The sequence below is a fragment of the Lutra lutra genome, chromosome 9 (assembly GCF_902655055.1).
Source record: "Lutra lutra chromosome 9, mLutLut1.2, whole genome shotgun sequence".
Classification (NCBI taxonomy): domain Eukaryota; kingdom Metazoa; phylum Chordata; class Mammalia; order Carnivora; family Mustelidae; genus Lutra; species Lutra lutra.
The window spans coordinates 13,907,863-13,979,951 of record NC_062286.1 but is presented as its reverse complement, the minus strand read 5'-3'; the positions used below and the strand labels follow the sequence as shown (position 1 = coordinate 13,979,951).

The 72,089-nt window shown below is 38.4% G+C and overlaps 2 protein-coding genes and 1 non-coding gene across 3 annotated transcripts; all 3 read left to right on the top strand.

The window, feature by feature from the left end:
* The first annotated feature begins 30,948 nt into the window (after nt 1-30,948).
* Nucleotides 30,949-52,729, top strand: NT5C1B (5'-nucleotidase, cytosolic IB). Its single transcript, XM_047746526.1, is given in 11 exon segments — nt 30,949-31,062; nt 32,893-32,982; nt 33,291-33,473; nt 34,064-34,201; nt 36,050-36,328; nt 36,330-36,518; nt 36,845-37,012; nt 38,169-38,298; nt 41,159-41,281; nt 41,716-41,900; nt 50,999-52,729. Coding segments are annotated over 11 exon segments (1,851 nt in total). The 5' UTR covers nt 30,949-31,029; the 3' UTR covers nt 51,332-52,729.
* Nucleotides 37,673-37,775, top strand: LOC125110131 (U6 spliceosomal RNA). Its single transcript, XR_007130463.1, has one exon. It is a non-coding gene; the product is annotated as a U6 spliceosomal RNA (small nuclear RNA).
* A 1,660-nt stretch (nt 52,730-54,389) lies between the features above and the next one.
* Nucleotides 54,390-59,214, top strand: RDH14 (retinol dehydrogenase 14). Its single transcript, XM_047746528.1, has 2 exons — nt 54,390-54,886; nt 58,144-59,214. Exons 1-2 carry the CDS (start codon nt 54,494-54,496, stop codon nt 58,759-58,761), a joined length of 1,011 nt encoding a protein of 336 aa, XP_047602484.1. The 5' UTR covers nt 54,390-54,493; the 3' UTR covers nt 58,762-59,214.
* Nucleotides 59,215-72,089: the final 12,875 nt, after the last annotated feature.

Here is a 72,089-nt window from a genome sequence, read left to right as displayed (position 1 = left end):
AGGAGGCAGGCTCCCTGCTGAGCAGAGAGCCCGATGTGAGGCTTTATCCCAGGACCCCGGGACCATGACCTGAGCCGAAGGCAGAGGCTTTAACCACTGAGCCACCCAGGCGCCCCCATACACAATTCTTTATTGGCAATCATATTTAGTATATAAACAATTATTAACACAAATTGCACATTATATGTCTCTTTTTAATAATGTAGTTAAAATGGTCTTCCCTCTAACAGCAACTTTCCTCTTGAATTTATTAGAACTCCAAAGCATAAACACAAGGCCTTGCATCAGGAGAAATAAATTGTGGCCTTGAATTTACCACCAATTTTCTGTGTGATTTTGGAAAATTCATTTCCCTCCTTGGGCTTTAGTGTTGAGATCTGCAAAATAATGGATTTGAGTTATATTATCTCTAGAATCACTCACCATTTTGAGATTCTGTGAACTGTCCGTTGGTTGAGAAAGCCTTGTCTTCATGTGATAAAATATCACAACTGCAATGATCATGATTTTTCAAATAAAAGGAATTTTAAGAAATGAGCTTCATCTTTAAAAACTAAGTTATATCTGAGAAAAGTAACCATCTGAACAGTCTACCTATAAAGATGTGAAATGCCAGACATTATGCTAGTGTTTTCACTAATGCCATGTCAATTCTGAGATAGGTCCCTTTACTCTCATTTTACAAGAAGATTGAAGCTCTAAGAAGTAAAGTTACTTGTCTAAGGTTATTTAGTTAGTAAGTAATAGAGTAGTGACTCAGACCCAGACCCCTTTCTGGAATCACAGGCTGTCAGGGATGGAAGAGGTTTTGAAAGTCATGTAGCCTAATGTTCTGTCTAAAATTAGGTTAATACTGGGCTGCCCGATCTTGTAAATAACTTTTGATCCTTTGTACTGGGTATAGGTATGAAATATAAACTACATTTCCTGTGGTTTAGAGGAAGAGAGAGGAGATGGGAATAAAACTCATTAAAAGGGGAAAAAGAAGTGAGAGCCAATGAAGTAAAGGAAAACCTAAGTTTAACACAGTGATTAGGAACTCAAGGCTTCAAACAGACTGACCTGGGTTCAATCTTGCTCTGACACTGCATGGATATGTGAAAAGGCAAAGCATTTACTTTAAACTCAGTAACCCTCAGTGGTACCCTCATCCATGAAATAGGAGTACAGTATCTACTTCACAGGCTCACTATGGAGATTAAATGGGACACTCTATGTTAAACTGCTTAGCAGAGTACCGGGCACATAGAGAAAAGTGGCCTACTGTTCTTAGCTCTTTCTCAATGAGCTAAAGGGATGACACGAAACTACACCCCTTACTTAGCTCTGACCTCTAGGGCTCCAGCCTTTCTCCCTCATCCCCCACCGCCACCATAAATAAATTGCATTTCACTAAAGACAAATTGTGTTCATGGTTCAATATCTGGCCTCAATGATTTAACCAGTCCTTCCAGGTTGGTGTAGCAGTTGCATTAACAATGAACTCTTTAAGATGAACAGATAGACAAGTACCAACAACCCCATGGTAGAGCTTCAGTACTCAGTACAGATCTCCGCCTGCTTGACAACATCATCACAGACCAGGTAGAAACCTATGCTACCTTTCACCAAAAAATACTTGGCAAGAACTAGGAATGTCAAAAAATGAGGAGGGAAGGCAAAGCATGAGGTAAGCACAGTACTTCAGACTCGGATATGAAAGAGATGGATGGTTAGTGATAGGGCTATGCCAGACACTGGTAGCATGGGTGATTTTTCTTGCACGAGCTTGTCTGAAACAATTAATTCTTATTTACATGCAATTTTTATAGTACTTTCCTTGGAAAACTTGAAGGCTCTCAGCCCAGTACCTCAAGTTCTTCCAAGGAACAATTGAAATAAATAGTTCTCAGCTACAACAAGGTGGGCAAGGATTGAAATAACCAGAGAACAATAAGGACAGTGGGCAGCAAATGGGAAAATGGCACAGAGACAATAATCTCTAACGAGTGGAAGCATAACAAGGGAGGGTAATCACACTAGTGGTGCTGACTTTGCCTCTCACTCTAGAAAGGGCCTGGTTATTTTCAGGATGTCTGCTCTAACTTTCTCTCTGTCACCTTTCCTTTTATGTCAAATTATGAGGGTCTGGAGGACAGGATCATATCTTTCCTCTTGTGTGTTTGACCATAAGAGCTCAGTAAATGCTTTTTGAATGAATGGCTGAAATCAGAGTAAACTCTAAGGTGTACAAGCACCTAGACTTACAACACTACATTTTCTGGCTCCTTAAACTCCATAATTATGTTCTACAGTTTGGCATGGCTATGTCTCACCTTTTTTTTTTTTTTTTTTCCCTACTAGGAGTATAAACAACCAAACAATGTGGTCATGAATCTTGTCTACTTGTGAAGGGTGGGAAGCTGTAGAAATAAGTTTTATGCTGCTAATGGTCTCAGTATCCTCTGGCTCAATATTTAGTCCTTCTAAACATCACTACAAATTAATTCAATTAAAGTTTGAGAGGAAATACATGATCTTATGCCCCTTTCTATTGAAAGATTCTGCTAAGACTTTGGGAATATTTGGCTGACTATTTTTAAATCATGAAATATACATAAAACTATATAGATGTTTGTTGGTTTTTAAAGATTTTATTTTTCATTTTTCAGAGGGAGAGAGAGAGCACAAGCAGGGACAGCAGGAGAGTAGGAGAGAGAGAGCCCTAATGTGGGGCTCAATCTCAGGACCCTGAGAACATGACCTGTCCCAAAGGCAGACACCTAACTGACCGAGCCACCCAGGTGCCTCAGATATGTTTTTGGATATAGGAAAGCATTCTAGCCTAGAACTTAAGATGAAAACAAATGCTATGGGCAAGGTAGCATGGTTCTCAAAAATCGCTGAATGGAAATTAAAGCACCAGAGTTCTGGTTATGTCTCAGCTTTAACCTGTCATGTGATAATGGACACATTGTTCACCTTTTCTGGACACCAGCTCCCCATTTTGTAAGTTGAGATGGGTTAGTTCTTCACAGCTGTAAAACTGAGAGAGGCTGGTAATAAATTAATATGGAGCTGAATTTATACCAAACATGAATACAGTGCTCCTAAATACGAAAGCATACAATGTGTGCTATTTAAAATCTGCCACAACACTGGGCGCCTGGGTGGTTCACTTGGTTAAGCGTCTGACCGTTGGTTTTGGCGCAAATCATGATCTCACTGTGTGTGAGACTGAGCCCTGTATCAGGCTCCACGCTCAGGTGAAATCTGCTTCAGATACTCTCCCTTGCTCTCCCTCTGCCCCTTTCCCTGCTCACTTGCTCTCTCTCTCTCTCTCTGTTAAGTAAATAAAATGTTAAAAAATAAAGAGGGGTACCTGGGTGCCTCAGTGGGTTAAACTTCTGCCTTCAGCTCCCATCATGATCCCAAGGTCCTGTGATTCCCTGATCAGTGGGGAGTGGAGTATTCTTCTCCTTCTGCCCTTCCTCCCACTCATGATCTTTCTCTCTCTCTCTCTCAAATAAATAAAAAAGTTCTTTTTTTGAAAAAAGAAAGAAAATCTTAAAAGTAAATAATAAATAAATCAAATAAGCCACCATCACAAAAAAAAAAAAAAAAAAAAGATTTAACTTATATAGCTGGGCAAAGAAATGTCTAATGAAGTTACATTATCAAGGGTAAAACTGAAAATAAATTTGGATCTGAAGGAAATAAATGAGGAAAGGAAAGATTTTGATGACCTTCCAAAACTAACTTAAGTCAAATTTTTCAATAATATTTAGCAATATTTATTCAAGATAAAAACTGCAGGATTGCAACAAGTTGTTCTAATTCTAATGTCAAATGAAGGATTAAAATGGAAATTAATGCACTTACTCCCATAAGAGGAAGAAATTAAAAAAAAAATAATAATTTCAAGCAAAACAGTGGTAACTTACAGAAGCATTTTAGTTATTTCTAAGAAACTAGTAGCCATAATACATATATCGGAACTACTTCCTACAAAGTAATCTGAAAAGATAAAATATGCTTGATTCTGAAAAACACAAGCCATATAAACATTTAGTTCTATAACATTTTTATAAAATACACATTAAACAGTTCTCTTGAATTGTCTTAAAATATAATCAACTTTCACATAACATTGAATCCATGGGAAAATGTTATAGTTTCAAAATAAAGCAGACTTGAAAGTGAATTATCTGATTATGGCCCATTATCTGATTATCCGTACTGGAAATATCAGAGGACAGTATCCTATAAATCCACTTAGGGCATACAAACCCCACTATCTTTATAATTCCTTAGGTCCCCAATCCCACACTTCTGCCTTTGCCTACAGGCACAACAGGTACAGTGTAAAACAGGAAAGGCTGTACCTTCTTTTTGTTCACTGTTTTAATTCGAAAACCATTCCCTCAGATCCATTTCTTGCCGCTGACTCCACACTGCCTTCCAAATTCTATTAGACTTGTTGCCCATTTTCATCTTCATGTTACATATTGAATTTGTCACTTACTTCCACTTTGCTAAGTTCAACCTTGGCTTCTCTCAACAACACTGCTCCTTTTATAATACAATTTTCTTTGACAACTTAAATAAGCATCCTTAGAGAGTCCACATGGCCTCAAGACCACCTGCTCTAGTGTACTGCAGAGACTGGGTCACCAATAGTTCTGTCCAGCCCATCGGAGAAAACAAGACCAAAATTTTTACGATTCAATAGGCAAAGTTTATTAACTGCTTAAAATCACGTAATATTGACAATGCCTCATCGCTGTCTGATTATTTTAAATATTCAGTGGCATATAGAAATAAGAGTATGCTCATTTCGTAGGATCATAGATGATTGTTCACTTGGTCAACAAGTAATTACTAAGCACCTACTATATATCAAACACTGTCAGGCATTGGGATACAGTAGTAAACAAGATCTATTCCATGACCACAGATACTTTATAATCTGGCAGAGATGAACTTTTGACCAGTAATTGTGAGATGAAGGTTATTAAGTAGAGGTGTAAATGCTATAGAAATGCATTAAAAAATGAGGCCTACTTATTTGGGGATGTTAAAGAAATCTAGGTGAGGAACTGAGTAAGGGAAAGAACTTTATAAATTATTCTACCTAAACCCCAAATTACAAATAAAGCTGGAAATTACAATTTCAAGTTGGAAAGAGGAAAGGACCAGTTTGCCCCATGAATTAAAGGCTGAATGGGTAGTGGCTAACTCTATACTTCTGTCTCTATCTTGCTACCTATTCTCTAAATAGAACCTTTCAAAACAAGTACTGAATTAAAAAGACTACAGTAGAGAGACAGAGGTACTGTAGGCAAGCAATCAAAATTGTTATGGTAAATAAATATTTAGGAACATTTAATTCAATTTAATGAAAAATTACAAGTAAAAGCAGACAGCACGAAGTAAAATAAATGTTAGTATACACTGACATCACAAATATTCCCTTTGACACTTTAAATTCAGCTCATCTTTAAAGGTCCATCCACTTTTTATGTTCTCCAAGAAGCCTTAGTCTGGCCACAGGCAGCTCCTCAGAACTCCTGGCACACTTCCCTCTCTGCACCACTCCTAAGGCATTAATGTTTATTGCATTGCCATATTTTCATTTTCACACTGGCTTAAGCTTGAATCCAGCGAAAACTGCATATTAAAGCTTTATGCATAGCCTTTAGTGCTGAGTAGTAATCAAGGGCCTGATGTTGACTTGGATGTTGAAGATACAGGAGCAACCCAAGCTGAAGCCATGTTTTCTCTCTTGGAGAGATCCACAAAAGGGATGTAACTGACATAAAGGAAATCATTATTCCTTTGAGGATTGTTGTCCTTTTGTTTTGGTTTTGAAGGGAATAATCAGGAAAAGAGGGGCAGAAACAGGGCAAGGACTTTTGTTGAAATCAAGGAATCAGCAAGTTATACAAAGAGTTGTATCTACTAGACAAGAAATACAATCTAAAAAGTAAATATGAAGTTCACATTTTAGCCAAAAAAATAACTGATGTACAAATAATTATAGAAAATCTTAACTGAAATTAATGAAGAACTTATGGATTTTTTTTTCTATTTTTTAAAAATGTAGTTCTATTTGTTTCATTTCCAGTAAAGAATCAACCTATTTTAGGGACACCTGGGTGGCTCTGTTTGTTAAGCATCTGTCTTCAACTCAGGTCATGATCCTGGGGTCCTGGGATTGAGCCCCATGTTGGGCTCCCTGCTTGATGTGGAGTCTGCTTCTCCCTCTCCCTCTGTACCTTCCCCTGCTTGTGCTCTCATTCTTTCTCTCTCAAATAAATAAATGAAATATTAAAAAAAAAAGAATCAATCTATTTTATATTGTTCAATCCAGTTATATGTGAGAGTGATCAAATACAAGGTTTCAAAACTGGAAATACTTCATATAGCAGTTGTAAAGGATGTTTTATAAAACATAAATATCATAAGGCAATCTATTAGAGTTTCATGTTAATAAAAAATGTACATCCAGGGGTGCCTGGGTGGTGCAGTCGGTTAAGCATCTGACTCTTGGTTTTAGCTCAAGTCATAATTTCAGGGCCCTGATCTCAGGATTTTGAAATCAAACTCTGCATCAGACTTGCAATGAGAGCACAGTCTGCTGAAGTTTCTCTCCCCCTTTCCCTCTGATCTTCCCTCGTGCTTTCTCTCTAAAATAAGACAAATAAATATTTTTGAAGATCTACATCTAAGTCACTACATGAGCTGTAATGTTCATTATCTTATGAAAGATTCTGAAATCAATGAGGATAGTCTAGACCAATGGTTTCCAAATTTGGTTGTATATTAGTGTCACTGAAGGAGATTTACAAAAACACAGGTAAACAGGGTTCATCCTAGGTTAACTAAATCCAATCGTGATGTTGGGCCTCGATGTTTCTAAATTTAAATTGTGTTCAGATAAATCTGACGCATGGCTACAGTGTTGGTCTGGAACAGGTCAGGAAGACATTTACGCTAATCTTGTCCTTTGTCCTTCGGTCACTGTGAACAATTAAGTAATTCCTAATAGATGTTGCTATTAGCCTCCTAAGACAAGGGAGGAAAATAAGATTTTTAAAAGTTAAGAGAGCCTTTCTTATTTACTGGTACAAATAGTAAAACCCAGTCCAGGACCATCCAGCTCCAAAGCATGTTCTTCCCACTACTCCAAGCTTCCTTCCAGTGTTTGAGAAACCAATTTCATTCAGAAATCTCTACTCCATTCAATCAATATTTTATTAGTGCCTACATATTTACAACATAAACAGATGTGAAAGCACAGTCTCTGCCTCTAAGAAGCTTAGAAGTTGATTCAGGGAAAGAGACAGTAGTGAGCAAGGACAGAAAGAGAGGCAGGGAAAGAGGACAAACACCAACACGGCTATGGTAAAAGCAGCAGGCATTCTAATAAAATGCCTGAGGAGAAGGGTGGGAATAAGGCTAAGGAGGAGGACAGGGACAGGGTCTTAGTATATCTGAATGAGGCAAAAGATAAGAAATGCTTCATGGAGAAAGGGAAGGGATATTTGACCTGGTTCTTATAGGCAAATCCTCTCCTACCACTTACAGAATGGGGAGCAGTATAGTTAGAGTACCTTTTATTCGTCTTCCAGGGATGTGCCCCCTCCCCAGCCCCCTGGCTGCATGGTCTAACCTCTAAAGAACAACTCACCTGGGAAGGCTCCCCAAAGAGGTTATGCAAAAATGTTTGGAACATTTTAGTGGAGAATTCTGGAGTCCTAGTTACTTGGAGCATGAGATAGAATACAGAAAAAGTTAATGTGTAGGTTCAGGAAGGACATAGACCTTTAGGCCTTAATGATTTTGTATGTTACAGTGAGAAACAGGGCTAAGAAAGGCCAAAGTGGGCTCCCTAAAGCCCAGGCTGTCCAGAAAGTAGTACCTCTTCAAGTCACACATCAGACAGGATTCAGGAGACAGTGCTGGAGGAGGGAGGAGGAGGCAGGAAGAAAGCAGAGTTACTGGCAGAGGGAATTAACCAAAATGCTAAAAGATGGGTAGCAAAGCGAATGGTCATGGGGTGAGTATTCAAACTATATTAGAAGAAGATATCCCGTTTTCTTGCTTCCAAGAGGGTCTTCCCTCTTATTCTCCACCTATAACCTCTATCCCCTGAAAATCTTAACTAGTATGGGTTTTATTGTATCCTCACAAAATTTGTATGTTGAAGTTCTAACCCCTAACAACTGAGATTGTGATATATTTGGAAACAGGGTCATTTCAGATGTAATTAGTTACAATGAGGTCATATTGGAATAAAGTTCATCCAAACCCCATAAAGCTGGCATCCCTTGGACACAGAGACATGTCCATAGAGAAAACACAACACAAGGATGAAGGCAGAGATCGAAGAGATCTCTCTCTCTGATCTCTTTGTCAAGGAAGGCCAAAGAGTGTCGCCAAACCCCCAGAAGCTAGGCAAGAGAAGTAGAAGATACTCTCCCTCACAGCACTGAGAAGGCACCAACCCTGCCAAAACCTTGATCTCAGGCTTTTAGTCTCCAGAACTGTGAGACAATGAGTCATTTCTGTTGTTTAAGTGGCTCAGTTTGTGGTATTTTCTATAGCAGCCCTAGCAAACTAATATACTCTCGAGCACCCATGTGGATATCACCTTCTCCTGGAAGCTTTTCTCTTGCAGCTCCTCTGAAATCCTAATCCCACCTCCTTCCCTTTGGCCCCTGAGAGCACAGTCCTCTTAGAACAGGCACTGCACTCACTTGTGTGACAGTCATGTGTAGCACTGTCTTCTCTCTGATGGACTGGAGGCTCTGGTCCAACTCATCACTGTAGTCCTGAAACTTAGCACAGTGCTTGGTGCAGGATAGGCATTTAGCCCATGTTTGTTGGATAGAAATAATTAAAGGAAAAACTTGTAAAAAACCAAGCCTATAGGAAAATTCTCATGGTCAGTGCTATATAAAAAATCATTTTTCTTTCAGATGAAGAGCTACCTTGAGTTTCAGTTATTTGGCACCAGCTTTCCGGCAGGCATTGTAATAGTCCCCAGTAATGTAAAGATGAATCAGATATAGCCCACAGTTAAAAGAACTTACAGGCGGTTATAGGACACATTCAAGTAAATAGTCACATTGTAATGTGTTAAGTAGTAGGTCAGAATGCAGTGCAGGGTTAATTCTATGGGAATTCCAAAGCAGAAATGTCTGACCCATCTGAGGATCAGGATGAGGGGAGAGGGGAAAGCATTGGATGGTCAGGGATAGAGACAGCTGAGCTGGGACCAGAGCTGGGCCTCCCCAGTCTTTTGGACGTGATTGTGAACACACAGGACTAGATGGTGGATCTTAGTTCTCCCAGCAATGTTTATTTGAACAATTCAGCATTTCACTGAATAGCAGGTGACTGAGCATGAATTTACAGAGGAAGGATCTGTAGGTGTCACCTTTAAAAAACAGCTACCTCCTGCAGTCAGTGGTTACCTCTAGCAGGAATGGGATCTAAAGAGGCAGCAGGAGGGGTGGTTACAATGAGTTTGCAACAGACTGGAATGCAAGTCAAGAAAGTGCAAGACAGAAGAGCTGCCACGGAGAAAAGTTCCCAGTTCTTCAGAAAGGGCTCCTCAGGACACATTGCTCTGCAGGTTCCTGACACTCAAAAATGACCATTCCTCCCTCCTGCTTGCAATATTGGAAGCTACCCCATTTAACAGACAATCACACTGTGAAGCAATGGCCCCCCTTTTGCCTCTATCCCACTGTATTAGTTTGATAGGGGAGCTATAACAAACCACAGACCAGGAGCTTAAACACCAGAAATTTATTTTCTCACAGTTTCAGAGGCTAGAAGTCCAAGATCAAGGTGTTGGCAGTGTTGGCTCCTTTTGAAGCCTCTCTCCTTGGCTTGTAGATGGTCTTTTTCCTATGTCTTCACATTGTCTTCCCTCTGTGTTTTTCTATGTCCTAATCCGTTCTTACAAGAACAATGATTATATTGGGTTAGGGCCCACCGCATGATTTCATTTTATATTAATTATGTTTCTAAAGGCCCTATCCCCAAATACAGTCCCCCTCAGATTCTGGGCTGCTAGGGGTAAGGACTTCAATGTATGGATGGAGAAGGGGACATGATTTAGCCTATAGCACCCACTGAAATGGATTTTATTCTGTGTTAGACTAAGTTTTCTATCCATGAGGAATTTCAAAATTCTGAGTGGGGAAAATTATCTCCCTGAGATGTGCTAGCATCCCTTTAGAAAAGGTAAATGCTCTCTCAGCTAACTAATAGGGCCTGGGAGGACAGGTCCTAAAGAAAGCAGAGATAGATTGATGAAAGTTTGAGTGTCAAGGTCTGCCACTATGAGTCCTAGGAGCTACAGACTATTTAGCAGGAGAAAAAAAAAAATGCATGACACTATCAAGAAGCATTTCTAGATAAGCATTTCTAAGAAACTGGCAAATAAATTTCAAGAAAAGAAATCTGAATATCCAGGTCTCCAGTAATGTGTTGTGATTGCATTTCATGTTCTTAATAAATATTTACTTTGACACTTAATTTTGTATTTACAATTTTGTATTCTTTCTCTCAAGCTTCAGCCTCCCCCTCAAATTTAGATCTGCCTTGTAGAAGAAGATGAAAAGGTGAAATCCTTTCTCATAGTTTGGACACTGAAATATCCACAAATCCAGGGTAGATGGAGCTCCAGAGTTGGGGTGTTAGGTATGCCATCTACTAAGGAGAGGGAGGAGAGGGTTGGGAAGTGAAACACCCAGGCAAAATGTGTTCTATTTCTGGAAGTCAACAACAGTAATAAGGCAGAGTGGACAGAACCTATGCACTGGTGCTATCTAGTCTTCATGGAACTTATCTACCTCTGAAGTATTCAGTCTGAGCCTGATATTCAGGCTAAAAATTTCCACTGTAAAGACAAAAAGGAAGGAAAAAAAAAAAAGCTTTCACTGGAAAATAGTTTAAAAAGCCTATACATTGGCTCTAAAATTATTTTTTAACAAGAACTAAGAGACTCCTTTTCCCAGCAACTGAATTCCCAACTCACCCAAAACAAACCTTTGTAAAATCAGACCAAGTGACACACAGGGGACCATATAACTCATGTTTACCAGAGCTGCCCAGGCCTGTACCAGAGAATAATCTCAGCTGCACAATACGCACCATGACAACTGCCAGGCTTGAGGCCCAAAACCATAAGACCCACCAAAGGAAGCTGTATTGACTTACATCAAGGCTACCGGGAGGCAATCTCATTCTCCTCATGGTATTTTGTATTCTAAAGGCCAGTCTCTCTCAATATGGCTCCATTATTCCTGGACAATGAGCTTACATTTGGAGTTTTAACTTATAATAATTACATCTCACCCTTCAATTTCAGTTTTGGGACTAGCTGGGAGTCAGACATGGCTGTCAGAGAGATGAAGACCAAACATCAGATGTATTACTTAAAATAACTAGATAGGAGGAGCTGAATGAGATGGAAAGGCATGGTGAACTATCTCATATTTCCTCCAGACTTCGATTTACCCATAAGCACAGTGGACAACAATAGCCATGCCCAACCAACCAAGCTTCCCTGGTAATCTGACCATAACGCAAAGAGAAGACCCAGAGATACTGTCCTTGTGGGTGGCTACATCTGAAAGAAATTGAATCTAGGAGGAGATGATCCAAACTGCCTGCTTCCAAACTCATACAGTAGATAAATCATGTCTATCCCTATGAGAAGAAGTGAGTGGAGACAGGAGGGCAAAAAAAGCCCAGGTGGTTCCCTCTGGCCAGAACAATGAGCAGAGGGAGTGGAGGCTTCTATCCTATGGTACAGGCAACAAATATCTCATGTCTTAAAAAAAATGTATTAATATTTAGATCAAGCAACTGAACTTTCAAAAATATATCAAAAGAATATAATCAGTGACACAAAGAGTTACATACCAGTATCCTCATTTTAACATTAGAGCAGGACAAAATCATAACAATAAGAGAAAAGAATAGCATGTGTCTATTAAAATGTTTGTACATGTTTTTAATAAAATGAAAGACTTTCAGGTTGTAATGGTGAATTTTTTAAAAAGGCAACAAAATTGTACTGCAACATAATTTCAACATTTTTCAAAAGTGTTTCCACAAAAAATATAAAATGGATAAGAAACACTACATAGGTGTATTTTCCTTATATTATTACATATTTTTCAAATGTTCTACAAAGAGCAAATACTAATAATATAATCAGAACAAGATTATTTCTTCAATTTGCCCCATGTATCCAATCCACAATGTTAACTATGTATACAAATTTCATATAATAAAAAGGAATTTCATATTTAAGTATCACTCTTCAATCATGAATTATACAAAAAGAAACCTAAACCTGTGTAGCACATTAGTAGACAACAAATATCAAAAAAATAAAAAAAATCAACAAAACAACAAACAAAAAAACAGCACATTGCCATAAAGACAACAACCATCCATATCTGTATGAATATCCCCATATTTCTGCAATATAAAGTAGAAAACATATATTTTATCCTACTGTTGTAATATACCTAAAAAGGTGAGGATAAATATCTAATATACCTATTGATTCCAGCAAAACTAATCAATGATCAAATAAATTACTGTTTGCGAGCAAAAGCAATATTAACATTTTTAAAAGATTTTATTTTATTTTATTTCATTTCATTTCATTTTATTTTAATTTATTTAGAGGAAGCAAAATAGGAGGGGCAGAGGGAGAGGGAGAGAGAGAACCTCCAGCAGACTTTGGGCTAAGTGCAGCCCGATGCAGGGTTCAATCCCACAATCCCGAGATCATGACCTGAGCTGAAATTAAGAGTCAGACCCTTAACTGACTGAACCACCCATGCGCCCTTCAACATTTATTTATTCATTTATTTCTTTCACTTAAATTCAATTAATTAACATACAGTATATTATTAGTTTCAGGGGTAGAGTTCAGTGATTCATCAGTCTTAAATAAAACCCAGTGCTCATTACAACACATGCCCTCCTTAATGTCCATCACCCACTTACCCCATCGCCCCACCCTTCTCCCCTCTAGGAACTCTCAGTTTGTTTCTTATGATTAAGAGTCTCTTATGGTTTGTCTCCCTCTCTGATTTCATCTTGTTTTATTTTTCCCTCAACATTTAATTATACATGATTTGGGTTGCCAGATAAAATAAAGTCTGTTTAATCAAATTTGAATTTCAAATAAATAACTTTTTATTAGAAGTATGTCCTTTGCAGTATTTGAGAGTCCATGGAATATTTGGAACATACTTACACCAAGAAATTATTCACTATTTATTTAGAATAACAATTTAATTGGCCACCCTGAATTTATATTTGCTCAATCTGGCAACGTTGTCCATGAAGTCATTTCAGAAAGCCACTTTCTCTCTCCTAAATATCCATTACTCTCATTCCAGCAGGGGCCAAAACAATTGAATTAACCAGAAAGCACTCATCAAATGAAAACTAGAGCTTTCTAATTCAGAGGGAAACACTCCTAGGAAGGACACCTGAACGGATTCCATGCTTGTAAAACTTGCTGTGTATACTGAATTATAATTGCCTTTGCAAACTTCTCCCCATCCTCATTCCTGTTGCAAGTCCCAGACAGGAGCAGCGGGGAATCCAACCTGCTCATTTCCCAACTAAACACTAAATGGAATATGTAGGAGCCAGCAATCCTTCCCCTATCTGAGAGCCACCCCACTGCACTGCTCCATGCAACAGCTGCAGGAGGGTGGCCTGTACCAGCAGTGGTTCCTCTGCAAAGCACAGACATCAGAGAAGCCAGGGATGGCCAGGGCAATATCTGTCACCACTGGAAGAAACAAGGAAGAAGTTGTCTGGCTTTCTTCTTACTCCAGAGATGGTTATCAAATATTGTGATCAGAGTAAAATGAAGGTTGAACAAGGACAGGAAGGGCACTTGGACAACCCATGTATTATTATCCTGTGGCTCTTATTCCATTGTATGAACAATAAATACAGATATGGAGCAAAAAATGCAGTTATTCACACCCTTTCTATCTCACATACAGATAAGAACTCAATCTCCAAGAGACTTTGGTAGCCAAGTAGCTCTCTGGATCCTTTATTAAGTGCTGACCCCAGAACCCAAAAGGTTTCTGCCCATTGTTTGGTGCATTACTTCCAGGAAAGTTGTTTTAGAGGAAGATCAGCAGCAACACTGAACTGAGAACCCCATCAGCAGGAGTAGGAAGGAATCCAGCAGAGGGTCTCCAAAGAGGACACGTCTCACTGTCTGAGCTTTTAACCAGATGACCCACCATGCCAACAGGGACTCAGAAGGGCAGCCGCAGGTTCCTCCCTGGGTAATCTGCCCTCTCCTCAATTCTCTGACACCTGCCCCATCCCAGCAAGGAGGTTTTATAGCTTAGTGTAGACAGTGACAAGTAGACAAGTAAATAGCAGCATGGTTAACTCCTGTTGTTCAATCACAAAAATGGCCCTAAGACTCAAGCTAATAAAGTATATATTCATCACCCTGAAATTATACAGTTATTCATTCTGCAACTGCAACTGTCCTGTTCACCTACAATGGTTCAGCACACACAAAGTGAGGATAAGCACCAATGCCCAACAGTTTGAAATCTATACTATTAGCCCAATGCTGATTGGATGCAAACCAAGAAATAAAAATCATGTTTTTAGTACTTTAATTCTTGTAACTTAAATATCATTTGCTTTTAAAACTATTTGTGTATATGTGAGTGAATTTCACATTTCACTGCAAAGCCAATGTTATCATCACGTGTGCATAGCATATATTCTTTTAGCTCTTTCCTCTGTAACACTATACACTTTAGTTATATGTCATTTGCCTTAAAACACTATGAAAACCCTGTTTCCAATTCTCTTCACCCAATCTGGCTTCTCAGTTGAAATTTTCTTACCTATCTAGAGTGATTGTCTTCTAATGTCCTATGGCTGGAAGCTTCCATTGAGCCAGCCCTAAAACATACCCAAAGAAGCAGAATGCTGAAGGAAATCATTCCTTGCCATTAAGAATAAGTTCTATTCTTGGGGCGCCTGGGTGGCTCAGTGGGTTAAGCCGCTGCCTTAGGCTCAGGTCATGATCTCGGAGTCCTGGGATCGAGCCCCACATCGGGCTCTCTGCTCAGCGGGGAGCCTGCTTCCTCCTCTCTCTCTGCCTGCCTCTCTGCCTGCTTGTGATCTCTCTGTCAAATAAATAAATAAAATCTTTAAAAAAAAAAAGAATAAGTTCTATTCTTATCTTACCAATCTTTTTTCACTGATACTAGCAAAAAAAAGGGGGGGGCATTATTCCATAAAGGACAATAACCAGCTGGCTTTGAAAATCCTTAAGACATTGAAAGGACATTGACATTGAAGACATTGAAATAAGACACTACAGTGTTCTCAACAGAACACTTCTAATAACGATTTGCAAATCAGTCCTCCTCTTAGAGAACCTAAAGGACCAGGTGTCCATTGATACGGGCAACCACCAGTTTGCTTCTTCCTCCCTGAATCCATGTGAGTGTGAGGTATCAAAGAATCTTTAATTCATTTTGGTTATTTTTCTGTAATCTGAATGGACAGCATCTAAAGTAAGATGACTCTATCAGGCTGCTTTCTCTTCAAAGAAATGAAAGGGGGATAATCTGCTATATGTCTATTATCAGGAAAATAAAACTCGATTGATGTGCATTGTGAAAAGACTACCTCCCTCCTTCAGTACAGTGTTGGAGTGGGAAGTGGTCAAAAGAGAGAAAGCCTGGTTGAGTTCCTGGCTTCTACTTGCCAGAAGGATTGGAAGGAACTTTGCCTAGTGTGCGTGTCAGCTTTCTCACATACAACACAGAAATGAAACCCTGACTACCTCTTAGGCCCATTGTAGGAAATGAATGAGATCATGTAAGCAAAAATATTCTATAAACTGTAATGACCCCAATAACTGCAAGTTCACAACATTTGAGCTCTAGCTACAGAGGAGAGTCAGGCTCTACGAATTCACCTCAAAGCAAGGGCAGAAATGGTGACTTGAAAATAATGCTTTTATTTTAATCTAAGTGTTTTAAATAATGTATATCTGCACCAAGAAGATTTGTTACTCTGGGAAAAAAAAATAGCATGTTGGTATTTTCAATTTGTTTATTTTATGCCACTCGTACAGAATAACACAGCCCTCTTCTCTGTAAAAGTCTTTCCTGATCAATAATGTGTTTAACCTCAACATTAAAGAGGTGTTTAAATTAGCATATGATTCTCAAGTTCCCTCTCCGAGAGAAGTTCCACAAAGTAACCTTCTAAATATTGCTTTTGTCTGGGCCAAATCAACTTGAGATGCCAGAAATACATTACCACAAAGCTGCGTTATAAGACAGTGCCATCATAACAAAATGGTGAAAACCAGAGCAGTTTTTATTAATAACAGCAGAACCTAATTTCATGGGTTTTAATTTACCATTTTTACATTTTACTATGACATTATCCAGATATAAATTGTTATGATGAGAAGCTATTCACTAGGGACCAAAAAAATTACAACTCTGCTTTAAAAAAAAAAAAAAGACTTTGCATATATCAGTGAAGGACACACTAATAAAGATTGGTCTGGAACATTTCTCTTTATGACGATTGACTTATCAGCAATAGTTACTGCCACAGAGTTGGAAATTACATAATTGCGAGAAACTGTAGATATTTGACTTGGCAAGAACCTTAGGCTTATCTGATTTATTTTTGTAAGAATTGGGCCCCATGGATATTTAGAAATGTTTAATGAAAGAACAGTAGAATATAAATGAAACAAGCAAAAATCCTTTTTTCAAAGGCTTCATTTAACTCCATCGTCACTGTTGTGATAACACAAATAAACCAAAGACAAACCTTTGGTGATGGCATTGGGGAAAAGCGCTGCTCTAAATTAAAACATTATGAGCTACTAACATCTGGACAGTTTCTCCCTCTTCATAATAATTCTCATCCATTCTCTGCCTACTATTTATCAGTGGGCACTGCATGACGTGACAGTGAGCTTTGGAGGACACGCACAATAATGAGCAAAAACAGGACGGGGTCATACTCATGTGCAGGCATGTTCTGACCTTTGCACTTGGGAAAGAGGCCCTTCCTTGAAGAGAGAGACAGAGACTGAGAGACACAGAGAGAGACATAGAGAAACAGAGGGAAGTATATTATTAACCCCAGGCTGTTCTCCTCCTTTGGATCTCCAGTGGCTGGTCAATGCTTGTTACAAAGCTGATTTTCACAGAGTGCTTTGTTGTAGAATGGAAGTAAAATGAGTTCACATTGTGAGATCAGGCCCAGCAGTGAAGGGGTTAATCAAACCCTAAGACAAAGGAAAGCCACCCATTTCAGAAGTTAGTCATCTATCCTTCATTCCTTTGGAAACATTGATTAAGGACCATGATGAAGCAGGGTGGTATCATGCATCAGAATACAAAATATAATCAAAGTGTTGTAGGAGAGACAACATATAAATGATAATTAAAGTGTCATGTAATATATTTGATAACAGAGAGATGAACATAATGTTCTAGGAGCACCAAGGAGCATCTGGCTAGAATTGCCACAAGCTTGGTAGTTTCAAAATTCTCTTGTTTCCATTAGTAAAAGAGGAATATAGTGCTGGGTTAAATACTCCCCCTGCCTTGAGGCTATTTTTTTTTTAAGATTTATTTATTTATTTGACAGCAGAGATCACAAATAGACAGAGAGGCAGGCAGAGAGAGGAGGAAGCAGGCTCCCTGCTGAGCAAAGAGCCTGATGTGGGGCTCCATCCCAGGACCCTGGGATCATGACATGAGCTGAAGGCAGAGGCTTTAACCCACGGAGCCACCCAGGCACCCCTTGAGGCAATTTTTTAAAGCAGAGTAAAAAATTATTATAAAGAATTGACCCCCTCCTTAAGAATATAAGTAATGGGATTTTAGCAGCACACTTATTTCATGGATACCTATGCATATAAAAATATTATTATAAGATTTATTTGTATATTAAAACATATCAAGCTTGTGGTTTTCTGATCATTATAAAAATGTTCATGCATACAAATACTTCAAATGTTATAATATCCTTGTATACTCAAAGTCATAAGAGTAGCAAAGTTTCTCACATTAGAATATTATTCAGATTTAATAATGAATAATTATCCTATAGAACAAATCTCTTCAAAGATACACTTGCTAGCTGACTGGCAAAATGAGCAGAACTCTAACCTAATACTTATATAAACACAGTAAGTTTTGACTATTTTCAAATTTTTTTTCAATAAAAATGACCCAAGCTCTTTTTAGATCGTTTGTATTTTATCTTTCATTATCTCTGAGTAGTAAAATAATGGTCGTGGCATGTCAAATGCTTAAAATCATGGTCTGAAAGCTATGTGGAGGTAAGAAATTGGGGCAAGAAACAGTACAGGCAGGGAGACAAGGAAGAAGGCTCTTAATTTATTTAACAAAACTATATTTGCCCAGTGTTAAGAGTTAGCAATTCTAAAACTATTTTATGTATACTCAGAAATTGAGGAATGAATATGCTGGGTGGAGCCAAAAGGAGGAAGTTACAAATATGAAGGGAAGATCAGAATGAACCCAGTAGAGCTGGATTGTGATTGGAGATAACCATATCAGTTCATGTTTTTTAATATCTTAGACAGGTAGGTAGACAAATAGATGTGCAAATAAACTTAGGTGTGTGCATGTGCCTCTGTGTGTGTGTGTGTGTGTGTGTGTGTGTGAGTGTATCACATAGCCCATCCATTGGAAGGGCCTAGAATACTAGAAACAACAAGCCACTTAATGCTTACATATTAGTTTCTATATAGTATTGTCCACTACAAGGAACTAGAACTCTAGAGAAATAGCTGATTCCAGGGATGGAAGAGAAAATGTACAAGGTAAGTCTAGAAAGTTCTGTTTTTCTCAAAATAAGAAAGTGCTGAAGAATCATGGGGACATTTCAAGGGTATATATAGGAAGCCACTTGGAAGGGTTCCAACTAGCTAAATTTGGGACAATATGACCACCTTAAAAATATGATAACAATGAATTACAGCCATTCATTATCCATTTTATTCAATAAAATGAAAATCTGAGTCTGTACATACAAAAATGAGTAAATTCATGGGAAGAGAATGTATTTTATTAGAGTAGGATGCCATCTAGTAAATAAAGAAGGAATGGAGCTAGACAATCATCAGTGAAGCTAAAACTAGAGGTAAAAGTTGATGATGATGGGATATTTGGACAGTCTCTTAATGTATCTCCTCGCAATTATACATTACACACAAAGGAGCAATTAGCAATTTCACTATGAAGAAACCTTAAAGACACAAATTCAACCAAATATTCAAAAATCACCAACATTAGGACAAAATGACATTGTGATCCTCCTAATGAGATGCACTAAGAAGGATACAATATTGCTTCAGTGACATTATTCCATAAATAAAAGAAAAATAATTATAAATTGGTATGCATAGGGTAGAGTCTGTGTAGGATGATGTGGAAGGGACCAGAAATGACAGCGAACATGCTATTGGGGGCATGGCTGGTTTTTAATATTAAGGAACTCAAGCTAAAAGATGCCAAGAGGTGACCTGGCCAAACGTGACAGGGAGGAAGAGATAGGTGTCTAGGATAAGTTCAGGATGTATTTTTACCTGACCTACCAGAAGGATGGTGGTGCCGTCCACCGGAATAAGAACACAGGAGTAGAAGCAAGCTTTTTTTGTTGTTGTTTTAATGGGGAGGAGGAAGTGGCCGGGAGAGGGGACTAACTGGAAAAAAAAGGAGAAGCTATCAATCTCAAAGCCAAACTCCAAAAAACTGAAAAAGGTCATGAACACCCATTTTGTCCATATGCATTACCAAAAATACCAAAAGCAACCTGGACTGGACGTGGCACTCTATTCTGATCTGCGCAGCACAGACGGACATTCATCGCTGACCTATAATTTGCAGTAATATCAAGGGGGAGCACCACTAGAAACAAGCTGCTTGCTCCTTAAATAGCAAACACACATATTTTCTCACCAGGAAATTGCACAGACCCAAGTCTAAAACAAGCCAAAGGAAAACAAAGAGACAAGCCTCCTCGTCTCCTGTTCATGAGGCCCTGAAGTTCGGGGCAAGGCCCTCTTCATGGGGTCCAGATAAAATCTTCCCAGAGATCCTGAAATTTGTTTATGCAGGTGAATCAGGAGGCAGGGGCCCTGGGAAGAGGATGGTTACTGACTGCCTGCTCGGTGCCAGGCACTGGGCTTCAGCCTTCACAGTTCCTTGTTTCCTGTCTCTCTAGGAGGTCAGTATTATTATCATTCCTGTTTCACAAATGAGGAAACAGGCTGTGAGGTTAAGCAACCAGCAGAGGCCCCTGGGCAGTGGCAACACTAATGTTCAAAGTTAAGCCTGCAGATGACAAAGCTGCTTCTTTTCTCAGCAATGTGTTGTCTGTCTCAAAGAGGTAAGCGTGCTTGCTGGGAGCTCCTGGTGGCTGGAAGGGAAGCACCTAGAACTGCCACCTCTGATGTGGGAAGCAAAGGCAGAAGGAAATGGAGATAACATTAAATGTCCGTATAACCTGCGGCCCACTGACAAATACTTGAGGCCGGCAGAGTACAACATTCCTCCAGAAAGCTCCCAACCGTCTTAATTTTAACACCTAGCTAGAGGCTAGAGGCTAAAATAACCTTGGTTTGAGAACAGCAAGGTCTCCAGTATCCTGGGAGTCTTCTTAAGCCTGTGAAAATCCTTTTGGAACTTCCCATTCTTTTACTTCCCCCAACCCCAAAGTATATAATCAGTTGTTCCCGGGGCAGCGGCTCTTTCTGCCCAGGGGTGCTGTATCCATGCTTTAATAAAACCACCTTTTTCCACTAAAGGGACCTCAAGAATTCTTTCTTGGTGGTCAGCTCCCAACCCCAACAACACCACTCCAAGGACTCTATCACCTCCACACAGGAAATAACTTGAGGAAAATGCAGGGGCGGTATGATGAACATGCGTATGGGTACGTGTCTCATCTTTTGTCATTCGTCCATCCTTCCTTCCTTCCTTCTTTCTTTCTTTCTTCTTCCTTCCTTTCCTCTCTTTTTCCTTTTCTCTCCTCTCCTCCCTTTCCTTTCCCTTCCTTTCCCTCTTTCTTTCCTCAAATAATCTAATAGAGAAAGTCCCTTAGTCCCCACAGCTTCTCTCAGCTGATAAAGTACTGAAGGCCTCAGGCCAGGAGGCATTTCCATGTTTTGTTTTACTCAAAAGTTGACTCTGGAAAACGGAAGCATCAGGACATTGCACAGAACCAGACAGCTCAGACGGCTGCTGTGAAATCCGGGACACGTCCTCCTCCCCACACGGCAGTTCCAGGTGCACCACTTGTGTGCCATGAACCTGAGGAGGGCACATACTGAAGTCCTATTTAGCACTTGGTTCATCTGACCGGCATGCAGCAGGAAACTGGATCATTTCTTTTTTCCCCTTGGATGAGGCGTAGCAAGCTGATTAATGATGTGAGGGAGAGTGGGCTAAGGAGGGGAGTTCTTCAAATGTTTCCTTTCTGAGAGCCATGGCAGGCATGGGGAAAGAAAGGTGTGCATTGTGAGGGGGTGGCAGGCAGTATTGGCTAATTAGGGTTTGCTTAATGCTGGTGAGTGTCGAACATTCCTGCTAATGGCTGTTACTAATGGGAGAAATGGGATCATTTGTTAACTTTACTTAGGAAAGTGAGTGTTGAAGGCAGGATGGAGAAAAAAAGGTGAGCAAGGCCCATTCTGGCTAAGCCAAATGAAAAGTGGAAAAAACTCCTCATGATTTTCTTTAGGAAAGCAAGACCCCGATTTCACATGGGTACCAAGCTCCCTCACCTTTATAAGAAAGTGGTCACCAACTTCTACTTTGCCTTCCTGCTTTTCAGTCCCTTTGGCCATCTTCCAGTTGACCTTTTCTCCCTGTTCGACATGCAGATTTTTAAATGGAAGTTGTCTTGGAAACATGTGTTATTAAGAACTTACTGTGAACTGTATTCCTTGCTTTGACTTGCATGATTTCATTCAAGTTTTACAACACAATTGTGAGATGTATATATGCATCTGATTCCCATTTTACAGATGAAGATTGAAGCCCAAAGCCCTAATCTACACAACTACATGGCATTTTTATTCTTCAAGGCCTTATGTTTTATAGAGCATCTTTACCTTTAAGACTCCCTCAGGATAATGTTTAACACTTATTTTCTAAAGTCCTAGTGTTTTTCTTTTCTTTTAATTCTTTCCCAATCCATCTGACACATTCCATTCCAGTGTCCCACAGAAAGAGTTCTCTGGCCCTTTGAATTCATAGTAACCTCTGAGTCATGTGGGTAATCAAGATGGACTGGCCCAAGAAATATGAACTTGGAAAACAGCTTATTCTTCACTAGTGAATTCTGACTGGCATACTCTCTTCTCTGGACAGCCTTCCCAGAACTTGTACATTGTAGCCATGACCTACATAGGTGGAAGTCTGACATAAAAGTCATCTGAGCAGAGCTTAGTATATATGCAATTGGCCTCCAGTCAATATTTTGAACAAAGAATTTCCACTTATCAGCTTTCAGCAAGAGTACTCTGCATATGCACTACGAATAGGGTTGATATGAAGAGAGGTTGCTCCTTAATCATGCTCTCAGACCTGTAAAGACACGGTCTCATCCAATAGGGTTTATATTTAGAAATATGAAGACTCATTCTTTAGAGTATTGAATTAACTGCATAGGATTTCAGATTGACCTGCTGTTAACCTGGGTATTGGAGAAGTTCCCTCAAGGGAAAGTACAATTAAGCAGTCGCAGGCAGTACAATTAAGCAGAGGCAGGTAGGACTGAGAATCTTTGTTTGTTTGTTTGTTTGTTTAAAATTTTACTTATTTATTTGAAAGACAGAGATCACAAGTAGGCAGAGAGGCAGGGGGGGGGGGGAGCAGGCTCCCTGCTTTAAAGAGAGCCCAATCGGGGGCTTGATCCCAGGTCCCTAAGATCATGACCTGAGCCAAAAGCAGAGGCTTAACCCACTTGAGCCACCCCAGTGCCTCTAGGACTGAGAATCTTGATTCTACCCATTGTCACTTTTGTGACTTTGGATGTTACTTCACTCTGCTTGGTAGCTGAAAAGTAGTAAATAGTATAAAATGCATAAAATGTCTTTTAATTCCTAAAGATTTCCAACCATCCCAATAGCAGCAGCATCCCAAAAGGGGAAAGAAGAAAAGAAAAGTAGTCTCTCTTTGAAGACCTGAACACTTACACAATTTCACTTCCTCAGAATTATATCAGATAAAGCAAGCGATGGGCAGGCCTGAATTCAAGGGGTGGGAAAGAGACTCTATCTACTTCCTGTTGGGAATGGCTGCAAAATAAGGTGCATGACTCAGTCAGCCACAGAACCAGGTACTCTGAGCCAAACATACTATAGGTATTGCCTATGTATTTCTCCCTAAGAAACCTTTAAACTAGGTGTTATGCACCCATTGTATAAACATGATAAACAAGGCTTAGAGATATTAAGAACTTATCTGAGATTAACCAAGTAGTTACTAGCAGATCTGGATTTTAAACAGAGCTTTTACTCCAAAATCAACACTGATAACTTAGATATATACTTGAAAGGCCAATCATGAGCAAGTCCTCCATTTCTATAGGAAGGAGCTAAGAAAAACATTACTTTATCTTTACATTTATTTCCTAGGACTGTTCCAAAGAAAACATCTTGAGTATACAAACTCTCTATTTAGGTGTCAAGGTGCTTCCAAGTCTGTTCAATGCCAGTCTCAACAATCTATAGGGAAGTGTCCACCATTCCTCCAAAAGTGTCCAAATATATGAATCCAAGGAACATAGGAACAGACTCAAACAACTCTTCACATATAACTTTTCCCAGACCATATTCTCAAAAAATAGGAAATGTCTTTAAATCAAGTGCCAGGAGCTGCCTTAGCTAGCCCACGTTCACAGAGATGGATGATGTCAGTTAAATGAGTGCTGTAGGCAATATTTTAAGGTAACTCCTCCACAACAAAACCCTCACCCTTGAATAATTCCCTCCCCTGTGAATACAAGGGGACATTACTCCCATGATTATGTTATTGTACATGGCAAAAGTGATTTTGTAGCTATAATTAAGGGTACATATCATTTGACTCTGAGTTAACTGAAAAGGAGATTATCCAAGTAGGCATAACATAATCATGTGAGTTCTTTAAAAACAGAGTTTTCTCTGTCTGCTAACAGAAGAGAAAGGCAGAGAGATTCAAAACATGAGAGGAATTCAAACAAGACGGGTTCTCCATTAATGAGATGGAGAATGTGGGGCAAGGATCTGAGAATCACCTCCAGGAGCTGAGAGTAACCCTTGACCAACATCCAACAACTTGGACCTTCAGTCCCACAATCACAAGATACTAGATTCTACCAACAACATGAATGGGCTTGGAAGCAGATTTTTCCCCAGAGCTTCTAGATAAGAGCCCAGCCTGGCTGACACCTTGATTTCAGCCTTAGGAGACCTTGAGCAGAGAACCCAGATGAGCCGATCTTGATTTCTGTTTTGCAGAACAGTGAGATAATAAACTGACATTTTTTAAAGCTGCTAAATGAGTGAGGATTTGTCATACAGCGGTGGAAAATGAAAACAGCAAGCTGATCCAAGTGGCAGATGGAAGCATTAGGAAAACCTGAGTCTTTCCTTTTCTCCCCAACCCCTCTCTGTAATCTCAGGCAAGGCATAACTGTGCTGACTTATCTTAAGCCTGATATTCCCCAAAATATTTACTCTGTGATATGGACAGTGTCCATGGCTCACTATACTAAATTTTCTATTATAGTATTGATTTGAAATATATCATTAGACCACATGTTTCACATATTTTCATTTTTAATACCTCACCTTACTTAGGTAGTAGAGCATCGGTCATAGGATTATATCAACGCTCTATGCAAAATTCTGTTCATAATTCACCAAAACAAAATGATAATTAATACCCATTATTTCTAGGCACCTTATTATACTATCAGTAACCTTCACAACCTCTCTGAAAGGTAGATATTATTCCAATTTGGAGGTCAACAGAAAGTTTGGATGAAGTTAAGTGGTCAAAAGATACTGACTAGCAGAAGTAGAATTTTAATCCAGCTCAGTCTTACTCCTAAATTCAGAACTCTATTGGAGAGTGGTGCATAGATCTGTAAAATGGGCTGTGAAGAAAGCAGATTAGTGATTACCTCATGCTGGAAATGGGCAGATGGGGGATGATATCTTAAGGGTGTTAGTTTATTTTTGAAATGATGACAATATTCTAAAATTGATAGTAACGGTTGTACATCTATGTGAATACACTAAAAGCTAACGAATTATACACTTTAAATGGGTGAATTGTATAGTATGTTAATTATATCTCAATAAAGCAGTTTTCTAAAAAGAAAACTGAGAAGGATCTTATAGGAGAAGTTGAGGGATATAAGGTGAGGGAAGTAGGTAAGAAATGGGTAATGGGCTAAGTTATGGGAAGCCTTGCATATCAGGCTATTCTGACTGAAATATATTCCTTCAAAAATAATGGTTCCCCATAAAGGCTTTTTAAAAAACATTTTATGTATTTATTTGACAGACAGAAAGGGAAGAGAGAGAGAGCATAAGCAGCAGGAGTGGAAGAGGGAGAAGCAGGCTCCCCACTGAGCAGGAACTTAAGATCATGACCTAACCAAAGGCAGTCACTTAACCAACTGAGCCACCCAGGCATCCCCCAACAAAGGGTTTTAAATAAGGGAGTGAAAAATCCTTTTAGTGTTTTAGAAAGATACCTCCAGTGGGTACGAAGATGAATTTGAGAAGAGGGATGCCATACTATAGACTAGGAGTTTGATAAAGAGACTCTTGCTTAACTCACTGAAAAGATGGGACTTGACCTAAAGGTAACAGAATAGAAGAAGGCCTAGTGCCTGAGAAACAATGCAGAGAGAAAAGAGATGTAACTTTTTAAGAGCCTGAGATAAGGGAGGAGAAGTTAAAGACAACTGGGCTTTTTAGTTTGAGAGGTCAGCTTTGCAAGGACAATGCCACCTGGCCATTTGTAGTGCATGGGGGGACTGGACAGTGGAATTTTTAAAAGCTCCTAAATCATTTTATTATGCAGCCAAGCATGTGAACCTCTAACTTTGATAGTTTCTTTCTGGTTGAGGCTAACAGAAAAGGACACAGCTTTTGTGTGCCAAATGCTTGTAGCCCAGCCAACAAAACATGGATCTGCTGAATAGAGGTGAAGCCTCATCATGAATAACTTGGGGTCTGATGGGCCCATCCAAGTGGCAGTTTCACTGATGGTGGCTTTTATTAACACATAAAATTTAAGTAAGGAGAAGATTATTTGAACTGGTTAACATGGAATCAGTAGGCTAGCTACAACCATACTGTGGGTAGTAAGAATTCCTAACTACTCTAGTACAGTGATTATCAAAGTGTAGTTCTCAGACCAGCAACATCAACTTCATCTAGGTACTCGTTAGAAATTCGTGCATTCTAATCCAAACCTAATGATCACAAGCCCTGGAAATGAGGCCCAACAATCTGTGCATATTTTTTTAATGAAGTAAACTTCTTAAATTTTTGAAATAATTATAGATATATAGCCAATTGTAAGACGCAATAGAGAACAATCCCATCACCTTTGCCCAGTATATCCCAATGGCAGCATCTTGCAAAACTATAGTACAGTGTCACAGCCAGGATATCAACACTGATACAATCAAGTCAAAAATAAGAGTTCTTCTACCATCATAAAGATCTTTCATGTTGCCCATTTATAACCATAATTTCCTCTTGCCCTCATACTTCTTAAGCCCTGGCCACTACTGTCCCCATTTCTATAGTTTTATTATTCAATAATGTTATATAAATGGAATCAAACAATATAATTTGGGGGGATTGGCTTTTTTCATTCAGTATAATTCTCTGGAGAGTCATCCAGGTTGTGTGAATCAACCAGTCAATCATTTTGTTTCTTTGTATTGCTTAGTAGGGATGTTTGTGTAACCATTCACCTACTGCAGTCTTGTTTCAACCAGCCATCCAGGCAATTCTGTTGCATGTTTGTTTTTGAGAACCACTGATCTCTAGACAAAGAACTTAAAAAGACAGAAAAAAAGCTTTCTTCTACTGCCACTTCCTACTCACTGACCTTATAGGTCTTCTTGGAGATACGGAAAACCACTTCTTTTCATCTTTACCACTACTGTTAACACAGTACTCTCTATCCTTCTAGTAACTGTTCTGGACACCAGGAAGACAGCAATGGAAAAGGTATACAGGTCCCTGCTCATGATTAACCTTCAGGACAGTGGGGCCAGAAGAGATAATAAACAAAGTCAGGTCAAAATAAATGCCATCTGCTTTCAGGCCAACCAACCCAATGTGGCCCTCTTGAACATAGCTCCAACATGAGCACTTGGATTCTGATGGGCCCATCCAACTACATGTTTGAATCTACTGGCCACTGAGAAAAGATTTTGTACTAAGGAACTTTAGCTGAGAAAGAAGATACTCAGGAAAATATTATTCGTAACAGCAAAATCCTGGAGATACTCCAAATATTCAATAGTAGGGAAATACTTATGTAAATTATAGCAGACCCACTCTAGAGCATATGAAGTCATCAAATTGATGATTACTCAGACAACATAATGTAATGAAAATACCTTTTTCTAACATCATATAGAAAAAAATCAAGATATTGAGTTATATACACCGTATAATTCTAATAATATTTTATAAAGGAAGAAAGATTAGACTTCAAGCAAATGGATGAGGAAACTTTGGAAGAATATAATTATAACTATGACTATCAGGATACTGAGTTCACAGATGCCAGCTTTTTTCAAACTCTCTAATTTTCACTAATTTCATTATCTTTGAACCTATCTACATACATATAAAGATTTTAAAATATTAATAAATGTTGACATTATGACATGTTAGTGACTTTTGTATCTTTTCACTCAGAGAAGAAAAACTATGAAGGTAATAGAGCCACTCTCCACAATATTAATTTCAATAGATCAGGGTGGACACCGTGAAGAAAAAGATTCTTCAGAGTCTTCCAAGTATACTAGTGTCTAGTTGTATTCCTCAAAATGCATCTTATGTTATGAAAATCTCCTGGCTAATGGAGAGTTGACTAGTATCCCCAGAAATTTTGTATAATGTCACAACCTCACAAAAAAATAAGAAATAGCAGAAGGATGGCCAAGTAGGAATCGTATCCCACAAATGACTCTCCCATGTCCTCTTCACTCTGTCAGGGGAATGGGTATATTCCTCTCGGTAACCATGGCAAGAATCAAAATACATTTGCCAAATAGATGAAGAATGACTATTTAGACATGTTTGTGGTATTCTACAATATCTTTTAAGCCTTTTATAGAGCTCTTTTCTTAAAACAAAAATTTTATCCACAACTAAAACTGACAATGAAAATTTCATTATAAAAACCAATTTGGGGTGATCTGGGAAGGGTGCACGACAATGTCAGAACTTTGCAGTATCTTGGCTTTATTATTGAGGTTGAACTCATAGAGAAACAAATCCAAAACAAACAGAAGATATATTGCTGTGACGGCTAATTTTATGTAACAACTGGACTGGGCTAAGGGATGCTCAGATAGCTGGTTAAACATTATTTGGAGTGTATATGTAAGGATGTTTCTGGATGAGATTAGCATCTGAATCAGTAGACTGGATAAAGAAGATCCACAGACATCATCCAATTCAGTGAGATTTCAAACAGAGCAAAAAAGGTGGGGAACAAGTTTAATCTTGAGATTAAACACCCATCTTCTCCTCCTGCCCTCTGAGGTCACAGCTCCTGATACTCAGACCTTTTACTCTGAGGCTTAAACCAGTGGTTCCTCAGGTTTCCAGGCCTTTGACCTTGGATTGGGAGTTCACCATTAGCTCTCCTAGTTTTCAGGGCCTTCAGATTCAGACTGACTCATATCACTGGTCTTTCTGGTTATCCAGCTGACTAATGGCATAGTGCATGACTTTCCAGCCTTCACAATCACATGAATCAGTTCCCATAATAAATGACTTCTTATATGTCTGTATATCTCCTATTAGCTCTGTTTCTCTAGAGAACTCTATCTAACACAGCTGCCTACATGTTATGTGTAGTTTTCAGTGCTCAACAAAAAAGTTAATAATCAGAAGATAATAAAGGAAAACAAATCAGGAAATCTGAAAAAAATACAAATTATTATTTAATATCAACCTCAGCACTCATAGCAAAATGATACATTTAAATTTCAGTACATAAAATAATTCAAAATACTCATGAGGCTCATATTCTATCCTAGGCTGTGTATCATGGGAAAAGACCAAAAATCAAGGAACTTATTGAATATATGGACTCTGATTTACACGGAAGAGTCATGGAAAGGACCAAAAGCAAAAGCCAATCTTGACTGTAGGCTAGAAGGACTAGTCAGAAACCAAAAACTCTTTCATTCCCTCATATCTGCAAAATCTTTTTCCTGTGTTTTACAGAACACAAATCTCAGAGTTCTCCTCTTCCTAACTGCTATTTTAACTATCCCCTCCCAGCCTGCCCTCCTTGCTCTTGTCTCCATCAGTAGGTCTAGAGAGTTTAGGATATGGGAAGAATCACCAAACTAACATTTGATTTATTATACATGTATAGGAATAGTAAATATTTTTAAACTTCTGTTCCTACAACCAGATTGCATTGAGGATTAGAGATTTCTATTTGAACTCTCTAGTATAGCTACAGCAGAATTATTAATAAAACAGTAAAGCAAATATTCATTAATCACTTATAAATATCAGGCACTGTCTTAAGTACTTCATACTAGCTCAACTATCACAACTACAATTTGATGTTGATACCATCATTTTCTCCATGTTGTAAATATGGAAATTAAGGTTTAGGAAGATTAAACACACTTGTTCAAGATTGCAGTGAGATACTGGCAGGGGCTAGGATGCAGGGGGAGAGTAGAAAAAGAATTCCAACCCAGGTCCTCTAAACTTGAGGCTGCATGTTTCACTTTCTGGAAGACCCTTTGGAGAACTTTGCTTAAAGCTCTCAAGAACTTTTGATTTCCAAACAAAGTTATGAACTCCAATTAAGAGAGGTAGAAATCTGCCCTTAGTTCATGATGGTCTGACCAACTCAGGCTCGTATGTGAGTCTCTTATCTAAAGCTTGGGTGAAGATAAAATCAGAGCTATAAAATGCATTGCATTAGTAGACCCTGTAAACCAGAGTTGGGGGCTGGATTTTACCTATCTTCTGTGTGCATACAAGAGGGACAAATGTGTGTTTAAAAGTTCAAGCATGGGGCAAATGGCAAGAAAGACAGTGCAAGTGCAGGTATCATTCTACTACACTGTGTCTGGACATAGGGAGAATGCTTTGAAATGTGACATAGAAATGGCCTTGGCATTGTGAAAAATACCCAACACAAAAGCTAAAAACAAGTCTAAACTTCATGTCTAGAACGAAATCTCAGCTGTCAAAAATAGTCTGCAGATTGCAGGAAGTTCTCCAAAATCTATTGGGATGAACAATAATAAATGATTGGGTCCACAAATGAGTTTACCATTCATTTTGGCATTGCCAGAAAATGTACAGCCACAGTGGGGTTTATATGATGAGTAATATAGTAATGTTTAAAAAGAAAGAAGCAGTAATACTCATATTGCTTCATATTAAACATTTTAAAATTGTTTAGACATCACTTCCTAAAAACTTTAAGAATGGTTATGAGAGGATGTACTCAACTGTGAAGAAATACTATTGCTTTTTTTTATAGTCACATATTCAGAGTCAGTTTGTTACTATGGAATCACATATGATGTCATAAATTTGACATTCTAAATGCAAATCTAGGCAGAGTAACCGAAACATCAGGAAATGGAGCTGGGGAGAGGAAAACCTGCATAACAACGAAAGAAATTCAGGACTTAAAAGAAATGAGTCAAACATCCCTGAAACAGAAAAAGAAGGTGAGTGAATTGAATGTCCTAGAATGTTGCCAACGAGCTAAAGAAATGTAGACATCAGCAAATGTAGATATCATTACCTCTGGGAATGTTCTGTAACAATTAAATCACTTCAGATAATGACTATATCTGGAGCAAAGGGAAGGAAAATAAAGAATATAAAGAATGGAGAAAAGTGAGATTAAAGCATTCAGAATCAGTCTATCTAATAATATAGCATTTATTAAGCATGTGCTCATATGTTAGTGGCAAGAGGAGAAAACACTGTTGCTATCTCTGAAGAATGCACAGCCTAGTAGGGAAGAGAATACATAAACAAAGTACAATTCAGTGCTCAGTAAAAGTATGTACAAAAGACACAGGCAACACAAAGGAATGTTTAACTCTGGGAACTTCTCCCAGGTCATGCTGAGCTGGGTTTTGAAGAAGATTAAAGAGAAGAGGAGGTTACAAGGAAATAGGGTGATATGTAGACAAATACAAGTCATTTAGCACAAGCGAACATACAGATAAATGTGTACTATGGTGGGCAAGTTGGAGGTAGACAGGATACACCATGAGACTCTTGGTCTGTAAAGCCAAGTGAATGAAGAGTGTATCTAGAAATGAAGCATAACTATATTTATGTTTTATAAATAGTACTTTAAACAAATGGGGTCGATGGATCTAGAAGTTGGGAGGATTTGAGGTTATGAAATCTAATTAAAAGTCTATAATATTAGGAATGCAGGCCCATAACGTTCTGAGATCTGGAACAAGGCAATGATAATAAGGACGGAGAAAAGGGATTTAGTTTTAAATATCTTTTGCAGTTATAAGTGACAGGATTTTATGGTGACAATGTGGGGAGTGGCTGGAAGGATTTTAGGATCTAGTTCTAGGACCACATAGCTCTGCCATTCTCTGCAGTCAGACTCTATCATCCAACTTACACTGATGCAAAGAGTATTATGCACAGACTGGTCCTGACCACATTGGTCTAAGCTAGAAGCTGAGCTCTTAAAACAGAGAAATAACACTAATCTTGATCACAATACACCTACCAAATTAGCATGAAGCAATACAAATAATGCTCCAATACAATGGTATTTTCTGCAATTGAAAAGGAACATATTTGAATAGTGTCCATGACTGTCCATGGGCTCTCCTACATAGTCTTCCCTATCAGTTTGTTCACGAGAGACTTCCTTTCACTCTAGCTGGTATGAATAATTAGAGAATATGTAGAGAAGGCAGAAGTGTCAAGAGATCTGCATAGGATTAAGAACCTTGATCTTAAAAATCAAGCTACTATTGGTGAGGCTTAGATTCACGGAAGATTGGAGTTAGGGTTTATTAAGAAAACAAACAAAAGAAGTTTCAATTCTACATGGCCAAAGGAAAAGTTCCCTAAGTAGCAACCTTCATAGTATTAGAGAAAATAAAAGTTATTCTGTGGGGGAAATTTTACATTTAAATCAAAGTCCTGCTAAGCTCTGGAAAATTCTTCCATAGCATTTTTGCCTGCTATCGTTTTTTTTAAATGACAAATGCCTCATGCCTCAAATCTACAAACCAAAATATTTCTATATTAAAAAAATGTTTATATAGTTCTTTGATATGTGTTATTTTTATTAACATCTGTTAGAACAGAAAGAAAATGTCTAAAATTTATATATATATGATATGTATATCATATATATATTTATATATATATGATATACATATCATATATATATTAATTATATTGGAAAAGAGGCAAATTCTAATTTTTATTCATCCTTTTATTCCCAAACTCAAGGTTTCTAATGCTCCTGAGATTAATTAATAAACATTCTTTGTTTCCATATTAAGAATGAGACTGGATCGAGGAACTCAAAAGACAGCTTAGACACAGAGAAAAGAAAGGATTCTGAGAAATCAGGAGTTCGTCTGAGCACTCAGGTGAGCTGACCTCTTTAGAGTTAGTTAGAGAATTAAAGAGAAGAAAAGCACAACAGAAAATTTAAGGGGGCAGGAATGTTCTGGGAGGGAAGACTGAGCTGCCAAGGTTTCTATTAAGGGATACCTAATGTCCTCGTGGAGAGGTTAAGGACAAACTAGGAGAAGCTAGTCCCTGTCTTCCCCACCAGTAGACATCCCCATAACCATCTTCTCTGTTCAGCCTATGGGAGGAGACTGGTCTTTGTTCAGATCAGGGAGGGAAGGGGAGTCTGGCCATCGCATTGACCATTTTCTGCACAATCTTTCAGATGAGGCGTGCAGTCAATCCGAATCACTTGCTGAGATGTTGCCCCATGCGAGGTCACTCGTCGTGTAGACGCTGCCTTTGTGCAGCTGAGGGAACAGTACCTCTTGGCCCCTGCCGCACAATACGTATTTATATTCACATGTGCCTGTTGTGGGAGCAGGGCCGGCAGATCACCATGATCAGGGTGAGCAGAGATCAAACTACTGATTTTGGAGGGGAGCCACAGGCAATCTGGGTGAGGGGAAGGATATGGGGAATAGAAATTTCCACTTGCCTCTCCATAGTATCTTCCAGTTTGACTCCTCCCAAAGGAAATGCTAGAGTATTCTACTTCCCCTTGGGCAGCTGATTGAGAGCCTCATTTAGATGCTAGCTGCCCTCATCTTTGTAGTCAAAAATGATAAATATGTCTTCTTAGCTTCAGCTAAAAGGCTTAGCCTTAAGGGAAGAAGTGGGGAAAAGGTCAGAAAAATGGTCAACGCTACCATGGTCCATATAAGAGTCACAGATGAAAAAATATGAGACATCAGATTTGTTTCTTAGTTTAGGATTCTCCTCCAGGTGGATCTCCACTTTTTTCTCATTATAAAATTTAGGATTGGGCCAGAGCTAGAATAGTACATAAGGGTCAACACTGAATTAAGGTCATATAGGACAGGGACCTTCTCACTGGGTTCTGCTATGTTTAGCTTGAAATGGTGGTTCTGTATGCACATGCACAGCAGGAGTGGGTAGTGGGGTATTACACCCCTGGGTCTCTTCTTTCCTCCAAAGGGATCACAGGAATTATCATTGCCAAAGACTGATTCCCGGGGGTACGTTGTGCGAAATCAGTGGTCCCGAACTTCACGTAGCCCATCCACCAGAGCTCCATCAGTAGACGAACCCAGAAGCAAGAACACCAGTCTTAAGGTAGAGATGGGAGATGAAATGAAGAAGAATGTGATATAATAATGATGATGATAATGATAATGATAATAATAATAGTTAACATTTATTGATGCTTTCTTTGTGCCAGGACCTATTCTTTGTGCTTCATATGTTTTAGCTAACTCAGTGATCATTAAAACAAACAAATAAACCCATAAGCCCCATTCTATAGTTGAGAAAATTGAAACACAGAGTAACTTGCCTAAGATCTCACATTAATAACACTAATTGAGGTAGATTAAAACCCAGGGTCACTAAGTCTATAAGCTGTGCACTAACTTAATGATTAAGCCCTCTGACTTCTCCGTCTTTCCTTCGTTCATTCAATGATTATTTGCTGAGTAATCAAGACTTACAAGGTGGGATGGGCCAATGTTTACAGCAGCAATGTCCACAATAGCCAAACTGTGGAAAGAGCCCAGATGTCCATTGACAGATGAATGGATAAAAAAGGATATACAACGGAATACTACTCAGCCATCAAAAAAAATCTTGCTATTTGCAATGATGTGGATGGAACTGGAGGGTATTATGCTAAGCAAAATAAGTAAATCAGAAAGAGATAATTATCATATGATCTCACTCATGTGGAATTTAAGAAACAAAACGGAGAATCTTAGGAGAATGGAGAGAAAAATAAAACAAGATGAGATCTGAGAGAGAGGAAAAAACCACAGGAGACTCTTAATCATAGGAAACAAACTGAGGGTGCTGGAGGCAGGGAGGAGGCTGGGAGAATGGGGTCACTGGATGATGGAGATTAAGGAGGGCACATGATGTAATGAGCACTTGGTGTTATATGCAACTGATGAATCACTGAACTCTACCTTTGAAACTAATAATATACTATATGTTAATTGGATTTAAACTAAAAATATGAAGAAGGGGTGGAAAAAAATCAATGAAGTAGATAAATTGTTGAAAAGTATTGGATTGTGTGGTACTTTGGTCCTTTAACTAGGCCTGGCCCCAGGAGAAGAAAATGCTATTTCTGAGATTAAGTTTTTGGATGCAGAGAAAGAGTGACAAGACCTCACCACTGGGAGAACATGTGTCTCTGTGAACAGTGGCTCGATAGTCTAACCAAGAATATGCCTTTTGAGACACGTGAAACAATCATAAAAAGTGAAATAATATATAGATGCCTAATAATTTATTGTGCACTTTAGTAAAGATATTTTCTAGAATCCTTCCTTCTTATTTAGGAAGATGATTCCTAAATAAAAGAGTTCCATTGGCAAACAGAGTTCTAAAGGCAATGGGAAGATACTCAGCTTTCCAGTCTACCAACCTTCCCAGCAATCACTGCATTAATTATAGGGCAAATGTATAAAGAGATACCTCCAGGTGTTTTGTAGAATCTGCTGGTGAGAACATCTGGTCTTAGTTGCTCATAGAGTTAACCGGAGGTCACAGATGAAGGTAGTAGTGAGCAAGAACATCCTACCTGGAGGTCTCTGACTGGGCAAGTTTAAGGCAAGCAAGCAACAGAACTTTGTGAACTACAGACCAGATGCCTAAGGGCAGGGAAGAAGACCTGTGCCCCATCCACTCCAGAAAAAAGGAAAAAAAAAAAAAAAAAAAAGTGTTAGTTGCTGATGGGGAAGGTAGGGGAAAATAAAAGCAGTCTATCTCTGTGTCTGTATAAGAGACATACCCAATAACTGGGGTCCTGAAACATCTGAGCCCCTTCAAGCCCTACTGAAAGGAGCTAGGATGAACCAGGATCCTACTAATGGCTAGGGGGGAAGGGGGACGCTTCTTGACTCCTGCTGGGCAGAGATGGGGACAGGTGAACATCTAACTCAGACTCCTACTTTATTGCTCCAGCTCCCCAGTAGCTCCACAACCTCCCGGACTTCATCCACCTCCCCCAGCCAGCAAGAGTCCCTGAAGCAGCTGTCAGAGGAGCCCTCGCCACCCACACCACCTTTGCCTTCCACTCCACCTATGCCTCTGGACTCACATCCTCCCACCCCGCCGGAGCCCTTTAGCTCCTCCAGGCGCAGCACCAAGATGCACGAGAATCCTGAAGCCTGGGCACAGGGCATCGTGCGTGAAATCCGGGACTCCCGGGACTCCATGCCACAGAGAGATTACCCGCGCACACCCCCCCACTGAATGGAAGGCCTATATCCAGCGCAGATCAACCTACTCTTCCCAGCTAGATCAGGACTGTCTGTCAGAACTGCCCCGGCAGCATCACCAACGAGAGGAAGAGGAGGACGAGGACGAAGCCTATTGGGCCTCGGTGAAAACTCTGTATGAGAAGATCCCCAGCTGCTCCCGCCCCCGACCGGTGAGCAAGTCCCACACACCTGGTACTGGAAATCCGCCTCCCCATCCCCCCACCCCCCGCCCCCAGACCCATGCAACCCTGCAAACCTGAGTCTCTCCTAGCCTCCCTTCTCTCTAACTTGCGGGGAAGTCCTGTGCTAGCCCTGCGTCTCCCCTACTCCTGCAGCCTCAGTTGGGAGGGAATCCTAACTCTTGACTGTCTCCAGCATCCCAGTGCTCCAAGTGGGGCCTAGCTGTTTTTTTCCCACCTTGCCCTGGCATCAGCCCCTTTTCTGATCCCTTTGGTCGTGTGACTGACTCTCCTCCCATTGGCGGCCCTTTCTGCAGCCCAAACCCAAGAATGCCATCACTATTGCTGTGTCATCCAGGGCGCTTTTCAACATGGTGGACGGGAGGAAAATCTATGAGGAGGAGGGTCTAGAAAAGTACATGGAATATCAACTCAACAACGAAAATGTCATCCTGACCCCAGGACCCGCCTTCCGCTTTGTTAAGGTACCCTGAAAAACTGTGTTTGGAATGTCAGGAACCTGGATGGAGAGGAAAGGACCCAGGCAGACCCTTGGGATCTCATCCAGTGTCCCTTATAATTCCTGGCACCCTGTTGTAATTCTTGCCCTTTTCACATTGACCCCAGAACAGTTTATGCTTCCCACAGAGGCTCAAGAGTGGTGAGGAAGGGCCTCCAGTTCTAGATTTGGGATGTTGAGAAGGCCTTCAATAGAGTTCTAATCATGACACCTGTTAGAAACACCTTTGTTCCCTTCCTAGGAGTGGTACCAGAAGCAATAATAAACTTACAATCCCAGTAGTAGAAACAAAATGCCTCATTAAAATGAAATGAAATTCACCTTAGCTGTTTTTTTCCCCAAACATAACATATTAAGAAAAATCAAGATGATCTTGATTGGCACTTGGTTGGGGGTGGGGACATGATTCTAATAGAAAAAGTAAGGTTCTCTGAACTTATACTGAAATGTATAGCACTTATAACACTGATCCTCTACATAGCTTATGCAAATGTTACACAATAATATCATAACCAGGTAGAAAAAATGACATCTACAAGCTGTGAATAGAAAGTACTTAAGGGGCATGGTAGAAGCATCAGGGGAAACCACTAACCTAAAGACTCAAGTTTAAAAAATAGACAAAGTACGTTGGTAGCACATATCCTAAAATTGGAACAATACAGAGATGATTAGCATGGCTCCTGTGCAAGGATAACATGCTAATTCATGAAGCATTCTATATTCTATATTTTCACAATTAATGATAATCTCAAGATGATCAAGAAAAGAAAAGCAGATTTTAGGAATCAAAGAAAGAAAAAAAAATTGGCAAAGCTTGGAAAGATTAGCCTGATCCTTCTCTCTACCTACCCCAAAGAGAGAATTCTAGAAAGTCAAATGTTGTTAACAATTTTTTCAACAAACATTAGCTACCTATTCAGCAAATATTAACGAGGTCCTGTATATGAGTCTGAAAATAGAGAAACGAATGGCATAGCCATGCCTTAAAGGAGCCATAATCTCTCAGAGTCTCCAGAGTTTGAATTTGACACCAGTGATATCCTTTCTCTCCAGAACCCAGACTCCAATAGCCACCTTGCCTGGCCCTCTTTACATGCACTCATGTTTGTAACCTGCAGGCACTGCAGCATGTCAATGCTAGACTCCGTGAGCTGTATCCTAGTGAACAGGACTTATTTGATATTGTACTGATGACTAATAACCATGCCCAAGTGGGAGTGCGGCTTATAAACAGCGTCAATCACTATGGTAAGTAAAATAAATACCATGTGGAAGAACAGCTTGCTGCTCTGGGAGAGAGAAGCCATGTTATTTTGCTAACTGTGGCCTCACTAATGCAGTGTCTTTGATACTGACACCCCCTTCTGCGTGAGGAATGTTTATTTGCCTATGTCAGAGAAAGAGAGGCCATGTTCATTTTTAACTTTAGCACAGAGTTGGGCCCAAAGCCCTGGACTTAACTTGTCAAGTGTGAATTTCAAAGTCTTAATCCCAGCTCCTGCAATATATTTCTCTGCTTTATGTTTTTCACTTCTGAACTTGACATCAAGGAGCCATCAACCCAGAGGCATTCTCTGTGTGATCAAACTTCTTGCTCACCACAGAGCTGTGTTTAAGGTTTGTGGGTTTTCACCTTTCCTTTCCACTCTTACAATCTGATTCTCCCTGACTGCTCTCCCCACACATCAAATCCTTACCCATGTCAGCAAAATTATCTTTGTTCCTTTACGTGGAAATTCTGACTGACTCTAGTCCCCTCATAGCATTTCCATCAGTGTGTTGGATTCTTGAAGAGAAAATCCCCAATTTCCTGGTATGGAATTATATGACTTGTTATTTGGGGATCTTTAGACTATTTTCTAAGTGACCTATCCAGGTTTATGGGTACATCAAGTCAAAATAAGATTGAACTTCGGCATATTTAAATTCAAGGTTTAAAGTAGGCATGCTTATGAATAATCAAGATGTATTATAACTAATGAGTTTTCCATTATCCTAATTATAAGGCTGATGTCTGAGGGGTCCCTGGGTGGCTCAGTCAGTTAGGCATCTTTCTGCCTTTGGCTCAGGTCATGATCCCAGGGTCCTGGGGTCTCTGCTGAACAGGGAGCCTGCTTCTTCCTCTCCCTCTTCCACTCCCCCTGCCTGTGCTCTCTCACTCTCTCTCTCTCGTTTCAAATAAATAATTAAAATCTTTTAAAATTAAAAAAAAAGGGCTGATGTCTGAGATATATTTTAAAAAGTACTTGGCTTTCAAAAATGCAGCTTTCATAGTGTTATGACATGGAAAGGAACACGGATAAAAGGTTTAGCATAGATGAGTACCATAATCACTCAGTAAATAGCAACTATTGCTTTTTACAACACACAATCTTGCACAGTTTAGTAGGTGACTTAGGTCTATCTATCCCTCACCAAAATGAGCCCAACAAGGCTAGTAGCATAAAGAAGCATAGTTATCTACCCATCAATTCTGCTAATGAGTTGACTGAGCTCCATCTTCTCATGCAGCCTTATTCATGAAACACCAACAGCCTTTCACCTGGAAAAGGTAGTTAGTTGTTTCCCTTCTCTGGGTGTTTAAGGCAATTTGTATTTCCCTCTTCTATGGCTGTTACATTATCATTCTCTGTTTTACGTGCCCAACTGCGCAGTGAACTGTGATCTCCTTATAATGGGGGAAGATGTTTTAATTGTTTCTGAAGTCCCCAATGCCACCAAATAATTTCTGGTCATATATTAATATTAATTTATATTACTTAAGGGTTTGCAGAATATACTTTTGTCACTTATGCCCAATGTCAGCTTAAGTAAAAAACTGAGAATATTTCATTAACATCATAGCAAACCCTTCCAACTCAATTGTCAATGGACCACATCCACTCTGTGGGTCCATACAGATGAAAAACAACTGACTAGTCTCAACATTCTGCTTTATATCATGTGCAGCTACCCAGTTTATTATGAATCTAAAAAAAGTTTGAATGGGTATATACTATCTTATAGGCATAATGTTATACTTTATTTAACTGTTCTCAAATCATTAAACAGTGTTCTGCTTTTATAAATTATCCTAACTGAGAGACCTTTACACATAAATCTTTATCAGAGTTTCAGATTACTCCCTTAGAATAAAACTAACAGGTCAAAGGGTAAAAACCAATTACATTTCTTGATACATATCGTCAAATTACTTTCTAGGTAGTTTGTACCAATTTATATTTTCTTCTAAAGTGAAAATGGGTGCCTATTTTACAAAACTTTAACCAATATCTAGCATTTGTTTTTTAATTGTTGTTGATTTGAAAGACATTTAATGGTATTTTAATATTTAGTCTCCTAAATAATTACATTTAAAACGTCAAGTCAAGGGACACATGGGTGGCTCAGTCGGTTAAGCAGCCAGCTCTTGGTTTTGGCTCAGGTCATGATCTCAGAGTCCTGGGATCAAGCCCTGACTCAAACTAGGAGTCTGCCTCAGGAGACTCTCCCTCCCTTTCCCTCTGCCCCCTCCACCAACCTGATTCGTGGCTGCTTTCTCTCTCTTTTGAATAAATAAATCTTTAAAAATAAATAATAAATAAATACAATTTCAAATCAAGGGAAAAAAACAAAAAACAATTTCAGACCTGTTGTTGTTTTTAGAAAACAGTTTAAATCCTAGCACTGCTTGTCATTACTATTATATTGTTCCTGAAGAAATACAGAAATGGTACTTAAAATAGAGGTACACATGAACTATCTCTTTCAATAAGTAAATAGCCTATGGTTGAAGAAAAAGAACTCTGTCTAGTTTAGACAAGTGTCAATGTGAGTCAGTGGGCTTAGACAAGTTGTTATGTCTCAATTTCCTTTTTTGTAATGATAATAATAATTTCCATCATACAATTGTTGTGAGACCAAATTGGCATGGTCTACATGGACATACGTTATTAAAAAACAGCTTTTTTATATATAATATAGCAATTTTTCAATATTAGTGTTACAAAGCTAATTCTAAAACCTCAGTAAGCACTCAATTATTTCTTATACAACTCTGATTTACATTTACATTTAAGCATATTGTCTTTAATCTCTGACATAAAAAATCTTTCTTGCCCAATAATAGGCTTATTAATTGACCGCTTCTGTCTGACTGGTGGAAAAAGCCCCATTGGCTATTTGAAGGCATATCTTACCAACTTGTATCTTTCTGCAGATTCTGAAAAAGTACAAGAAGCAATACAAGAAGGTATTCATTTGGTTTTATCTCTCAACTTAATAAAGTCACTAGTGCTGACTTTCATTGGGCTTCATATATGATTATGTGGCTTATGTCCTTGTTAAATTTTCTGCTAAGGTGTTTCCACAAGTAGCAGCCCCTAAATCTGTCTTTTAGAGCTTTGACTTTATTGGAGGTGGACATTCTCAGTGATTGTCCTACACTCTATTTTACACTTTCTCATCCATTATAGAAATGGAGGCAATGTGTAAACAACTATTTTGAGATGTGTGGTTATAAAGAGCAATTGAATCATCAGGTTAGCTAGGAAAAAAAAAAATATATATATATATATATATATTTCAAGGTCTGGGAGGATCTTTTTTTCTTTTTTTAATCATTAAAATGGTAGAAGAAACTGATGTTCCTGAGAAAAGTATTAATAAATCTCCATGGTCTGACAGGCATCGCCTCTGCAACAATGTTTGATGGAGCCAAAGACATGGCTTACTGTGACACACAGCTCCGTGTGGCCTTTGATGGGGATGCCGTACTCTTCTCTGATGAATCTGAACATATTGCCAAGGAGCACGGGCTGGACAAATTCTTTCAACATGAAACACTATTTGAGAATAAGCCTCTTGCTCAGGTAGGTCCAGTGAGTTCAAATTAATTTTTATCTACTTATTTTCCAACATATAGACATATATATATATATATATATATATATATATATATATATATATAAAAATTATTTTAGGCAAGCCAATCTTCATTTCTTATCCTTTATACTTTGCTCCCTTTCTTATCCTTCATACTTTTCTCCCTTTCATGAACTCCTCATTTTGAAACATCTATTGCCCACTTGGGATTTTTGTTTGTTTGTTTGTTTTGTTTTGTTTCAGCATTCTTTTATCTATCCTTTTTGGAAGTATTTCGATGATCTTCTCATGATAATGAGTTCACCTCAAAATTACAAGTAATAGAGGTAATATGGCTTACCGGTAAGCTATTTCTACATAAGTTCTCAGAATAGTAAAGTGATTTCCAATAGGTCAGTTAACATTTGTGGACCTCTCTGCCCATAAACTTCAAACTCACTAATGGCATTACTTGAGAAAATCTGCACAAATTAGAGCTCAAATTGAATCACAATAATGAGCCTCAAACAAGTGCAAGCTATGAACACCTAATCAAAATGAAACCGAATATTTAGGTTTTTTGGAATCAATCCATGAACTGAAGTGTTAAAAAGTCACAGAGTTAGGGTGCCTGGGTGGCTCAGTGGGTTAAAGCCTCTGCCTTCGGCTCAGATCATGACCCCAGGGTTCTGGGATTGAGCCCCGCGTTGGACTCTCTCCTCAGCAGGGAGCCTGCTTCCCCTCCTCTCTCTCTCTCTGCCTGCCTCTCTGCCTACCTGTGATCTCTGTCTGTCAAATAAGTAAATAAAATTTTAAAAAAAGTCACAGTGTTAAAATGAACAAAAGTTACAACTTCTGAACCAAAGGAAATCTGAAACATCAAAATATTCTCCAAACTGAATCTGAACTGACAGATGAGTTTCAATCTAAGAATTTTAGCAAAGAATTCATCTTTTTTTCTCAGCTTTTCTTGAACGTAAGACAAACTTAAATGTTATTATTTTTAATTACACTTATAAAAATAAATAGACTCGGTGAGCCTGGGTGGCTCAGTGGGTTAAGCCGCTGCCTTCGGCTCAGGTCGTGATCTCGGGGTCCTGGAATCGAGTCCCGCATCGGGCTCTCTGCTCGGCAGGGAGCCTGCTTCCCTCTCTCTATCTGCCTGCCTCTCTGTCTACTTGTGATCTCTCTCTGTCAAATCAATAAATAAAAAATCTTTTAAAAAAAAAGTATAAATAGACTAACTGAAAGTAAAAACGTTTCACTAACTCACCCCATATCATAGCAATTCATATTTAAACTGTGTGTGTGTGTGTGTGTGTGTGTGCATGTGTACGTGCGTGAGAACGCACACACATGTAACTTCATAGTCCCTCCCTAATAGCTTCTTCGGAAGCCTTGATCTTAGTGAAGTTGTTCAATGTTAACAAATTGAAAGGGAAATCCTTTGTTGTATTTTACTTAAGTCTGCTTTGCTGAAATTCAGAGCCCACTGTGTAGTAGCCTCTAACTACTACTGAAATTTGGAATATTTCCAGAAAAAAAACACTTAAAAAAAAAACTTTCAAAAGCATACTTAAAGATAATCTTACAATACCATTTTCTCATTACAGGTAAAGAATTGAAATTTCTTTTAGACTTGGCATTAATCATTTCCCTTTTCCAGGTTAAAGAACTTGTTCTTCCCATTAAACAATTGAAATTGTGAAGCCCAACACTAGTTATTGCTGGAATACCCAACACATTTCTATTAAACATACTTGTTTTCATTATGCAGTCCTTCTGGCAGTGGATGAAGATGCTGTTTTTTACACAGACAGGTAGCTTTTCTATAAACAGGCTTTGCCAATGTGTTCCACTCATGAGAAAGAAGTTATGAGGTATGATTATTACCCAAGCCTTTCAAGTATGTTGGTCGTGGGACTTACGGCTTGGTCATGACATTGTCTCAAATGAAGAGGATTAACTTGGTTACTCTTGTAACTTTATTAAAAGCCCCCAGCGTGGCACCATAACAAGTAGTGGACATTTCCTGATTTGATCTCTACCTTGTCTCACCATTCTCAGACAGTTGTTCTCCAACTGTGTGTGTGTTTGTGTGTGTGCACATGTGTGTATTTTAATCAGAACTGTTGAGGTATAATTTATATACAGTAAAATTCATAATTTTTAGTGGATGCTTCTAAGAGTTTTGACAAATGCATACAGTTATGAAACCATGACCAAACTCAAAGTACTCATTATACTCACAAAATTCCCTCATGCCTCTTTGTAGCCATCCTACCCTGCTATCTCCAGGATCTATCCACTACTAATCTGATTTCTGCCCCTCTAGTTTTGCCTTTTCCAGATGTCACTTAAATGGAACCACACAGGATACAATATTTTGAATCTGACTTCTTTTATTAGCATTATGTTCTTGAGATACATCCATGTCAGTCCATGTGTTAGTAGTGTCTGTTCCTTTTTATTGTTGAGTCTCTTCTATGGATGTACCACATTTTCTTTATCCATTTACCTGTTGAAGGATATTTAAGTTGTTTCCAAATTTTTGACTTTTATAAATAAAGCTATTTTAACATTTGCATACAGGGTTCTGTGTAAACTTAAGATCTAATTTCTCTTGGATAAATACCTAGGAGTAGGATTACTAGGTCACACAGTATATGTGTCACTAGGTCATATATTTAACTTTATAAGATACTGCCAAAGTATTTTCCGAAGTGACAAGACCACTTTGAATTCTCAATAGCGCTATATGTGAGATTTTGTTGCTCTATACTTTGCACTGGTAAGTTGTTTTTTGTTTGCTTTTTCTAAGCTATTCTAGTGATTATATAATGGTATCTCTTTGTGGTTAAATTTGTATTTCTCTAGACAAATGATAGTGAATATGTTATTAGGTGTTTATCTGCCATCATTTGTACTTTTTGGCAAATATATCTGTTCAAATCTCTTGCTCACTTGTATTGGGCTTGTTTATTATTGAAATTTGAGAGTTAACATATTCTGGATAGAAGTATTTTATCAGATGTGTTGTGCAAATATTTTCTCTCAGGCTCAAGACAAGCATATCCTTTTATTCTTTCTATCTTTCAGTGTAGGTTGATGAACAGAAACTTATAATTCTGTTGAAGTTCAACTTGTCAGTTAATGCCTTTATTACTTGTGTTTTTAATGTCATATCCAAAAACTGACAAAGTCACATAAATTTCCTATGTTTTTGTACAACATTTTGTAATTTTAGTTTTTCTTAAGGATTATAACCTATTTTGAGTTAACTTTTGTATTTATGCAAAGTATTGGTTAAGTTCACTTTTAATGCTTATGGGCATCCTAATTGTTCCAGGATTATTTGTCAAAAAGACTGGCTTTCTATTCCTTTAACATAGGTGTCTATGCTTTTACCAATATCACACTGTCTTGATTAGTGCAGTTTTATAGTAAGTCCTGAGATCAGGTAGTGTGAGTTCTTCAAATCTGTTATATTTCAAAACTCTTTTGGATATTCTTATTCTTTTGCATTTTTATACAGATTTAACAGCGACCTTGTGCATTCCTGGGGGGGGGGGGAAGTCCGCTGGAATTTTGATTTTGATTGTGTTGAATTTTTAGCTTAATCTTGGTGTGGGGGACATCTTAATAGCAAGTCTTTCAGTCCATGGACATGGTATATCTCTCCATTTATTTAGGTTTTTTTTTTATTTTTTCCATCAGTGTTTCAAATATTTTTGTGTCCAGATATCACTTTGTTAAATTTCTACCTAAGTTTTTCATAATTTTTGGTGCTATTATGACTGATATATTAAATTTTTTATTTCTAATCTGTTTGTTGCAATATACAGAAATACAACTAGTTTTTGCATATCAACTTTGTATCTTACAAGTTTGATAAATTGACTAGTTAGTATAGTAAAATTTTTGTAGATTATTTGAGATTTTCTCTATAGACAATACTATGAATAAAAACACTTATTTCTATATTTCCATTCTATATGTGTTTTAATTATCTTTCTTGCCTTATTACCTTTGCTAGTTTATTCAGTACAGTATTCAACAAGAGTGATAAGAGGGCACATCCTTGCCTTGTCCCTGATCTTCAGGGCAGATCATTCACTCTTTGACTCCTAAGTATATAGAGAAAATATATTTTGTATGATTTCAGTCCTCTAAATTTGTTGAGGAGTGTTTTATGCCCAGAATATGGCCTATCAAGGTGAGTGTTTTATGTGTACTTGAGAAGAACATTGATTCTGTGCTGTTGAGTAGTCAAAATGTCAATTAGCTTAAGTTGACAGTGTATTAGTCAGGTAATATTGCCCAAGTTTTCCATATTGTCAATGATTTTCTATTTATTTCTATCCACTATTGAGGAGGCAGTGTCGAAGTCTTCAAGAATATTTTGAGGATTAATCTATTTTTCCTTTTAATTATATGCATTTTGCTTCATGTATTTTTTAATCTCTTTCACTTACTGCCCAAATATTTAGGATTGTTCGATCTTCTTGGTGAAATAATCTCTTTTCATTATGTAATGTCTCTCTCTGTCTGATAGTCATATAACCCCAGTTTTTTGCTTTTTTTTTTTTGAACTGGTGTTTTTACTGTATATTTTACTGTATATTTTCTATAATTTTTATTTTAACTGATTATGTTTTTACATGTAGATTGCTTCTCTATTTAAATTGGCTTTCTTGTAGAATGATTTTACACACAGACACACACACACACACACACACACACACACACAAACACACACAGACACACATCTACCTATCTCGTGTTGCTTTTTTGGTACGGTCTGACAATCCCTGTGTTTTAATTGCTATTTTTAGACCATTTACATTTAATGTGAACATTACTCTGGTTGGACTGAAACCTATCATCTTCCTCCTTTTTCCTATATGTTTCATCTGTTGTTTGTTTTCCCTTTTCTTACTTTTTAGCTTTTGGATTTATTATAGTATTATATATTTCCAGGATTCCATTTTATCTCCATTATTGACTTATAACCCATTTTAAATTTTTTAGTGATTACCCTAGGATTGACAACATACAACTTTAAGTAATCACAGTCTGTTTGCAAATAATATAATGCCACATCACGTATAATGTAAGAATCTTAAAACAGTATTTTCTCAACACATTCCTCCCATATTTTGTGCTATTGTCACACATTTTATTTTCAGCTATACTATCAACTCACAGTACCTTGCTATTATTTTTTATTTGACTAAACAAATATATTTAGAATGAAGATGGATAAGAGAAAAATATGTCTTTTTTATTCATTTTATTTTAATCATTTCCAGGGATCTTAATCTCTTTGTGTAAATCCAACTTTCTCCCTGGTATCATAATCAATTTGCCATAAAACCATTTTTAACACTGCATGTAGAACTGGTATGCTATTACCAAAAGCTCTACTTTTCTTTGTCTGAAAAACTCCTTATTCTCCTTCATTTATGAAAAATATTTTGACTACATATAGTTTTTTGCATTTACCATATTTTTCTTTCAGGACTTTGAAAATACCCATCCATTATTTTCTGACTTCCATAACAGTCTTCAATACCACTTCCAGTGGTGGAGGTTTTGTTTTGTTTTGTTGTTTTGTTTTTTTCCCTTTCCCCATAGCAGTGGATCTTTACCTATGCCCTATGGGTGACAGTGTTTGAAGCCCCTCTTCTGGCAGTGTAAAACTTTTGTTACTTAGGAAACATGGGGCAAGGTGGAGTTTTAGTCTTTTCTCACAGTGGTAGCTGCTCCTGTCCTCTAGCCTGCATTACCAAGGACTAAATTCTCTCACTTTCCATCCTGCCTATAGTCTTTCTCATAAACAACTAGGAAAGTCCATGGGAAAAACAAAACAAAACAAAACAAAACCTGTAAGAGAGGGTTTTGGGTCTGTAACTTTCAGGGCTTCTTTGTTCTCTTATTAGTCCACATTTGGCCTTTATCAATATTTTTTTAATTATTTCAATTTTTCATACTTGCTTATATGGTGTCTGGTATAAAGTCTTCCATTGATTTGCCAAAGATGTGTCAATTCTTGAGTTCCATACGTCCTTGAAGAGAACCTTTAGTTCTCTTAATTTTTTTTTTTTAGTTTTTCTTTAGTTTTGTTTTTTGTGGGTTTTTTTTTGTTTTGTTTTGTTTTGTTTTGTTTTTGTTTAAGTTTCATGTTAGTCTATTGTCCTGTTACCTCAGCTCTCTAATGGGGTCAATAAATGTTAAGATTTTTCTTTTCAGATTATCTGGGTTTTTCTTGTTAAGATAGGAGTATCAACAGTCTTTCCAACTTTCTCCATCCTAGGCAGGTTCTAAATGTTTTAAGTCATACAGCTTATCAAAAAAGATATTTTTTAGTAACTTTACCTATTTATATATTTTTATTGACAAATTATATACCTGTACTTCTGCACAAATGTTTATAAAAATACCCAAAAATAGAAATAAGAAGGGATGATATGGATACCTGGTTTCAATATGGTAACATATATGGACTGGTCTCTATTTTTTCCCTTTGGAAACTACTCAAAAGCAGCAAGGAGAACTATATTCCCTGTGTTTCAAAGCCAAATTAGTCATGAGTTGGATGACTCCTGCCAACAGTCACCATATCCCCTTTGCAGCTTTTTCCAAAAAATAAATTAATTAATTAAAAAATAAAATAAAAATAATAGTAGTTTTTTTCATATATATATATATATATATATATATATATATATATATATCTTTCACCGTTAGAAAGTGAATTTTATTTGTTTTTTTTTCCCATGATATATGCTGCCTCAGAGAAACAGTGGTCTAAACAATGTTTAAATCTAAACAGAAAAATGAATAAGCCATGTTTATTAAGAAACAGTTTGTTTCTGGACAGCAGAGAAGAAGGGATCTTTTGAATTATGAAATCAAATCAGCCTTAAAATATTATCCTTAACCTTTGCCATAAACCCTCTAATTGTTCCAAGGAAAACCAACCTGCTTCAGTGATGAGTAATAAAAACAGAACCAGCACAGAATATAAGCAAAGATACTGAGAAAAAGGGAAAGAAGGGCAAAATCTAATAAGAGATGTAGATCTCTCACTAGAAACAGTAGCCAAAGTATAGGTAAAAATTGTTACTAAACATTTACTATAACTTTTAAAAACTTAAAAAAGCAAGTCAGGGTCATAAAGTAGAAATGTTAGAATCAGGGGAGAGAAGGTAAAAAGTTGAATGGTAGAACTCTGGAAATGAGAATTGAAAAAATAGGATTTTAGAAAGAAAAATAATAGAAAATATATCACAGTTAAAGAAAATCCAACATATGCATAACTGGAATCCCTGAAAGGAAAAAAAAAAAAAAATGACATTATGTTCTGAGGGGAGAAAAGGGTTGTGTGTGGTAAATACAAAGATGCAAATGTATAAAAAAAACATAAACCAAGAAAACATCTTAAATTGTCAGAAAATTTTAATGCATACATTAAACTATTAAAAGAAATTGAACAAAATTATGATCATCAAGACGTGCTGTAGTAAAATTTTTGACATCAAAGATGAAGAAGTAATTCTTTGGGGAGCCTTTACATATGAGTGAAGAAGAAAATCAAGCTGTCCTGTCTTTTCCATAGCAGTACTCAATAGCAAAAGACAGTGGAGCACTACTTATAAAACAACAACAACAACAAGAACAACAAAAAACTAAGAAAATGGAAAGAAAATCTAAATCACAGATTCTATTATCCAGCTAAAAGTTCATTTAGGTAAAAAGAAAACAGAACAACAGTTGAAAATGTCATGGTTTGTTATTCCATAATATATCCATGAGAAAACTAGAAGACAACATTTTGGCCAATATGTAGATGGCCAGAAACACAAAGGGACAAATGAATGCCACACATATTTAATCAGAGAACTAAAACTAAAACAATTGTAGGGAATAGGATGGCAGAAAAGAAAGTACACATTGTTTGTCCTAACAATGGGGAACTTATATAACTAATGAAAACTGGAAAAATGTGGAGGAAAAAGACTTAAGGAAGAGTAAGTATGTTGATATCTTAAGTTATAATAAGTGATCAAAGAATAAGATGTAAAGCTGATAAACAGAAATATGAAAATCTTTAATAATGAAAATATAAACACTGAGAAAAAGGAAACAAGTAAATTGTTTGGTTGTTCTCAGTCTTTTACCAAACAAGTAAATTGTATGGTTGCAAAAGAAATCGAGAATGAGAGAGAGACGAAGTACTGTAATTTCATTATTTATCACTGTAAAAAATAATAGATCCTGGATTAAAAAAGAACAAATAGCACTATAAAAAGTTATAGTCACAAAGGTAACCAATAGAAAGAAATAATACAAACCTTCTTAAATCTTAGATGAAGCACACATACACATGCACAAAGGAAAAAACAAACACCCAATGAACAATCCTTTAAAATCTTTAAACAAGGAAAATGCAATAAAAATCATAAGAACCATTATGACATATACTTGTAATACCAATAAATATAAATGGCCCAAAACTCCACTCTGTTTTAAAAATCAAGACTTCCAGATTGGAAAACATAGCAGAATCCAAATCTTGCTCTATTCCAGAGAAACAGCTAAAACTGAGTGTTCAGAAATGCTGAAGATACGCACAGGCAATTGTAAATATAAGACAAGGCTAGATTCAAGCCAAGAAGGCACTGAACTAGATAAAGGAGTATAACTTCATAATATTAAAGTATGCAATTCACAAAAAGAAAACTAAAATAGTTCTTTTGGGGATTAACCAAACTTTATTTACATAGAGTATCCTATTTTGCCATGGATAATTTATGTCTGTTGCCCTTATACTTTTTATAGAAACTTTCACTATTAAAACATCAATGTTTAGATAATAAATTATATGGTCATCCTACATTTATTTTAGTAATGCAAGGATAGTTCTTTATAAGGAAATATACTTACATAAAATGCAAGGAGTTTCAGGATTGTTCCATTGGCCTTAGAATATTGCATGTCTAATGCAGTACTATAACCTTTTATAAGCGCTTATAAGCCTCTGCTTTTTTAGCATTCACTTTAGCTCACCGGATCACAGCTGTGACATATGTTCCTTTTACAGGGTCCCTTAAAAGGCTTTCTGGAAGATTTAGGCAGACTGCAAAAGAAGTTTTATGCCAAAGACGAACGGTTACTTTGCCCTATCAGGACCTACCTGGTTACAGCCAGGAGTGCAGCCAGTTCAGGCGCCCGAGTGCTGAAAACCCTTCGCCGCTGGGGTCTAGAGATAGACGAAGCTCTTTTCCTTGCTGGAGCCCCCAAAGGTCCTATTTTGGTGAAGATAAGGCCACACATTTTCTTTGATGACCACATGTTCCACATTGAAGGGGCACAGAAGTTTGGCACCATCACAGCTCATGTACCTTATGGCATTAATCAAAAAATGAACAATTAGGGATGGGGAGGAGAAATAAAGCAGTAAGTCCGGTATTACAGAAGCCACTTCTTGTGGATCTCTAGGGTAATTAGATAGGTACTTCAGAAGATTGGACCAGAACTTAGTTCATTTGGAAAGGTTTCCTCTGTTTTTGTTGTTGTTGTTTTGTTTTGTTTTTGTTTTTATTTTTGTTCTTGTTTTTGTTTAACATTTTGAACACTTCAAGCTGCTTCTTTGAGCTCTCAGTACTATTGAACACCAGTGCCCCTACCCTTGTGTGTAAGTCATACTGATGACTCTTTAGGATAAGTTTAGAACTAGAATGTTTGAACACTGAAAGGGCTAAATCCAGTTAGTTTTACAAAGCATTGCTCATTTTTGGATGTTAGTAGATAGAATGAATTTTTACCCTTTCATCATTGTAGAATATTGGTCCTCAAAGAAGGAAAGAGTGGGGTTAAACACGCTCTTGAAAATTAGAGTTTTTTATTCTGTTGCCTCTGTGACCAGCTTTTTAGTCAATGCAAAATTAAAAGGTCACTCCACCTGCATAAGTATACCAATTCTGACACTGCTTATTCAAAAATAAATCAGCAAGTTATTCATATAGGGCACTTTCCATTTAAGATGAGCTCCAGACAGAAGCTCCTGGGAGAGCTTCAAAGAAGCTTATCTCTTGGGTGTGTTGCCGCTGGACCACAAGGCTTCATATTTGAAGTCTCTGGCTCTGGGCCTGGCAGGTAGGTCCACTGTTTACGTGGAAAAAAAAGCCTTGGCTACCACTTCAAAATGTAACATGAAGTGTAGTATCCTAGTCTTTCACTGTTACCATTCTTTTGTTATTTTTGTTTTGTCTTCAAGAACATTGACTGGTTTTTAACCATACTCTATTACATAATAGGCACAGTGATCTGGTTATTTTAATGCCACCTCATTTTCATACAAACCAAAGGTTTGTAACAGAATAGTATTAATACCCTCATTTTTTTTAATCAATGAAGAACATAACATTCACAAAGAAAAAGTAGCTCGTCCAATAATGAGCAGCTAATAAATGGTAGAACTAAAATTCAAAATCAGGTCTTACTTCAAAAGCATTATTCTATTTTCTCTGTGTTATATAGCCTTCCACATCAAGTCCTTATTAATTCCATGGCCATAGGACCCTTCCTGAACAGATTAGTCATTCCATTAAGTTCTATGCTTAAAATATACAGCAGTTACAAAGCAGATCTGGGGATTTCCCTCCTCCTCCCCTCTTCATGTCCTCTCTTGTTCCTTCTACCCCCACCTCTCTCTCCAGTGCACTCATATATACATATTCCACCCCAGCTCTAGTTAAGGAAAACTGCTGCTGATATATAGCTTTTGCTCTGCTTAATTTGATGTAAGCTAGTCCAAAACATATCAGTCCTGACACTCACTGAGTACCTACTGTTTTCTATGCATTCTCCAGTGTGAAGACCACAAAAGAAATTCAGACATATAATTCCATTCTCTTGGAAATTTTAAAACCTTGAACAATCCTGTAGAATAAGTCAAGCATGTAGACTGAAACAGTTGACACTAGAGGGCTGTTTGTCCTCAGTGCCAAGTGAGGGTCACCCAGGAAAGTGAGGCAGACATCTGCATGGGCTGGAAGTAGTCAGACAACAGAACTGAGGTGAACTTTGAAGGATGGAAAAAATACAGATAGATGGACAAAGAGGAAACAGATGTGCTCTGGGATCAGTGAGTTTGAGAGGCAGTGTCAAATTACAGAAAGGGTGGAAAAAAAGCCCATCCCTGGTGATTTCTGCTCCGATGCCTTGTGGAATCCCCAGGGACAGTGCTCCTTCCCTCCTGTGAGCTTCATCTCCAGCACTACTATTGGCATCCTAAAGCTCTTCTATTTGTAAGGTGACTGTTCACTGCATGTTACATCCTTCCCAAATGCACAGGAGTGGAGGAGAGTTTAATCAAAATCATCTAGGGAGTCTATTTCAAACTATACAGGTTGTGTGTCTCATCTCTTGTCCTGAAGATTCTAGAATGGGGACTGTGGCAGGGGAGGTCTCTGTGTCTGTGCCAGACGGTAAGGACTTTGAGGGCAGAAATGGTGTCCTATTTCTCTGTGACTGTCACAGGGCACGGGGCCTCACCCATACGGGATGGGTGAGTAGATGGAAGGAATGAAGACTTGAAAAGAGCTTGGTCTAAAGCTATGAAGTTTGCAGTTTGAAGATGGGTCGCTGTGGCAATAAGCCCTGACATTTTTCGATCACTTTGTAGTGTAGAAAGCACTTTCCCTTCCATTTTTACATTTCATCGTCTCCTGGAGGAGACGTGGAAGCACTGGTGAATGGGCCTACTCAGAAGTCTGTGTCTAGAGAAAGTCCAGGCTTTCCCACTGTATCTCTACCCGTATCAAATAAGACCACTGGCTGATGACTTTTCCATAGAGATCAATGCCGTCATGGTTTTCCGTTCTCAGACTGTGGTCCACAAACCAGCGGCGTCTGAATCATCTGGGAACGTCCTAGAAATCCAAAATCTCAGGTCCCATCTGCAACCTAAATTGAATCCTAAACTCTGGCACTGGGGTCCTTCAATTTCGGCGGGGGCGGGGGCGCTGTTTTTACGAGTTCTGCAGGGGATTCTGATACTACGCTAACGTCTGAGAACCACTAGCCCGGAAACTAGCTGTTTCCGACTGGTTCACGTCGAAAAGCTCTTCGCCTTAATCATAATAAAAAAGAGCTCTTCCTCAGACTCCAGAGGGTAGGAATCCCTCATTCTCCTGAGGGTTAGAAAATGGCACTGAGGGGTAACAAGTCCCAGGGATCCTTAACGGAAAACACACCAAGCAAGCCCTGATATGTGGGACTTGTAAATTCAAAATATTCACACGGCATTCCCACCGGGTCGACCACCACCACTCCGGAGCCTGCGCTCACCCTCCACGTTCAGGCTGGGGGCCGGCTCCACCGAGTCACCGCAACTCAGGGCGCTGTACAGCCTACCCAATCCGGTGCCCTCGGAAGGAAAACTACAAGTCCCAGCATGCCTCACGCCACCCCGTCAGGCGGCAACAGGCCCCACCCCAGAGTTCCTGGCGTGCAGGTGGCCGCTTCAGCCCCCGACGAGCGGCGATTCCGGAAGTCCCGCGCGGGGGCCGGTGGGCCTTCGGCCCAGGCGGCTATGGCCGTGGCTACTGTAGCTGCACTCCTGGCCGCACTGGGTGGGGCCCTGTGGCTGGCTGCCCGACGGTTCGTGGGGCCCAGTGTCCAGCGCCTGCACGGAGGCGGAAACTCGAGCCTCATGCACGGGAAGACCGTGCTGATCACGGGGGCGAACAGCGGCCTGGGCCGCGCCACGGCCGCCGAGCTGCTGCGCCTGGGGGCAAGGGTGATCATGGGCTGCCGCGACCGTGCGCGCGCCGAGGAGGCAGCGGGTCAGCTCCGCCGCGAGCTCCGCGAGGCCGGGGGTCCGGAGCCGGGCTCTGACGACGGCGAGGCCGGGGAGCTCGTCATCAAGGAGTTGGACCTCGCCTCGCTGCGCTCGGTGCGCGCCTTCTGTCAGGAGATGCTCCAGGTGTGGGTCTCCGGGAGCCCCTGCAGATCGGGGACGGGAGCGGGCCTCGGCGGATGCGCGAGGCGGGGCCGGAGGCTAGCGGGGTGGGTTTGGGGGTGGTACCGCCCGGATTCCCGGGGGTGTGACCTTGGGTTAGACCGGGTCTAAGAGTGGAAAGTGTCAAATGGTATTAGAGGGTTTGGGAGTGCAGACTGGGGAAATTGGTAGGAAGGGCCTCTGTTTTCCAAAGATGCTGAGAAAAACATGGACCCAAAAGGAAAATAAGCCAGTTTCTGAATATTTTCCTTTGTTTTGTGAAGAGGGTCCGGGGTGGGGGACGGGGAGAACCTGCCAGGTCTTCAGATTTTTGTTTTCTGTGTCTGAAGTCAGTGCACCAAGCCATCTTTCAGAGCCTGAGAGCCAGGGAGCTTGAAGCAATTCCCCCCCCCCCCCCTCCCTGCTGGGGTAGGAAGTTTAGCTCTCTGCCACCAGTGCACTCATTAGTACCAGCAGCTTCAACAGTCTCTGGCCTGATTTCTAAATAGACTGGAGCTCGGAATCCCAGTAGCCATGTGCTCTACACGGGAACAGAAATAAATATAATACTTAGTATTTATTGAAGGTTTCCTACATGCCGGGAACTGTTCCCAGAATTTCAGATACTTAAAAAAATTTTCTTCTAATGAAATTAAGGTGCCTTTGGCTATTATTGTCATCGAATCCTCAGTAACTCTAGTAGGCAAATTATCCCCATTTTACAATGTTAGGCAACAAAGGCATAGGTAAGCCAAATAATTGGCCCAGGATCTGTATCCAGAGCCCTTGCTTTTAACTTCTGTATTTCGCTGCCTGCCTATGAGGTGTAGGAATCTTTGTTTAGATGATAAATATTCCACTGAAGTGGGTGTCCTTTGTTGAAATAGGTAGAACAGTTTCCCACAGAGGTGACTTGTAAAAGGGCATATAGAAGAATGAAATTTAAAATTAGCCACTGTGGGAAAGGTGCCAATATGAAACGGAGCCTCTTGGTTTTACAGCAGAGGTTCCCAAACTTTCTAATGCAGACATGATGCCAGGAGGCCAAAGAAACTGTTTATTAAGTAATTAAGTCCAAACAACCTAATAAGTATTTATGTCCTAACAATTTAATAGCTGTTTGAGAAAATAATACATATAATTGAAAGAAAAAAGATATTTCATTCTTCAATAACCATAATTACTAATGGGAAATGTGCACCTGTTGTTCACTGCATAAACTTCGCAGTCTTTGGAATCAGGTTGGAAATGTCCATTCCCATTTCTTGTTCTAAATTGATATTTAACATTGTACTTGCATTTTACTAAAAACTCAGGTTTACGAAGATGGGACACCTTTGAAAGAAATTTAGCACAATTTAATGTTGATGATGTGAACCATTTGCTGCTAGTAGTTTTTGAGTTGTTGAGCAAAGTTTCACTTTGTTTCCCTGGAAAATTTAAAATCCCTAGTACCCTGTGGAGTTCCATGTGAGGCTCTGGGGCACCTTGATGCACAGTTTGGGAACGGTTGCAGATCTAGAGAAGTTTTCTGTTTCTTTGTTTATCTTAATGGCTAGTATTTCATTATCAGGTAAAAGAGGATAAGAAATAAAATGCTAGTGTATAAAAGATGCTGAAGCATTAAAAGTGGGTCTTCTTATTGTTCATTAAGAATGTAGATGGGTCTGAGTATGCTTCTCATTTCTGAGACTTAAGGCATTTTATTACTTTGGCCACTTGAGATAGAACCAATTAAAAGTTAAGGAGATAAACTTTACTAAGTTTCTTTCTGGCTCTAAAGTCCAATGACTATAACCAGATTTTTTTTTTTTAATGGAAGTATAAATTTCCCACAGGTTGGTATTCATGGTATTTATGTCATTTATCTCCTAGAATTTTAAAAAAAATAGTGAATGATAAAGTCTTAAAATAACACAAGGCTAGCAAAGAATGATGGCTCAGAAATGATTAATACAGGAAACTCTTCCAAAGGATTAGTGAAAAAAGAACACTCCTTTCTTTCCCCCATGGGTGAACTTTTGCCTTCTTTTTGAAGTTGACTGTTGGAAAAGCCAAAGGTGCTTAGACAGACAGAATGATAAATAGTTAATCCTCTGACAGGTAGGCTGTGATAACAGTTGTGAAATTTAACACATTTTTCTTTTTACTTACACTTGGCAAAAGGGCCAGTGAAATTTGAAATTTGACCTCAAGTTAATTTAATCGTAGGTCATCATTGTGTCTTTACACCTGGAACATGTTGTACATTTCTTTTTCTCTGCCCATCAAAAGAGAAGAGAGGAGCCAAGAAAGGGCTAGGGAAAACCAACTTAGGTGAATTAAAGAATGAAAAAACTTCCTTTTGAGGACAATCTAAATTTTAGCATTTTACTCTGGAGAGATGCAGGAGGGTATAGACAAAGTATAAGATTCTGACTATATAGCTCCTCTAAGCTGGGGCCCTTCAGAGTTTGAAAGAGGTAGATGTTATATAGGGAAAAAAAGAACTGAATCTTAAATTTATAGTAGAGGTTAAAGGTGTTTCTTGGTCCTAACTCCTCTCTAAATGTCCTTTGCTGTTACTGTAAGACTTAGTATTTATGTACGAGTCATACTTGTTTCTGATATTTTTATATTACCTATTTAATATTTTTCTTAACATTTCCTTGATTTAGTCATGATGTTTTCTCTAGTTTTAATTTACATCCCTGACCCTTTGTATTATATGTCCCAATTTTAAGGGAGCCACTTGGAGGTGCTCCGTCCCTATGGTACCATTTGCCCTTAGAAAAGTACAGAATGAAGTAGTCTTAGTTTGCCCCTGGTGATGATAATAACAGCTCTGGGAATAAACAATGCTGACCTGCCTTCTGCCATATTTCCACTCTAGCTGACATCGACTCTCTAGCTTTGATCTGAAACTCCCAATTAGAAAAGCAGGCTAGCTTACTAATTCCAAACGGGGGCATTGGTATCAGAAGATTTCATCTTCCAGTTTTTGTTTGCTGCCCAAGAGCCCTGTGATCCTGCACAGGTCACCTAACATTGGGTGCTTAGTTTGCTCACAGAGTTGGTGAGGGTAGATGAGAGGGCATGTGAAAAGCACAACACCAGGTCAGCATTAAACATACAAGTCTTTCCAACCCCCCCCATTATTGAAAACCCACAGAGGCACTTTATAGAATTTTAGTAGTTGCAAGAACTAAAATTTCATATTAGGCCTATGTTCATAATCGCCCCATTCTCTTTGACATTTAAAGGAAGAACCTAGACTGGACGTCTTAATCAACAATGCAGGAATCTTCCAGTGCCCTTATATGAAGACCGAAGATGGGTTTGAGATGCAGTTTGGCGTGAACCATCTGGGGCACTTTCTACTCACCAATCTTCTCCTTGGACTCCTCAAAAGTTCAGCTCCCAGCAGGATTGTGGTAGTTTCTTCCAAACTTTATAAATATGGAGACATCAACTTTGAAGACTTGAACAGTGAACAGAGCTATAATAAAAGCTTTTGTTACAGTCGGAGCAAACTGGCTAACATTCTTTTTACCAGAGAACTAGCCCGCCGCTTAGAAGGCACAAACGTGACTGTCAACGTGTTACACCCTGGTATTGTGCGGACTAATCTTGGCAGGCACATACACATTCCACTGTTGGTCAAACCACTTTTCAATTTGGTGTCATGGGCTTTTTTCAAAAGCCCAGTAGAAGGTGCCCAGACTTCAGTTTATTTAGCCTCGTCACCTGAGGTAGAAGGTGTGTCAGGAAAGTACTTTGGAGATTGCAAAGAGGAAGAACTATTGCCCAAAGCTATGGATGAGTCTGTGGCGAGAAAGCTCTGGGATATCAGTGAAGTAATGGTTGGCCTTTTAAAATAGGAACAAGGAGTGGAAGAGAGCTATTTATAAAACTGGCTGCCAGTTATATCTGTCATCAGAAATGGGGTAGCTTGAGTATTTGCTACTTGAAAACTGTTTTGGTTTTACGCTAGTACTGCTGAGAGGTACATATGGATATTTTGAAGTTACTAAAAAGTTATTTTTTGGAGAACATAAAATTTCTGAAGAGATGTCTTAAATATACAGTAAGCATAATGAATAGTAAAATGAGCAGTATAATATACTTTAGAAATTATAATTGAGCAAGCATGGATTACGAATATTAAAGAATCCACCGACTTAAACACCTTGTGAACTTTTTCAAATACCTTTTGAGTTTCGTGGCCAAAGTGTTAAATATTTCCATTGCAGTGCCGGTTTTTGTGTGAAAACAACATGCCTGTTGTGTGCACAGTTCTTACGTGGAATAAATTTAATGGTGCAAATCCTTAATTGTGTGGTTTTTTTTGTTTTGTTTTGTTTTGTTTTACTAGTTTCACTGAAATGAGTCCTTTACCATCATATTAATCTCCACTGATCTTGTACCCAGTATCTTTCTTCCCGCATATCTTGCATGCTGCCTTAAGAAGTAAGATTTCTAAAACCCAAATCTGTGTCACGGTGTCATGTGCCTGTTTAAAAATATGCAGTGGTTTTCAATTGCCCATACAGGGTTACTAGCTACAGAATTTGTTCTTCAAAAGAAGTCTCAAATGCAGAATCTGGGTGGGTAAAGCAGGTCATAACAATATTGCAGGGGTAGAGTCTCCCAACAAATAAGTTCCTTTTGCCAGTTCCTGGAAGGACTTTGCAGAATGTGATAATTTATAAACCATTTTCATTTAAGTTTAAACTCCTTAATATGAGACTGCCCATGAGCTGGCCATAGGCTTACCTTGTCCTCTTTGTGCTGTCCAATAGAACTTTAGTCAATGATAGAAATAATTATGTCCACACTATCCTATAAGGTACACTTTACACATTTGTGGTTATGGAGTGCTTGAGATACAACAACTGAATTTCTAATCTTATTTTATGTTAATTTAAATTTAAATAGGCACATGTGCCTAGGGACTACTGTCTTAGGCAGCACATCTCTCTTTGCTTAATTGTATAACAACTTCCTCAGTATAGACCATACTCACTTGTCTCTTGGCCTTTCCTTATATCGTTCTTTTAATTCCTGTAGAAAGAACCAGTCCTTTCTCTACTTTGTTTTAATTGATCATAGCAGCTTTACTAAGTATTTGTTCAAAAATCCAGTTGAATAATTAGAATTCTCCAAGGAAAGATTTTATTCTTTTATTCTAGTCTTACTAGTTTTCCTTCCTCAAGTATTAAGTGTCGTACCTGACACACAGTAAACATGGAATAATGATGTTTGAATGAATAACTAAGTAATGAATCAGTGGTGTGCACATACAAAAGGCCGAATGGGATATTTTAGGTATCTGTTAAAGCATCAAAAATAATTAGTAGGGGCGCCTGGGTGGCTCTGGGGTAAGCCGCTGCCTTCTGCTCAGGTCATGATTTCAGGGTCCTGGGATCGAGTCCCGCATCGGACTCTCTGCTCGGCAGGGAGCCTGCTTCCCTCTCTCTCTCTCTCTGCCTGCCTCTCTGCCTCCTTGTGATCTCTCTCTGTCAAATCAATAAATAAAATCTTAAAAAAAAATAATTAGTAATTCTTTGTCTTAATCATCTGTTACTGGAAAAAGGAATTATTAAGGATAGATTTTACTACACTGAATTCAATGACCCTTTTGGTCAGGAGTAATCCTCGATTGGTTATTGTTTTTAAGACTTTCTATTATTTGTAGCATGGAAGACAAGGGGAGATGGAGAGGAGAAGGGAGTTGAGGGAAATTGGAAGGGGAGGTGAACCATGAGAGACTATGGACTCTGAAAAACGATCTGAGAATTTTGAAGGGGTGGGGGGTGGGAGGTTGGGGGCACCAGGTGGTGGGTATTGTAGAGGGCACGGATTGCATGGAGCACTGGGTGTGGTGCAAAAATAATACTGTTATGCTGAAAAAATAAAAAATTAAAAAAAAAAAAAAAAGACTTTCTATTATTTGGTTACCAGTATCAGTTCTTTCTGAGAATGGCAGGATCTTGGCAGATCACACAGAAGATCTGTTTGCCATTAGAGCATTGGGTTGTGAATATGAGAAACACTTAAATGTTTGTACTGTCACAGGTGTATCTTTGCAGGTGTAGTGGGTATATCTGCGTCATGTTCTTTGAAACATATTTTTAAAAAAGAATCCTACAAAGAGACTTGCTGAACTTAGAAATATGGGCAGGAAATACACCAGAATGCAACTTGGAAAAATGGAAGCTAATAAATCTGTCCTACACCTCGACTTCATTAAAAAGAATGCTTTTTTTTTTCTTTCTTTTTCTTTTTTATACAGTTAATACCATCTTTTCTAGCTGCATTTTGATACCCGATGCTTTTCAGGGGAGTTGGGTCTTTTTTTGAGTCAAGCCTTTCAGAGTTCTTGTTTGTGGCACCATAATAAAATAGGATATATTAATTTATCATGATGGAAAACTAGAAACTCATCTGGAAACACCAAGTATTTAGGTAAAATGAGCCGCCATTTGGAAGATGTCCTTCCCACCCTGTGTTAGATGGAATCGAGGACTAATAGCTATAGTATGACTCGTTGGTTTGGAAGATTATTAAACCCTTCTGTTTTGCTGACTTTTGTTATATTGATACTTATTCTCACCCTTAGCAAAATATTCTTAGAAGGATGCAGCATGCTAGATAATGAACTCATCGAGCCGGAAACCCATTTTCACGTTGGTTTCTGGCTTCATCTTTTGAAATCTTGACTTCTACTTCAAGTGACTTGTTCTGAAAAGAAGTGCGATTATAACTCTTCTGTCTCAACTCAGAGTAGCTATTTTTTTAATAGGAGGTTCCCAGTAGCATTTATCTGGGATAGGGATCTCCGGGTGTAAACACAGCACCACTTGGGGTTTGATTAACAGCTCACCACTCAGTTTTCCTGACCACACTGGCAAGACACACCACCCCACCCCCCACTGTTTTCTTGACTTTGTCATTGAGATAATCCTTTAAAGGATCGCTCAGTGAATGAATGAGCGGGATATATAAAGCATTTAGCAAGGTAGCTGACATATAATGGGCAGTCATCTGTTTCCCCTTCCCCAATGCACCTGATCATTACTGCTAATAGTAATTAGTAATAGTAATGCTTACAGGAGTACATATGATGGAAACAAGACTAAACCAAGGATCAGCAAACTTTTTATAAAAGGCCAGACTAAATATTTAACATTAGGAGGCCATATACGATCTGTTACACGTTCTTTTTTCTTTCCTTTTTTTCTTTTACAATTCCTTAAAAATGTCAAAACCATTCTTAGCTCATGCAGGCCATACCATTATACTGATGCAATAGCCTAATGGACTGGCTTTTTTTTTTTTTTTTTTCCTTCAGACACTGTGCAAGGTAGCATCCGCTCTTGCATGTACTGTAATTCTGGTTTTTTTGTTTGTTTTTGTTTTTTTTTTTTTAATACGGCTCCCGTTGTTTCTTTATATCATTTCTAATCTTGTATGACTGTTCGTTTGCAGACCCAGGAAGTCTAGAGAATGTATTTCTTAAATCTCTCTCCAGCTATCGATTCTGGTGTGAGGAGATCGTACTTATCCGCCTTCAACTCTCTCCCCTCACCAAACCTGCTGGGCCTGGCCCGAGATATGAGAAAACCTCTATTTGAATATTTAATTGATTCCAAATGTGCTAAGGAACACTGAAGAGAGAACATGTTACTAATCACCCTTCAGGAGCTTGGCGCCCACAGACAGCTTCAGATGTTTCACAAAGCTTATCTGGACAATAGGGGGTTAAATTAGTTACGGGTTAACGCGGAGGAAGGTAGTTAGGTGAAATGCTCCTTTTTATGCAGACAGTAAGAAAGAATTTTTGCGGAATTAGATGTTTAACCACAGTACAGAGAAATACATTTAACTAACAATTGTCGAATAGATTTACTTTAATAATTCCATTCTTTTTGGAAAACATACTGACTGATGCCCGTAGCCCGTAAATGCTCTAAGCTGGCAGGCTCCCCTCCATCACACCCCTGGCACTGTTGTTCCCACCTGCTGCATCATATATTGCGGAAGAGAGCTGTGTAGCTTTCAGTTATTCATTTAACATATATTTATTGAATGTCTGTTATGTGCCAGACATTATTCTAGGCTTTGGGGATGCAGGAGCCACAAGTAAAACACCCGCGTGTGTGTTAGTTGTGCTTGTTATTAATCATAACAGAAGTTATTCATCATAATACAAACCAATGAAAAACGAGTACAGAGAGAATTTCTATGAAAAGTAAGCTGAGTGCTTTCTAAAAACTAAATGAAGGCAAATCACTAGAAACACTATTGAATAAAGTTTCGTAACAACCGTCAAATACTAAAAATAGATACTATAAAAATCTAAAAGCACTTTCTTTAGTGCTTTGCAAGTGACTTTAAACTTTGACCCCAGTTTAAAGATACAAAAGTTGGAAGTCATGGACTATATTGTTTGAGTAAAATGCAAGAAGATGGAATTCCAAGTGAACTCATACTCAGAAAAACAACAAAGGAAAGCCCTTAGCTTGTATCAGAAGATAGGCAAATGAATGAATGTGCTGTATGTTTCAAGTTTAGGTAATAAATCCCGGGTACATATAATTCATCTTTATGATTTCCTTCTTTAATCAACTTGTTCATGTAACCAGCCAATTCCAAATAAGAGGCTAGTGCTGTATAAAATAGAGTTATCACGGACATCAGGAAAGTTTCAGTTTGGAGGAATTGGTAATAAACGTGTTCTGCATAGTGAGTCATATTTTCCCAAAGACTCCTCATCTAAATTTGAGATATAGATATACATATTACTTGTGCCCCCAATATACTTGATTCTTAGATTTATTTCATCCTGATGGGTTTTTTGCAGCCTAGGATTCATTTTCATCATCAACCCTGTGTTTGTTTCTCTGCTTCATTTAAAGCTCCTACTAATTGTGTCAAATAGGTAAGTTCCTAAACATTTAAGTGATTTTTTTCAGTATGTCATTTTACCTTTAGAAGTTGCCATGTAACATATGATGTATGATAGCCTGTTCTATCCTAAGTTGCAAGCTTTAGGTCTGTTCAAAAAATAACAAAAAAGAAGTGCTAACTTCCTCTATAGATTCTGACTTAAAAAAAAAAAAAATACTTGCACCTTTTTATAATCTTTGGAGGGCATATATCCCCTAGTGTAGGTAGTTATCCAGTTATCCAGTTATATAGGATTTAAAACCTAATCCTAATGGTACTTTTTAAATCCTAATGGTACCCTTTCTACTATGAGAGCAGTGAGCTGAATGAGTAAATAGGAGTTTAAGTTGTAAATATATTCAGAAGATCTTTATCTGTACAGACCTACATACAGTGTTGGCATTTTAGGACTATCTTGAAGTTGTGCACATGATTTGAGGAAATGCTGAGCACAGAGAAATATATAATCATTATTTGTGAAAAAAGCGAAGCGAGTTTCTGCCACCAACCCATGAAAGCACAGGAAATGGCTTCATGTAGTAGGTGTTGGAGTCTAAGCATTCTGTTGACAGAAGCCGGTTCTACCCAGGGGTTTTGTGTTCATGTAATCAAACACTTCAGAGCTGCAGCCTCACAAGCTCAAGTACACCCACCTCAGAGTTTATCTTTAGCTCATCTGGAAGAGTTTATTTTAAACATTGAACATTGTTTGCTGCTGTTGAAATGAAAGTGAGAGAGTTACAAGCTTTCTTCCACTGCCATCTGGCAGATTTACTGATGGATCGGGGGCTTTAATCCATGTAGCCCAGTGTGTGGGAGCTATTGTCTTTGTGTTGATCATGCAGCTGGCTTGGCTGAACTTTAAAAAGCTCACACAAAGCTATCAAGAGCCATCCTATAGATAAATGAAGTTAGGGTTGTTGCAAAAGTCAGCGGAGTTTTTTTGCAGGAGGGTGGAGAAGGCTGGGATGTATACTTTTCACTCTTCTCTGAGCACACATTTTAAAATCTGTAGTTCTCTTTGTGACCCGGAAAAGAGGAAGATACCCATATTGGAATATTTTGAAAGAAGTAATTGAAGCTACAAAAAAAAAAAAATGACAATAGCTAAATTAGAAAAGTATGCAGCAGAGTAGAATGGAAAGGAACAGTAGACGGGGGCGGGGGGGTTCTATATCTCATTAGAACAAATGTGGGATTGTAAGAAGTCAGAGGAGTGTACTTTTCTTTTCAGTGGGGATCTTCCTGTTTTTGTTTTGTTTTGCACCATGTGTCATATGGGACATTCAAAGATACACACATCATGTACCTAATCCTTAGTTGTAGCCTTTCCGGGAATGGAATGATGTAGGATCTCATTCAGTACATTACATTGAGTATAATTCATGACTCATTCCAGTGCATAATTCTTATCATAGCCACAAATGCATACAAATGCATTAAAAGATTGCATGTGAGTGACAGGCTATGTGCAAAACAAGGTACCTTCAATACACCTTGTATTAAGTTTATAGGAACACAGGAAGACACATAGAACCAGAAATATCTTGGGCATATTTGACTGACATTCAGTTTTCTTTCCTAAAAATGAACACAAAGAACTACATGACGCACATTCTGCATGAAAACCAGTCTCCAACACATAGGTGTCCTAGTGCGAGATTTTGAAGTGAGAATTTAAAGGAGGCCTCCTTCCTACTGTTTTTGGCTATTTTCTGGTAGTCCTGGAAATAGAGTTGCTTCTTTTTATTCATTTTTGCTCTTCTTGTTTTGTTTTGTGTTTTGAGGACAAGAGCCAATTGAGGTAGACCCTGTAGTTCTGTGTCCACTCGCTTCTCCCTGGGTGTTGGGAGGGGGTGGCAGTGGCAGCAGCATCCCCGTTCTGGTTTCCTGATCCCAGAATCAGAGAGATGTCTCCTAACTAAGTATTTCTGTCGGCATCCTCCAGGTTCCCACCTGTCACCGAGCATGGCAGAAGGAGCAGCTTCTTCTTACAGGTTAACTCTGTACTATTTCAGGATTCATTCCTCTTACTGTAACCTAACCCACTCTTTCAGCTCTTCCCATGATTTTGTAGGCAACTACTTTCCTACTTTACTATCCCTTTCTCCTTAAAATATCTGAGAGAATTCTGTTTCCTCTTTAAAAACAACAGCAACAAAGCAGATTAACAGGGTGACTGACCAGAGAGAAGAAACACAAAGTTCTGAATAAAAACCACCTTACCAATGAGCAAGCAATGGCGTAGACAGTAGACAGAAAACACAAAGAAATTTGAGTGTTCCAGCTTGAAAGGGAGGGGGCTGATAAAGGAGAGGCAGCCATCATGGCATTTCTTTGGGGAAATCACGGACATGCAATGCTTGGGCCCAAGCTTAGCAGCTTCACATACTTGAACTTGTCAGAATGTCAGCTGACCATGTGGAACAACCAAAGGAACTGGGAATCTACAAACGGAATTTGGATAGCACATAGTATCCCAGGGAGGAATTCCATTTGGGGAACCAAATCATAACCAGATATTTGATTCGTTATTATAGGGTCAGAAGAGAGGAAGTTAATCCTGTTGGAAGTTGAATGTTTGGTGGCATGAGTGGTGACACCTGTATTAGACGAATTCATAAGCAGGAGTTTTCTGTTCTGGATAGGCATGACTCTTGTAGTGGGCCTTGTAAGGATGTGTTCTGTTATTGCTGACCACTCCATCTTCTGAGTGATAGTTTCTTTTTTCTTTTTTTAAATATGTGTTTATCACCTAAATATTGCTAGTCCACCTCAGGAAACATTTCACCTCTATTATACCCCATAGAGATGTAAAGGGGTCCAAGTGAATTAGCCACACTCAAAGACACAGGTACGGGTAGAGGAATATATTATTCACAGTTGGAAAGGCTAACATGTGAGAGAGTATCTGCGAATCTTTCCTAATATGAGATTTCTGGTGAACAGATTAATTTATCACAGCTGTTTTCCATTTAGGAAAAATGTAATAAATACTGGGCTTCCTTCAGCAGGCAATTTGATTAAGATTGTAGAATGACGTGTGATGGATAATCCTGTATAAGTGTTTTGGGCAGTGTAAACGGATTAGAAAGACATTCATAACTGAAACCCTGGTTACCCTAAGAATATTTATTTCTATTTATCTGTTGCAAATCAAATCAGAGAGGTAAAGGTAAGAGGGGATTCAAAGGCTAGATGTGAGTTTTTAAGAACCAGACTATAGTGCTTTGAAGGCAAAGGCATGTTTGAACATTTTCTGCTTCCTGTTAACATCTGGCATGGGGCTATAATATATCAATTACTCACAAGATATAAGATTGATTATTTAATTAGTTATTTAATGACCAAAAACTAAGGTCTCCACCATCCTATTGATGGCCAGGGGAGATGGAACCGATTTAACTGGCCTGACAGATGGTCTCTTCCTACACCCTGGAAAATAAACTCAACCTTCACAGAGAGTAGAGGACTCTTTTAGCTTGTGACAGAAATGCTGGGTTATCCTGTACACTCTTACTCAAAACATGGAATGATATATATGAAAGAGCCTTGAGTAAGTGTGCCATCATTTTTGACAGCTATAGTTCATAGTAATTGGGACTTCATAGGAGGGAAACTAGAATGTCAACAAAGAAAGCTCACAAACTAAAAAAAAGTTAATCTTGCCACAGATTTCCCTGGAAACATCTATATATTTCATTCAAATTATTGACTAGTGCCTTCCAGCTCTTTCTGCAGAATTCCTGCGGATTCTAGTAAGTAGGCTGCCTTCGGTTGACGAGAGAGGATTTGCCAAAACCAACACAATTAATTCTGCCACAACCAGTATGTATTTACTCTGGCTCATAATTAATTTTCAAATAAGTATATTGTATGAAAAAAATTAAGAGGGCTTATTTTCTTTTTAAAATAATGCCACCATTCTTGCAAATCCCTAAGATATCAATTCGCAGGACAAATAAGGAAATGTGATTAAACTCACTAGAGAAAGTTCTTTCTAGAATAATTATTATTTATGTGCGCTATTTCACATATATTATCTCTAATCCTTGTAACAACACTGCGAGGTAGTCTTAGTCCTAATTTGCAGATAAGGGAAGAAAGTGTCAGAAGTCTAAGTGACTTGCTTGGAAACTGATAGGCCCAGAATTTCAACCAAATTTTTCAGATTTTTAGAAGGTCTGGCTCCTTCCTACTGGTGTACACTTCTTTTAGTGAACTAAAATAAGGTCTATAGAAAAATTAAAATTTTCTCTAAAACCAAAACAATAGTAAATATTTCATTTTCATATTTATAATTGTTTTTCTCAGTCTGACCATTAACATATTCATTTTCTAGAGTAGATAATATTTTAAATAAGGTTATTTCTGCTGGATAGGTCAAGAATGTGTTAATTTTTTTTTCATTGACTACTATATTTAGTTTCTCTGTCAACACAAGTTAATTGAAAAGGTTTCTGCATAATATCCCTAAGTGTAAATTATTTATCAGGGTGGTTAAAAAAACCAGCGCCCCATCCAGAGCTTTGGTTTACTGCCAAAGGGATATATATCATTTTTCATGGGTTTGCAGAAATTGCACAAACAATGAAATGTCTGAGTTAAATCATAATACAATGATCAAAAGAGCTGTATTACTATACTTTCTAGTAAATGCATCCATTTCTTTTGAAATAAAGCAGTGTTACCTCTCCAACATCTGCTGAAAATTCAGATTATACATATCTTATTAGTGAAAACGCTCTAAAGAGTTCAAATACATAGAATAACTTTCCCACTTCACAATTGATAACACATTTGATGTATCAATATTATTCCATGTAAAATTTTCTGAATAAAGTAAGAGGTGGCAGGGAAAATACTTTTTGTGTTTTGTTTAAAAAAAATATTTGAGGGAACTTTGGCTTCTGGAAATGACAGGCTAGGTTACTTAGACCAATACTTATTTTAGGATAACTGACAGTTCTGGATAAAAATAGAACGAATATGTGAACAAGATGGTGAGAAATTTTTAGATCAAAATCAGGCAAACATGAAGTAAGAATCCTAGAAGTTAAGAGAGAAGGCAAAATTACCTTTGCCCAGAGGATATTTATCTCCTTAGCAGAAACAATGATGAATGTGAAGTTTTGTTTTGACTGCCCAGAACCTGAAGAGGATAGAAGTGAAAGGCTGTACATAATCTAGGATTGGAGGATAAAAGTGAAAGCCTGCGCAAAATCTGGGATTTGATATACAACCAAATTCACATCAAGCTGGGATTCTGAAGGACTCCACACTCATGGTAAATAGGAAGAAGAATTAACATTGAGTCATATTCCCGACTGTCCCGAGGAGCAAGGAAGTTGTCTTCACCCTGAGAAGAAGACGGAGCATATAAAAGAAGAGAAAACCCATTTCTGGAAGGAAGGCTAAGCCCTAGTCCCCAGGCAGAAGTGCACAAGGGTTTCACCAGAGCAGTGCAAAATAAGCTCAAACTATCAATTTGATCTAAAGTCATTTAGGACTGGCAGTACCCTAGATGACCAGCAGAGAGAAACCCAAATCCTTTTCTGAGGAAGGGATCTTCATCAAAGGGCTTGGACAACCTCCATAATTAATTTTTTTCCAAGTCAGTGAGTAGCTAAGGCACATGCGCAGGTACAATGAGTAAGAATTGGCAGCACTGATCCAAGAATTTCAGATACAGGAATTATCAGACACAGATGATGTAATAACTATGTTTACTATGCTCGGAAAAATAAAAACAAACTTGAAAATTTCATTAGAGAGAAACTATGAAAGTGACACCTTTTGGAACTACAGAATACTTCCAGAAATGAATTTATTTATATATTTTGTAGCCAGTTGTAACAAACATAATTTATAACAAAACTCAAACAAATGAAAAATTCAGAAGGTGGGTTTGACTGCTGATTGAACACAGCAGAGGAGAGAAGTAATAAAGAGACAGATCAGAAGAAACAATGCAGAGGCTGCAAAGGGAGCCATAAGGATGGACATTTTACGGGAAAGAAAATGAATGTGGTTGATAGAAAATAACACATTTTTATGGTCACCTGGATGGCTCGGGCGATTAAGCATCAGACTCTTTCTGCTCAGGTCAGGTTCTCAAATTAAGCTCTGTTCTGAGTGTGGAGCCCACTTGAAATTCTCTCTCCCCTCTCTCTTTGCCCCTCCCTCCACTTGCACACAACCGTGTTTGCTCACTCTCTCTCTCTCAAAAAAAAAAAAAAATGTGTGTGTGTGTGTGCGTGTGTGTGTGTGTGTGTGTGTGTGTGTGTGTGTGTGTGTATTTGAGTGCCTGGGTGGCTCAGTCATTAACTGTCTGCCTTCGGCTCAGGTCATGATCCCAGGGTCCTGGGATCGAGCCCCACAACAAGCCCTGCATCGGGATCCCTGCTCACTGGGAGGCTGCTTCTTCTCCCTCTCCTGCTCCCCCTGCTTATGTTCCCTCTCTTGCTGTCTCTCTCTGTCAAATAAATAAATAAAGCCTTTAAAAAATAAAATGTTTTTATTGGAGTTATAGAAAGAACACAAAGAGAGAATAGGGACAGAGTCAATATTTGAAGAGATAGTGACAGAGAATTTTCCAGAACTGGTGAAAAACAATAATCCATAATTTAACAAGCCTAATTCTAAAAGGAGTATTAAAAGGCATACACTGAAAACTTAGGTCCACACAACAAACCGCACACCAGGTATTTCAAGCAGGCTTACTCCTGAGCAAACTTCCAAAACTTGGAAGCAACCAAGATGTACCTCAGTGGGTAAATGGTTAAGTAAACTGTGTACATACAAGCAATGCAGTGTTTCTCAGCACGAAAAAGAACTGAGATCTGAAGCCACGAGAAGATACAGAGGGACCTTCAGTGTATATTGTTAAGTGGAAGAACTCAATCTGAAAAAGCCACATTTGAAATATACACATATGTGAAAGGTAGTAATGGATTGAATGAAACTAACTGCCAACCTAGAATTCCACACTCAATCAACGTATAGATCCAGAATGGGTGTAAAATAAAAATGTGAACAAACATAAACATACCAAAATGGAGAGGATGGCCACAGCTGAACCCCACCAGAGGACATTCTAAACAATTCACTCAGGCATAAGGAAAGTAATTCCAGATGGAAGTCCTGAGGAGATAAGACCAAAGAAAATATTAAGTATAAAATGGATAATTATTTAGAAAATAAGAGCTCTGTGAATATTTATTGTATAAAGATAATAATGTGAAAATCATCTTTTTTTTTAAGATTTTATTTATTTATTTGACAGACAGATCACAAGGAGGCAGAGAGGCAGGCAGAGAGAGAGGAGGAAGCAGGCTCCCTGCTGAGCAGAGAGCCTGATGTGGGGCTTGAACCCAGGACCTGGGATCATGACCTGAGCCAAAGGCAGTGGCTTAACCCACTGAGCCACCCAGGTGCCCCGAAAGATAGTCTTAATATACCTGAGAAGATTTAGGTAGAATTCGGAAAGAGCTGAGCTGAGTTAAAGTGTTCTAAAGGTTTTCCGTTATCCAGGAGTAAGATGAAAAAGTCAGGATGGGTATTAAAGAATGCATGGCGCACTAGAATGTCATCACTGAAATAATTTTTAAAAGGTATAATCTCCAAATTAATACAGCAGAAAAAAAGCACACACACAAAACAGAATAAAAATCATCTTTCTAGGAGCACCTGGCTGACTCAGAAGAGTGTGCAGCTCTGGATCTCAGGGTTGTGAGTTCGAGCTCCACATTGTGTGTAGAGATTTCTTAAATGAATAAAAAGTTAAAAAAATAATCTTTTTAAAAGAAAAGTAGAAATATTTAAAAAGAGTAGAAAATGTGAGACAAATATAGGACAAATATAGGACACAAAATAAGATGGTAGATTTAACCCAAAATGTATAGTTATAATAAATGTAAGTGATTAAATACTCCTGTATCAAAACCAAAGATTTTTATACTGCTTTTTAAAATGCAGCTATGCATTGTTTCAAGAGATACATCCTAAATGTAAGTATGAAAATATTGAAAACAAAAGTAGGGGAAAAGATGCATCAAAAAAAAAAAGGGTTACCAAATGGAAACTGACATAATTCTATTCTAAAACCTAAGCCAAAAAACATTATTATAGGTAAAGAAGGTCACTTCATAATGATAAAAGTTTTAATTCACCAGGAAGATATGATGGTTTTTTGTTTTCAAACATCGCATAAACCTAATTGTATGAAAATTAAAAATTATAGAGCCTCAAAATATAC

Excerpts from the sequence above, each read along its gene's own strand:
- RDH14 (XM_047746528.1), top strand. The coding sequence starts at position 54,494 with ATGGCCGTGGCTACTGTAGCTGCACTCCTGGCCGCACTGGGTGGGGCC. Across the intron at positions 54,887-58,143 it reads TCTGTCAGGAGATGCTCCAG|GAAGAACCTAGACTGGACGT; the intron begins GTGTGGGTCTCC and ends TGACATTTAAAG.